Source organism: Argopecten irradians, chromosome 2 (assembly GCF_041381155.1).
Source record: "Argopecten irradians isolate NY chromosome 2, Ai_NY, whole genome shotgun sequence".
Classification (NCBI taxonomy): domain Eukaryota; kingdom Metazoa; phylum Mollusca; class Bivalvia; order Pectinida; family Pectinidae; genus Argopecten; species Argopecten irradians.
This window is the reverse complement of record NC_091135.1, coordinates 34,241,004-34,303,587: the sequence shown is the minus strand read 5'-3', so window position 1 is coordinate 34,303,587 and position 62,584 is coordinate 34,241,004. Positions and strand designations below refer to the sequence as shown.

Genomic DNA, 62,584 nt, shown 5'->3' with positions numbered 1-62,584 from the left:
ATCGGTCACTTTCATTGAACTAGGCCGTCATAATGTTTTCAAACGTTGCAAGTTATATGTTGACAGATAATTTGACCGAGTTGTCATTATAAAAGAACGTATGTATTATTCAGTTATACAAACGGGGATTTCTATGTCCTGTCTAACCTTAAAATGCTGTCAATGTATATATTTTGTAACATTGTTCGTACTCAATGGCATTCTGTTTTTGCGTGATCAGTTTGATGATAAAGATAGTTTAGATACACGTGTTATCTTTAATCTCATTACTCAATATCGTGATGATACATACAGTGACTCATTAAGTGAATAGCGGCTATAATCTGGTGTAAATATAACGGGCCATTAGTTTGTGATTTTTTTTCTTCGTCTTCTCGATTAAAAATCCTACTTGCATAGAGAATTTATGGACGCCAGTCTGACTTTCGTGGTGAAAAGTGACGATATCGATATTGTCTTCAACATTCGAAGAAGGATGGACAATTTAAAACGCCGACATCATGTCTTTAGGAGCAGGGACTGTGGTCATAGTGAAGAAATAAAGTAGCTCGTGATTAGAATATTTGAGAAAATCGATAGGTGACAACGTACATGTTGTCCTCGTATACAATTAGACAAAAGACAAACTATCTCTTCTCCCATGAACTAAAATTGCATAACGCCCTATATTGCTATATAGTTAGTCGTCCATGTTGATCGTAGCCTTCAAAACATTATTATATTTCTTTCGTAAATGAGGTTATTCTTAATTGACCTATAGATGTTTTTAGAATTACTAAATAAACGAAAAATATTTTTCTTTGAACCTTGTTTCTCTGTGCATATAATGTGTTACTGTACATGTGATCCAGTCTGTGAAAAAAACTGTTAAATCATTTTACATAGTGTCGTTCATAAAAAAAAGCTTCTTATATCGATTTCCTTTCAAATTAATATCACAAAAGAAGAAAAGCCTTCCCTGTCCGTTATGTATGCGAGTGATGATGGTAGAGGTTCTACATTTACTTACATTTATAACAACATTTGCTGTCAACATTGGAGTCCATCGTTACCTTTGAATCGATCAATGACATGTGGTAAATTTCGGCTTTTAACAAGGAGGGTAACTACCATTGTATGTGTGCCTCAGCCTTCTTTACAGTGGTGAACTTTCAACTGAAGACCTACCACTTGGCGAAATAGTAAAGTACCATAGATATTTAAAGCACATTCTAAATATAAATGTTCAATGGCAACAAAGTTAAAACCTTGAAAATATAGATGAAGGTATTTTCTTATGGGAAACGTGTGCTGGTTGGTCTATTTGTTGTGGTCATAATTAATTGTAAAGAAATACAACCAACACCTCCAATGGATCGTTTCATGTTTTTTTAGCCCCGGCCCTCAGCTATGTCTCTTAATCAGTTCGACTTAATATTTGAATCGTGATTGTGTCTAAAAGGTTATTAGGTAAAAGAGAATGTTTGAGCACAGTTCAATGTATATTTGGCAATGCAGCAAAGAAAATAAGGTCAATGCGTGTCATTCTGATGTAAATACTTGATTCTGTCTATATTTGGTGTTTAAAAACATTGTTTGATGAAATAGCGTTTCAAAAGGTTCTTCGAAAGATACGAAAGCGTATATTTGACTTGGTTTTAAGACCATTCTGTAAATTGCTCCTGTAAGTGATTACAACCAAAATAAACTTTTATTTGTGGGAGCCTATAAAAACGCGTAATCCGAAAATTAATATCAATCAATCAATTTCAATGTTTCAAATATATTCCGAACATGATCTATGCATTATCTGAATAAGAGGTGATATAGGGAATGATTTATGGCTAAAATAAAAACGAAATCTAAAAGGGCAGTTAAAGCCCTACTTGAAGCTTAAATATAAGTTATTCCTTCTGGTTTCGTTCTAAGAAATAATCGACTTGAAGCTTATCAATAAATGTTATTCCTTCTGGTTTCGTTCTAAGTAATTATCAACTTAATTGGTTGATAATACATAGTCTGTAAATTATGTGTGGTTTGCTCCATAAACCAGTGCTAACGAACAGATGTTATGAGCTGTTAACTTTACATTCATAGGTCTCAGCACTGATGTTTGTCTGAAGAAAAGTCGAAGTTAAGTTACCATTAAACGCAACTTGAATGGAAAGATTTGTCTATTTGTTAATTCATGTTAAGGATGTACTCCTCTGAGAAGTCAAAATTTTCTTGTATTAAACTTTTTTTCTCATATGGATTTTTGGAAATAGGAGTTCATGCCATAAAAGAAAATAGAAGAAAAAACATATGTCCGTGTGCTCTTTCTTGAGCTATTGTCACTCAAAGATACCTAATTGACAAAATATTGGATTTTATGGGAATTTTGCCGTTTTGACCATATACACAATAGATTAAAGCCATAATTTCCGAATGAGGTGTTTGATATGTATAAATGTTTGTAGAATTTATTTTCTAGTAGTCTTCTTTAAAAATATACCAGTTTTGATCAATAAGACTACATTTTTTTCTCAGAATAACAACATATGCTACCCCTACCCCTTAATTTTGAGCTTCAAAATGCACCATTTTCAGCAATTTTTGCCAAATTTAGCCCTTTATGGAAAAAGTTCTGGTATTAAACTCTTGTTAATATTTTGCACATCGAGAGGGAAAGGGTTGTTCTTTCTAAATCAGGCAGAAAAATGGGGGGTCCGTGTGCTTACTTTTTTGCCCCATTTCAATATTTGTTATTTTTCAGTATTTTCGAATAAAAAATAATTGTGCTCAAATCACCATTAAATGTAAAAATAAAGAGACAAACGTGTATCATATCACACATTAATGCTCAATATTTTAATTACCACGAACCCAGTAAAGATTTACAGCAAAAATTACCTCGATACAGCTAAAAATACTGGCGCAGTGATGATTTAAGTAAAAACAATTTCAGTAAAAAATGGTAAAACTGTGGCTCTACTCAAAGCGAAAAAAGACACAATTTCAAAATGGCCGCCAAATGGGCCATTTCTTAAAATCCCCATATAAAAAAATCTACTAAAGCTAGAAATGTAATTTTTTGATAAAATTTGCAACTGGTAACTTCCTTCAGATATTGATAGATTTTATTTGAAAATCTCATAACTTCTTTGATCTATGTCGAAACGAGACTTTAACGGGACTGAAACCTCAGAAGAATACAACCTTAAAATAGATGAGTCTAGCTTATCAAGATGGTTATAGTTTCTTCTTCGGAGCGTTGCAGTACAATCTCAAATAATAAATAATCAAATGATCTAATAATATCAAATAATCAAATAATATGTGAAGAATCTATCATACATCCTTCTAAGCTAGTATCATAAGGATTTTAGTGCTTTCTATGATAATACAATATTGTAAAACAAAGTACAGTGAACGCGTACCTACATATAATTTTAACGGAAAGATGGATGTATATATTTATTTCAGACACTACATTTGACATTGCTATACAAATTTCCTTGATATTATTGTTGTTGGATTACCCGCGGTAATTATATCTGCTTGTCACATAAAGTTAATTGAGTAATTATATTACGTACACGGGGCAACCAGGTGGTATGACACTTAGCCTCAGGGCAATGGACACACCAATTAAGTATAATTAGTCTACCCGCCTGACCAGTAAATTTAGAGCAGTAAAATTTAAGCTTATGTTTATACTCTGTAATATTAGTGAAGGCCACGACCACCGAACGGACAACACGGCACTATTTTGGAATATCCAGGATATGCCTACTGTTCACGGCCAAAGTGATAGTGTAATAAAAGACCGTCAAAAGAAATCATTACGGATCCTTGTTTCTTTTACGAAATCAACATTTTGTATAACAAGTGAAAAATTTCCTTGTTATACTAGTCTAATGCTAGGTTTACACTATATATGTTCCCGGCGGCCACGGCAGCCCCGTTTCAGACCACCGTGGACAAAACGTGGTGACCGCGAGACAACGTGAGACAGCGCAGAAGGACGTGATAGACAAACGTGAGCGGTCGTGAATATCGTGGATGCCGTGCCAGATTTTTAAACTGTCAAAAAATTTGCCACGGCAGTCACGGTACAGATGGTGAACGCAACAGGACGTAATAAAACGGGATTGACGTAACAAAACGTAACAGTGCGTACGAGGCCGTAACAAAACTTCCAGACGGTCCGTGGTGGAACGGGCAGCAAGCACGTTCCCCGGAATCTCACGGTGATTTCAAGTTTTGTGACGTTCTGTTGAGTTTTTTCCACGTTTTCCCACGGTTGATGCAGATTGGCTGCACGTTTTGTCCAGGTTTGTCAAGGTTTTGGCGGCAAACCAAGGTGGATGATAGCCGTTTCGATGCGTACTGTCAAGGCACATCACGGTTAGTAGCGGTTGAAAGTCCGACGTGATACGGCGTGTTGCGTCTTATTACGGTCTTACGTTGCAAGCAATATATGATGGAGTATCATTGCCTGGCCTGGTACATATTTGCTACTTCATGGAGTTATTTGTATTAATAAATAGAAAAAGTCATTATCAAACACATTTAAACCATCAAATTACACCAAAGATATTATTGCAAAAGGCAGATTAAGTGAGAACCATTACAGAAAAAAAATATTTGCGAAGAAACACTTGGCTATAATAATTATAATTTTGTAATTAAAACGTGTTTGAAATGACATTTTCGGCAATAAGTATTGTTTCATTTGCTCAAAAAAGCCCGGCATCAGACTTTCATCCCTAGTAAGCCTTGGCGGACCGTGAAAAACGTATCGGAGCTTGATCAAAACGTGTAAAACGTAGCAAACCTCATCAGATCGTAACAGGCCTAGAGAGAACGTAGTGGTATCCTTGATAGACCGTGCTAAAGCCGGGAACAGCACTTTCCCCTATATCCACGGTCCACCACGTAATCCGTAAAAGACCGTGGCAAAACTTCACAAGACCTAGCTCAACTTGAATACAGAGACAAAAATAGCCAAAATTCCACGGCGCACCACGTTTCGGGCAAACGGGGCTGCCGTGGTCGCCGGGAACATAGTGTAAACCTAGCATTAGCTTATCAACGATGTCACCTGAGCGAATACTGAGCTAATAACAAAACTGAAACTATTATATCGTTTTAAGATTATAAGGCTAGTTGTTCATATGTCTGTCGAGGGATCTTGACAGAACGTGTCATAAATACAGAGCAAAAACTTATTAAAACATCCCTATATGCACTGTATTATGAACACATTGACAGAACTTCAGATTTATCGAGCTTTCATTATCATTTAACAGATATATCTTTGAATTGTATCAAGTTGCAACGTTAGGAAGATTCAAATCACTATAATTTGCCTGTAATATTAGGATGGCATGTTATTGAAATAATACCCAAAAATCAATTATAAATTGCATTTAGAAACACAAACAATCAATGTGTTTTACATTTTGTGGCTAATATAACTCCAGCTCACATGATAAACAGGTGACTGATGGTTTTTTTTTATACGACAGGTCTAAATCAGCATCGCCACGCACGACACAAACAGGTCAAAATAAGTATAGTAACGCGTTTGGAATTAAAAAGAAGGAATACCTGATAACATTAAAGGGACTTTTCCATTTTATATTAAATGTTTCATTTATAAATATTTCTTTTAAATTAATGTCTTTTATATAAGATGTGTTATAATGTAGCCAGAAAGCTAACCATTCTGATTAAAGTTTGTATGTCGGCTCAACTCAATCCGTAACAGCTGGGGTGTCAATTTCCTTTGGTTTTATCGATTACTTTGAGGCACAATGCAAATTTAATTAGTGAATTGTTTCAATATACCTGTCTGTGCAATGCACAATTTAATCAATATTTCCATGATTGAAATTTCATTTTACGTAGTTATATAAATTATTTCTTGACGTAAATATATAGTGTGTTATGTATATCATTACTTTTCTATTGGGTAGTCATGTCATCCATTTTTCGACAAAAGAAACAAATAATTTTTTGTGTATTTATAACCGATAAATTCTTAAACAAGAACATGTGCTTTAACCAAATATTGCATAAGAAAGATCACATCATTTAGCTGATTGACGTCCGTTATTTATCATACAGTAACGTACTTATTTTAGCACGGTCAAATTGTAGCGCAAATGCGAAAAATACCATTTCACAACATTTAGAACTGTATAAGAAATAAAGCTTCAAAGACTGCACGAAAAGTGCTTGAATAAAATAACCACTAAAAGAAGTTCGTTTACAGTACTATAGTGTATGTTAATACGGCATGATTCTAAATCCGAAACAAATGGCAAGTCACATATAATGCTAAATAATGGAAGAACAAGTGCAAAAGATCCACAATTCTAGAATTTCGAAAGTTTTTTAATACGCTTTTGAAATTTCAATTAGTTGTATTATTTGATACAGTATTGGTATTATATACTCGTCAGATGCATTTTGAAGCTTGTCACTATTCGAACGTGTAGGATACGTAGGCTGCAATAAAACCGTAGGTCCACCAGCCGTGTGTACCACGTGTTAAACCAAACAGTGGAAAGACAGCAGATATCATCCCCCCCGAGTACCCCTTCACGTGATTCCACGATTCGTGTCACTTCAATGTTCTTAATCTAACAATCGTCGATGCCGACAGCACGAAGTTGATTTAGGTGATAAATGCAGTGTACAAATATAGAAACATAACCTTATTTGAAACAGTGGGAAACATCTGTTATGGAATGTAATTGCGTAAGCATTATTGGTTTTTACTGTTTGAAACAGTTACATCATTAATGAACAACGAAGCGTATTATGACGAGAGCACACTGTAAATTATTTGATATAAAAAGTAACATATAACCCCATCACATAGAAAACAAAAGTTGCCATTTCATCTTTATAATTCAATTTGTGAAAGTCCACTTTCTTAAAGGACCTTTATTCCGAAGACTTCTTGACGACGTGGCATCACGCTGTCAATCAGAAGTTGCGTCACAAACAGCGATGTCACTTTTTTCCAAAATGTGAGATGAATACAATTTTTAAGCCAATTAAAACGACTCTAGCATGTACGATAGAAATATCAATTGATGTTTTCTCTTATCCGTAATTTCATTAGCCGTTGAAGCGGAGAACACCGACTCTCACATTAATGCATACCTTCCGTATATATTTCCATTACTCTTTGTTCATGTCTATATATTGTTCATATTATGCTTCGATAAACCGAATATGATTATGGATCATGGTGTCCTTACCAAACGGTCCTTATTGCTGTTTTCGTTATAGTGACCGAAACAGAACTTCCAGTGGCATTTATTTATGGCACAAAAACCTACATATTTCATTAACGAAACTGTTGACTGTTTTGTCTCTTAGTGTTCGGACATCGATCGTAGGTTGTTTTCATTTTTACTAGTCCAGTCTTTACTTAATGAAATACCACCTGTCCCTAAAACAAACCTGATTTCCAGCGAGATGCTTTAGAGAGATTTTTGTTATTATTGTATTTCATCGCTCTATAAATTACACGAAAACACGATAACAGCAAATTCTTAATTAGAATTCAGAATTGAATAAATGAGACTTGAACCAACAATAAAATGTAGTGCCTCATAAAGTAATGTTAATGTGAAGATTGTGCTACTGAAGATCAAGCTTACTGGATCGACAAAGCTCCGTAATTATCCACATCATCATCAGTACCTCCACAATAATCCGGACCAAACCACCATTAAATCATAAATGGCTGTCTATTGTATAAGGCGTATCATTTCACTTTGTTTGAAACGACATTTTCGTTATATCATCCTCATTAGTAAGATATAATGCATGCAGAAAAACGAAAACCAAGTTGTGAAAAACGAGTTTTTTACTCAAATACCAAACACCGAAACCATGGCAAAGCGGTCACATTCCAGAAGAGTAAGCGTTATTTCTTAAGACACTGACATAAAAAGGCCTAATTCAAGTAAGATCACAACAGTGCATTTGTTACATATGGTGACTGATTTACAGTGCCACTGAAAAAGCGAATATGGCACAAATTAGCCACAATAGTTAGATCTATATTATCATTTTATCAAAGTTAGATGACTCTTCATGGCCAGTTATAATCTTCTTTGCTAGGCATAATTAATGTTATATTTTATGTGTCATCGGATTTATTGTATTTGTTTAGGGATTTTATTCTTTACCTAATGATTTGGCACATTTAGTCGTTTATAATTAAAAATGCCATTGTTTTATTCGCTGTCGGAATCTGAAGACCGGTAGAGTGTCAAGCTATCAAGGATACTTACGTGGATACTGTGACCAGTAAGACGGTTCTTCCATTGCTCGCCGTATGGACTTCCGGGATCGTATGGTGCTTCAAAAACTACCCTAACCCCTTACATGGCCAGAAGACTGACTGGGTTTATACGAATACGCTACCCCCTTACATGGTCAGAAGGCTGGCATGGTTTATAAAAATACGCTAACACTTTATATGGTCAGAAGGCTGGCATGGTTTATACGAATACGCTTTACATGGTCAGAAGGCTGGCTGAGTTTATACGAATACGCTATCAAGGTTACGACATTTCAAAGAGATGACATTTTAAAGTAGTCCCTATAAGTGGATCAAGTAGAGTTGACATCAACGCTTCTCTACTTATCGTAACGCGGTCGCTATGTCAAAACACATAATGTACCAGGTAAGACGCGTGGAATAACAATCCGGAGACCTCTTTATATCTAGATTTCTATGTAAGTATTGTTTTATTCTGTTTTTGTACATATTTTTTGGTTTTTGAAATAGATTTTAGTCGTCAGCTTCAAGCTCACTACGACCCTCCTTATTTTCTTTTAAATGATACACATAACCCATTGGACCTCTGAACATATATGTATACTTAGTGATCATTTATAAATCATAGAAAAAAATCTTATTTTGTTTGTTATAAGATGCAATCTTCTTCTCTTCTTCTTCTTTGTATTTCATGACGCCGTCAAAAATGACGATTACGTCACGTGATCTGTATGGGTGCAAGGGTGTGAAGGGATTAAATTTGTGATTTTTTTAATATAAGATAAAAGGTGTGTGCAGAACTAGTGCATGAGGGCTTCAAGGGCTACGTTAGAAATATGAGTTTACTTGCTCGAGTGTGTGATTGTGGAGTGTGTAGTTGTGATGTATTTTGTTGCGTTTTGGTGTAGCACTGACGATATTGCATTTATCTGAATGAAATTTCGTTTAACCAGTCTGTTTCCCATTTTGCTGCTGCGTCAAAATCTTTCTGCAGTTTTATTGTGTCGTCTTTGTTGTTTATTGCTTTTTTATATAATATACTGTCGTCTGCGAATAATCTTAGTGAACTGTGCTGCATGTAAGAAACGGAATGGGGCCCAAGCATGTTCCTTGAGGGACTCCTGAAGTTACATGTGTGTTTTATTTGATTGTTTTCCCTCAGGTACTACTGTTTGGGTGCGTTTTGAGTGAAAGTCTGTGATCCATTTGTGTGTGTTGCCTGTTATGCCGTAGTATTTTAATTTGTATTGTAGGCGTCTTTGTGGGACTTTGGCAAAGTCCATGGTTATGATGTTAGTCTGTTTGTTGCTGTTCGATCATCATGAATCCATTTCCAATTTACCGTTGCTTGTATATTTGATTGCAGACACTGGAAGAAGAAACTAGTTAAGATTATTTTTGTGTTTGTTTTAATGTTACAAGTATGTTTATTCTATTTTAGCTTATTCAAATATCTGAAAATATTGGAAGGCCCCGTGATTGCTCTAAAATTTCAGTTGTGGGTTCAGTAGGTGCTTTAATTTGATTTCAGAGACTAATGCAAAAGCAACCACATACCACCACTTTTAATGTCAGTTAGATATCATTTGAAGTTTCTCCTTGTAATCAAATAATTCAATGTAGTAAATACACAGTGAACATCATATAATATTTTGCTCGCTACTATGGTATGAAAAAAACTAAATTAATTATTAAATGAAGTTGTTGTTAGATATCAAAACAATTTATAAATTGATATACGGGTGTATAAAGGTATAACGTAATATTTTTTTTCACTTTTCCTATTTGCTGTTACCTTGTTTTTCATATGACCTTGACCTTAAAGGTCATGTTTACATGACCTTTTGGACTGTCTAGGGGGTAGTCTGTTTTATCTTACCTGGATTTAATCGCCGGGGATACGTTTAGTAGAACCACAAATGCACATATATTACTATATATACATAAACAAGGCCTTCTCTGTGAAGGCCAACATTCCAGTGTGTGTTTACACTACTGATCTAAAAGTATTCAGAAATCTGTTATAACATTACCTCGTGAATTACGGTTTCTCCTTTCATTTGTTTATCGTAAATAAGAATCAATTTGGACATGGGTGGGCGTGTGTAAAGACTTTGTGTTAAGTGTGCGGTTCTATATAAATCATGAAAGGATTTATCCGGAATGTACGAGGAAAATGGAATGAATTGAATTACAACCCTTGAATTTAATTAGCTTTTTATCTTTGACTCGGCCCGAATAAGTTTACGATTTATAGATTTAGGTAGAGAATGTTTAGGAAAATAATCCACGTAACGGTATATTGCAAATACTAGTCGATCCTGTATAACTAAATGGATTGCTTTTGTTTGCAAATTCATAAAATGTCACCCAATAATCCTATTTACTGTATACTTCCAACCTCTCATAAAGGAAAAGTGTGGCCAATATATGGCTTGCTACCACAGTTGACTCCACAATAAACCCCTTTCACGGCCAATCGGGATTACATGACCATGAAAGGGACTGAATACCTCATTCATGACCAATCAGGATTATTACATGACCATGAAAGGGGCTGGACATGTGTACAGTCAACCATGGTAACAAATGCTGTAAGAGAGGAGAGATAATCTTACTCACCTTGTTCTAACAATTAGATTAATCAATAGACCAACTAACCAATGCTGACAAAAATATAATATCACATTTATTTAAATATACATCAAAAATCTTCAATTAATTATTATATGATAGCAAATTTGTATTGTAAGGAAAAGTTTTAACTCCTCGTGAACCTTTATATCAACAAATGATGGATTGGTATGATAATATGCATTTTAACAATTGAAAGCACAGATGGAATTAATCTTAAATAAAATTTACTTACATTTAAAGTTTCCGACAATATCTTTTTACATTTACTTATTTTTCTTGCCATCGCTGAACAGAGCATGATAATAATCCAATTGTTTCATACTTTACATATCTCCTAAAAACATTTTGATGCAGCATTTTGCAGAATCAAAGTTTTTATCTCTATATATACACATAGCAAAACTCCTTGTGCTCCTTACGATGGACAATGCCAAACTGTTATATTTACATTGAGCACAGGACCTCTAATACTGAAAAGTGCTCACGAACATAATAGGCACAAGTAGATCAAAACAGTAAACAATGGGAGAGTGGGGGTATAAGGATGGTAAGGTGAGTATTTTTCAATCAACCTGTCTTTTTGTTCGAGGTTAAGAAGCATGCAGTAAGTCAGTTATTGCATGATTTCTCGTCACTCGGGACTTATTACTCCCTCGCTTCGCTCGGGTGTAATAAATCCCTTATTACTCGAAAGCTATGCAATAACCTATACACACTTCACAGAAATAATACCGGTTGGGTATTAAGTGTCGACGGTCTCAAGTGAGGAAACCTCACCCTATCCACCAACCATCTGGTGAAGCGGATACATCGATCGTGGACCTTACAGCCAGTATTTGTAGCTTGTACAGCTAATTCCTGACTGGTTGATGAAGCTGAATGTATTCGCTGGAGCGCGGGACTTTTCTATCGAGAGCTAGAGAGGACTGTCGCACAGGGAAATACTCGTTGTAGTAATTGTCTGTGGGAACAGGTAGTGGGGATCAATTTATCGGCAATTAAGACCATTTATCAAGTTTGTGTTCTCATGACGGAGTCTGTTCATCAAATAGTTGAGTTTGTCAGAAATTGATTCTTACGAGCAGTCGTCGATTTCAAGACCTCTACGAATTATTCGACGTCTTAACACTGAGATCTTACAGACTGTCCTCAGAGGCTAAGGAACTCCTGCTACAGGTATGTAACGGAACCTAAAGGGATATCGATTATAGTTAATGAAATATTAATTTCACTAGTGAAAGGATATAAAAGGTAATATATTTCAAATGATATCTAAAGTCTACGAAACTCTCACATTTTATAATGTATGGGTTTACATATATAAATATAAAAAAATGTACAAATATGTACCCATACTGATGCTTATAAGAGAAGTGATATTTTGATCTCTTCTCAAACTGAACTATTGAAAAGCCATAAACAACATAGGCATTATATGTATTTGTTAATGTTTATCTTGGTTATTTGACAAATATCAGAACTTAATGTATGTGCTTCTGTTTGTGTGAACTAAATCTGGTAGGTATTAATATAGCATTGATAACACAAAATCAAAGAATGACTCTAAACTGACTATACCAAATTATAATAATTAAAATGCTATGTTCCCCATATTTAGTTATGTTGACGAATTAGTGTACTAGACAACATTAAATAAAACGTTAATATTTATACATAAATCTTAATCCACTTCCTACGTTTCTATTACGTGTATATTTCAAGTCATATAATGCATCTCAGTCATCTATACCATAAAGTCATAAAGTTACCGAACATGTGTATAAAACAGTATGGGACACTCTTGGTTTACTAATGCCTCACTATTTATAATGCACTTTGAATGTGCACCATGATAGTTTATTTACCATACCCTTCCGAGTGTTTATTACTGCTGTAATGCACATTTATTATTTAAGGTATATTTCCCTTTTGACATTAACGTTAATGATAACAAGGAAGTTATATTTCTTCAAAGTCCATAATATCAAGCGAGTGATTCGTAATCTGTTGATGGATCTAAATTCGTTGGTGAACTGACGAGTCTAAGAAGACCAAATCTGTTCTAAAAGTTTAAATTTTAGAGCCACAATTTCATTTGCATTTTGTAGCTCATGAATCGGCATTCATGGGTACTGTGCTCAAGTTCATAATATTCAAACCGAGGTGGTGGTAATCAGTGTTATATTGCACAAGGCCAAATTTAATAAAAAAATAAAATGATTTTTTTTAACAAAAATAGATAGTTTGACCATTTACTGTATACCACATGACATTTCATTATTGCCGCTGTTGTCCAGATGTATAGTGACTGAAACGTAACTCACAGAGATAATTGACTTCTTTGATATAGTCGTATACAAAACAGCGCCCCTAACCTAATCACTGAATAGCATCGCCTCACTGATAGACCTAACTACTCCACAGGGAACGGAATCTCTCCTTGTGATTAACACTCTAAGAACTATCCTGTGAGAAATGACCAATATCTATAACTCTATAAATCTCCTATGTTTCTTTCCAATGGTAGCGCCATTAGGCAAAGCCGGTGGCTTTTCTATGCTTTTCTACAACTTTACATTATGCATGAGTTTAGATAAATTGCACTCACATGCATAAAATTTAATGTTCAAAAATACATTATTATATTGTGATTTTTTTTCTTAATTTGAAATTGTTATTGGAATAATAAATCATATCAACACATAACTGGAATAAACATAAAAATCCACAATCTTGTTAACTAATATGGATATATATATATATATATAAATGTAGTCAAGTCGAAAATGCCACCTTTTGTTATTTCAAAGGATGGTACAAATCATATTTAAAACATAAGCTTCTTCAGAATTGATCTTCGTGCTATTAACCATGTCTATAAAAAATTGATAAGATTCAAATATACTTTTTGTCCTTATCAAGAACAAATTGAAAATTGAAAAACTGAGATTGTGCAAAACAAGTGATGTAATGTTTCGAAAAAAACATTGCATTAAAAAAATGACAATATTGAATTGAAAATAAACCATCTTTGTTCAGTACATCTTTTTAGTAAAAATCTATTCCATGAAGTCGTGACATTACTACTGGCACAGTACCATATAATGTAGCCTCAAAAGAGTGTACAAGGTATTGAGCGTCTTAGAAATATAGGCTACGTTATGAGAAACGAACTATACCGTAGGATGGTAAATGATAGGCGTCGTTAATACATCAATTTTGATCCTTTCTGAAATGCTCTGTTTTCTTTATTCCTAAAAACCAATCATGATATCTGATATATACAATATGGATTTTGACAAGTTCGTGAAGGAGGATGGATGTGCCGTATCGTCACATTCTCTTCCCCATGAACTATAGTTCTCGTTCATTAATGTTTAAATAATGACATTATTCTACGTTATTCTTAACTGTAAGCCAGACTACGCTTAAAGCACAATCTCTTGCACACTTCTTGATAAAAACACTAGATCTTTTAGAGATAGTGAAATGATGAAGGAGACCTCAATGTGTTGTAACACTACGTTGTAGGAGGTGGCGTACAGGACCGTCGATCTTTGTAGCCATTATAATTGTCACTCGTTCATTGATCCTTGTAAACAAATAGCCGGTGGTGTATTGTGATCACTTGTTTCCTCGCTTAGGAGGATTTACTGCCACCGCCAGTGTCAAGCATGATGTTATACTGTTACTGCACGCATTCATGCTAGGACAAATTACAGTAACAGTGATTGTTTTTCTATATGAGATGAGCTCTCTACAGAGGTCTTTAACTTTGATTTCGCTTTGACAATATGACAGATTCATCCAAACGATGAAAAACTACTGAACATTATATTAATTGTGTTTGCAATTTTTGGTTTGGTTTGCATAAACTTCCATCAAAATTCATTAATATTTTCCATATTCGTAAGATAAATGATGAAAGTAAACAATTACAATAAACAGTATACATGCACACTTTGTAAACACGTTTATAACAAACATGCTTACAACGAATTCATAATTATAGCATAATAATGTTCATTTGCCGTCAAGGTTCCTACATAATGCCTGTAATATGTGAATAACGAATTATACTTATAGCGTAGTCATTCCGTTGGTTCCCAGAGGTTCGTTATATCCGTGATTTACTCAACGAGTAAGAAGGATTTCACAACGACATGCATGGTGTCACACGACATGCATGGTATGATTCCTCGTGGCTAGAGAAATTGTGGCATGCTTCTGTTTGCCAATATCTGGTCGTTTTGCAAGCGTGCGTATATGCCTGGACATATATATAAGATATGACAATGATGCATCTAGACATTTAAATCGAAACATCATTAAAAGGTGGTACATACAATGTACCATTATTGGATTATTTTGATGTGGGGCCAAACTACCTGCTCATATGATGTCGTACACAGAACCTTCAACTTTGCTATGATATAATCTAGAGGCGTAGAGATCTTCAGTGATCGTAACCCATGGAAATCGAGGATACTATACCTTACAATTAGTGACGATTGGTATTAGCTAAAATCTGCTGAATCATTCTTAAACTGACATATATTCTTTGTGTTCAGATTAATTGAATTTTAGTTATGCACGTGATGCAATTGAAGGATTCTTTAATGATGTTACATCAACCCAGATGTTCCTGGTGCCGGTGTATATAGATAATGCAACTCCCCCGAACGTACTACAATTCATTACCGTGCTAATGATGGATTAGAGTTTGGTGCATCTGGGATGTATTTATGTGACCTCCTACACACCCACCCACTCACGTACATTTCACTTTCTAATCCATTTCATCGCCCGAAATTAAAGCTGCGAATTTCTATCATTGACGAAATTCTTTGAACATTGGAACGTATAATCCCCCTTTATTTATTAAATATTCTCCAAGGAATTGCTAGATCATATGATGACTATAGAAGGGACTTATTTAGCCACTACTGTTCATACCTTGAATCGGGACCGGTCAGCAACACCCGGTCACGGAATGTACCGACAGTTGCCGATTGAATATTGTATGCTTGGCTATTTCATTTGCGAAATGTAATGTTTTTAAAACATATGTCATCCTTTATATGTAGACGTGAAGAAAATCTTGTCTGCACGATACATCCCGGAAAAGTGGATTGTAGCACTCACCAATAAGGTAACACTCAAGATAATGTAATCTTCATTATCTGTGGACTATTCCTATCTTTCATGAGCTTCGCAACGCGGACTCCTGTTGTTTTTCGGCATACTTCATGGCATTAAAACACACAGAAAAAATATGTCAGATTCATTAAACTGTATTTGACAACACAGCAATATACTTTAAAGGATCACAAGTGTTGTTAATTAGAGGCGTCCGTCTCATTGTTTATATGTAAAAGCATTATACTAACATTGATTAAAGGGACAATTCAGGCTAAAAGAACATTAAAATTTGTACATATATCGGGAAAAAACCAGTTCTAATGGAAATTAGATCAGTTGGTTTTACTGTAATATGCCAGAAAAGCCCATGGTGGTGAAATGCGTGTGGAGTGTTCAAACTCGCTCGCGGTCCGCCATTACACATTGTGGTCGAACTTCTTGTATGCTGAACCCTGTTCCTTGCTCGTAGAGTAATGCTACTTTTGTCTAGAACTGCTCAAATCGCTCTGACAATAGTGTGTTAACTTTATTAGGTGAATTGGCTCGTCTAAAAAATCATTTTATCACCTCCTCAGTGGTTATGCAGTTCATTTGTAAAACGTGCGTGACGTTGGCTCGGGTATAGCTACAGCGAACATATTTTACCTGCTGAATCGTATTGATCAACGATTTATAATTACAACGGTATATATTAAAATACTAAACAATGACGTGGAATTTGTCAATATCTTATGTTATATGTTTCATAAGAAATGTAGAACAATACATTTATACCATATTTTGCTTCTTGGTTATGTAAAAGAATTAGCCTGAGTGAATTGTCCCTTTAAAGTGGCAACACATTGTTCGCTGTATCCATGCATATGAATGCAATATATCTCATTAATAAATCAGGCCATGTGATTTAGACGGCCTCGTCATTTATCTGATATGTTTTAAGCAATAGTGTTGAAAAAAGTGCATTAGCGACTGCCTCTGTATATAAAGGCCGCCTGTTTTTCTAGGATCCCAGATTTCCACGGATGTCAACCTGTGTATAAAGACCTTCCGGTTAGCAAGGTCATTTTCCCTTTGCCCCTTGTGTGGGCTTTATATACAGCATTAAATGTCAAATTCAGTAACCAGGTCGATGGTAATACATGGTTACCTGTCAGGAAGTAAATGTATCTTATGTAAGCTATAGCTGCTTGTGAGATTATTCCTGATAGTCAGACGCTGGTGTGATCACAGCGATAACCACATCACTTCAGTCCAGTGCAGGTAAACAAATTAAAACAGATTCTAACATTGAATACCTTTATCGCAATGTCGTCTTCCGCTGGTCCTGACAACATATTCGGCTATTCTGGTAGATAAGTGTTTGGTTATTATTATCTCTGAGTAAACTCAGGTTTACTCTGTGCGTGATGCCATGCAGACATTCAGCAATTTACGTTAAGAAATGTATTTGTAAAATTTGGCTTCATTTGATATCAGTTTAACGTTCTATTAACATCCATGGGTATATAAAGACGTGCCAGGTTTAGACACTGGAGGAACTCAGTTTAACCAGAAAAATATTACCGATCAGCAGGCGGTAGCTAGCAAACGCTCCACGTGGGATTCGAACATGCGACCCAGAGATGAAAGGACTTGTAATGTGTAGACACCTTTACCACTGATATACCGTTGTCCCTTCTGTTTGAAATATTAGCAAATGGTACCTGTAATAAAAACAGAAGTAGGTAGAGTAAAACATATTCAAACTTTGTTTGAATTAATATTCGTCATAAAAACGTCATAAATTGAGTAAGTTAAAACTACAAAACAGTTATTCAGGAAAGAGTGCTAAAGGATAATCTGCAAATGCTAATTCAAAATCTGTGGAGTTGAATATATTAAGTCAAACATAAATAAGTTGATTAGTATCAGGTATTCCATGAAATAAGTGTCATCTCCGAAAAAGCATGCCATACAAAACTGTAAATTCAGTCCGTGAATTGGTCGCGCCATTGCAATTTATTTTTAAGTGTTTGTGTAATTACTGTGCTCCAAAAGGCACAATGATGTATAGGAGGACTGTGAATTCGTCACAATCAAGGATGTATATTATTTTTATATTTCAATCAATTGCAAGATGATCGAGGCCTTACTTTCTGTACAATTTTTAGTTTGCAGTTGCTGTTATGATAATGAAAGCTTGGAATGCCTAACCTTCTATTTCGTGCCAAATGTTATGACAGCCTCTTCGTGAAACCGTGTTAGTGTGTTGACACAATTAAAACCTATTACGGTTAAATTGAAATGAAATTACATTGTAAAAGTACACTGGTTAATTGTCAGTATTTTGTATTGTTCATTGTGTAATAACACACGTCTGTAATTTACAGCGTGGAGTTTATCATTAACGCTTTACCATAATGATGTGGAAATGACGGTGTTAATATTGCCCTACCATTATGTACATTCGTGTTAGGATAAGGCGTGCATTGGTCAATAATGTGTACCAAAATAGACTGATGATTGCTGTGACCCGAGGATAATTACTGCAACATACACCTCTAAATCAATTTGCAAGTTTGGTAGGTGTAATTAAGTTTAATGTTTCCTTGCAGTCATTTTGTTTCTAAGCTGACAGTAATGGCGGTACGTGAATGCAGTTGCCTTGGAGATCGTTGTTCGCTTTTGCACTTTCCTAGATCAAGTAACAACTCGCACATTTTTAAAGAATGGTTACATAACTACACTAGCTCTTCTCCCTACACAGGATTACCCAGAGGTTGCTAGTTAAAGGTCTAATATAATCTTACATGGGTCTGTCAAGTGGACAGGGATCTCTCAATCCCAGTGAAAGATTTTGGCTGGTCAACCCGAGGCTTGCCGAGCTTATCACATACGTGTCCTGTCATATAAGCTCCGATTTATAATTGCAATAGCCACACAACTAACGTGTATGAGGATGTGAGATGTTTAGAAAGCCTCTTTACCCACCCATTGTATAATAATATGTCTCTTTGTAATACGTCACATTTCTAATCCACGAAAATAACTCGCCGCGATAAAGCTTTATCTATCAGTAGGGTAGACCATTGTGCCTAAAAAATCGCAATTTAAATCGCCGGGGAAGCTAAGCCACCGCGATAATCTGTTAGTTAAACTAAAATATTATCGCACTGGCTTAGTTAACCTTATGCACACACCGACAGAGTGGGGGAGTATACTCATATGACTTTTCGGGTTTTATCAGTAGTCACGATCTAGGATCTAAGTAATGGAGGGTATCTTGGATTGCTAGGAGAAAGCTTTTTTTATCATACTCAGTAATTCAGTTTTTAATATACAAAACCTATATTTGAGATTCGAGAAGAATTTGTATGCTTTAGCTTTCAGAGCACCTGGTTTGGGAATAGAATTTCATCATAAAGAAGTAATTCAATCATTTTGTATCCATAATGCATTTTTACTGTTACTAAAACCGGACAAAAGTATAATCGATAATCAACAAACTGCCGACCGCTATCTAGAGTAACCCCATCACAGACATTCTACACTTTTATCTTTAATTCGGATATACTGTTTTCAAGGGTTTAAGACGCGTAGCCAAAAACGCTGCACAGCCAGGGAACGGTACATACACTTCGATTCGGACAGGTTCGCGCTGGTTCCTAAGCAGACATTTTCGATCTATCAGACTCAAGGAGTTATTTGTGGCCGTATACAAGCTAGCTTACTTCATCGGCTTGTTCAAGTTAGCTTCTACAAGTTTGCTTAGTTAGTTTCTCTTTGCTTAGTGTAATATGACTCTGAGCAACGACGTGCAAAAAGCATTGTCATCTTTGAATATGATATTTTGTTATTTGGGAAAGTAAAACACTGCATGTATCATGTTTTAAATTATTTTATAGAAACTGAGCCCGATGATATCATTTTGGATTATTATTTCACATAATATAACTTGCAATGTTGTGTTAAAACAGGAAACATATGAAGCAAACACGTTCTTGTTCACGCGGATATATTTTGCAAGTTGCTAATAGTCAACCATCACAGTATTTGTCGTACAAATTAAGCCTGTTAATCTTCATTAGGGATACGGTTTGCCGACAGCCAACGTCAGCCGGTGCCGAAATCTAATCAATTAGATTCTTGTTCCCAAGGTAACACCCCAACAATGCTGTATGTTTTTGTTTATACAGTATTGTGTGTCGTTGATATAATTATTCCCTGTTGTAAAGAGCATGAAGATACTAAATATGACGATGGAGTGGTTATGGCCTGCGATATAAAGTCATCGTTTTAAAAGATTAAAAACTGACAAGAAAAAACAAGTTAAAATCGTTAACTTTTATGAAATTAATTTATTGAAATATTCGCTTTTAGAAACGTTTTAATTAAACGACGGAAAATTATTGTTTTATCGACTGTGCTGATAACTTTTTATTAATTTGAATTGTATCTGAACCTAGTACGGTAAGAAAAATGTCAAATGAAAAAACAGTCTTTATCTTCTTGAATTTTAAGTACATTGTGATAGCGTTTCTAGTATATTTTGTAGCCATTAGTCACTTTTTGTCTCTGTGTTGATATAACATCTTTTTGCAGTCAGGGTACTTTATGATATCACAATGTCAACAAAACATTGCTTTCTTACAACCCACTTTGAAAAAAATAACGTTCTTTTTTCAAAGTGCTTTATTTTTTCAAGGTGAGTTGTAAGATTGCTCCTACAGTAATTAGCTTTGAAATTAAATATTGGTCAGTCAAAAGTTCAAAGAATTCTTTTTGAAGCATTTTCTCCCGATCGTGAGTTTTAGATCAAATGAAAAGACAGAGCTGTCTCTTAGATTGTTAATTCTAAATTACTTTTATGGATCAAATTGCTTTCACTTGATTTCATCGATGTTAGCTGCATGACATGAAAATTCGCGGCATTATGTTTTCGTGGTTTGGAACAGCTTTGTAACAAGGATACGTCTATTGTATTTCGTGGTCTATAACAGACACGATTAATTTCTACACAAGGAATATTTCGTGTTAGTGCATATCAAGTTTTTTCGCAGCTATTTATTTCGCGATTCCCATTTCAAAACAAGTTCACATAGAGTTAACTTTCACAGATTGAGAAATTAAATTTGAAATTGAAAGTTTGATAAAAATAAATATTTGTCATACATATATCATTTCGCAAAGATAAACTTTCGCAAATTTGCTTGGATCGTGAAATTTGCGAATTAAAATAAATTACACACGAAAGAAAGTTTATTAACAGTAAAGTACAAGTCCTGGATGCTGAGAACACGCGGTTGGATCAGCAATATAATGATATTTTCTGTGTGTAGGTAAAGCAATATACTGTCCCTTTAAATTTGTATCTTAAAATCATCTGCCTTTTGAGTTACAATTTACATCACTGCATTACTATTTTATGACAACCAGACCTGTTAAATACTGTACACCATACACCGATAAATATTCATGATAATATTGTTGGTCGATGCCACTCATTTTACATCTATTTATGAACTAACTGTAGTGAATGTAATTTACTTTCGATTGATTAAGTCTATGGTTTTTACTGTGTGCTGTTACGTTCCTGTGAGACAGGACGTATTAATTTAACATCTGTTCGTGGCAAATCCATTCAATTGTGTTCTCAAGAGTAAAACACTTTACGCGTGACAATAATGCAAAACCAAAAGAGCTCTCGGGGGAGCACTTAACTCCCGTGTTTGAAAGGTTTGGCGAATTATATTTTGCAAGTTTTTTCCTAATCAATATCAGACATATTAAGGTTTCAGTTGGCCACACAAAATGTTTCAGATATTTGGTCAATAGCATAAAACTACGTTGATGGACCGGCTGTGTGTGAAATATGAGTATAACATACTTTACGTGGTACTACAAAGTAACCATTGGTACCTCCTACTAATGCAAGACACGAACTTTTTTCTCAGAATATCTTTTGCAAAGCAGAAAATATGAAGAATAAAAACAACAACAAATCCAATAAGAAAGACAGCGGTAGCGGGTATCATATAAGAGAAGGCTTCAAGTCACAATGTCCTTGAAAACCTCAATAACAAACAATTAATATTATACCTCTCGTGTTCATTCAAAAATAGCTCTAATTATTTAAAGATGCTCCACCGCCGACAGAGCATAAATGATACTCATCTAATTTGTCCAGCTCACCGAGTTTATTCCCATACTTATCAATACATATAAAGGAAACTAAAGAGTGTAATGAGAGGCACCATGGCGAGAGGTAGGCTGAGGAACGTAAGGTAACTTGGTCGTGATTTTACTTAGATTTATCCTCTGTATATAATTTTAGCAAATGACCTTGAGTATATGCCTTTCTGGGTCACAACTATCTTTTTGTTTCAATAACATTACCCAATCGCCCTATCGATTCTAGCGTGGTTTTGGTTTTCAGGGTTTACCTCTTTAGTACTTTTAACACGTTTCTATCTTAGTTGGTTCTGTCTGTTAAATGCTATCAGATAGGCAATGGCTGGTTGTCTTTTATCATGCACCATTATGAAATATATATACATATTCCCCTTGAAATACCAATACGGGTTGTTTTCTGAACATATGAATTTATTTTAACTGAATAACTAATTATTAAATATGAAATGTACACCGAATTATGAAATGCTTTACAAATGATACTTTGCTTTTGTTTTTGGAAATGACATTACTATCAAACCATACATATGCCATATCAAGCGAGCAGATTGTCATTTTTGCTAAAGAAGACAGTAACGCACGACGATGAAGAGATTGTTGATGGTCTGGAATGGTTTAGTGGTTGCCAGCACCACCATGCAGATAAAAGACAATAGTGTATAAAAGTCATCATTCTGTAAAAAAGTGTTTTTACAATTAGTGTAGAAGTCATAAGCCCTGTTTCAAGATTGCATTGTGTTACAAGTCAAGGGAAGCAACTCAAGTTTTAGGCCAATTCGATAGTAATTAATGAGACGAAGTAGCAATGTTATGTGTAAGTCTGGCATTATGATGTATTTATAATAAGTTTAGAAATATCACAGAAAACTAAACTATGGTGACGTATTATAGAGAATTTCTTTATTCAAACATAAACAAGCTTTATTTGACATTTAATACGTTATTAAGATTTCCATAAAAAAGCGGCGATCGAGCGTGAAATTGCGGTAATGTACGAACAACCAATTACATATTTATATGGGGTTTCGACCGTCAGTAAATAAAAGGAATTCATGTTTGTACACACCTTGTATTTGTACACAAGTATTCTCTGTTGAATTTCCCATTCTATTAAATTTCCCATTCTAATGCCCAAGCATGACTAGACTTTAGTGTTAACATCATTATGACTTCCTAAATAAATAATGATGTAAAGTAAATGGGATTTTGATTCAATAGTACCAATGTACCAGACACATAAATGAATACCAATCAGGACAAATATTTCCATAGGTACATATATTTGAATGAATTATTGTGTTCCTCAAACGCGACGGGGTTGTGTGTGTTTTAAATGAACGTATAATATTGATTGGGTGTGTGTTTTTAAAAGGTATGATCATTAACTTTTAGGTTGGATTCTTATACAAATTTTGTTGGATTATATGAAATATTCACTTTTTCGGGTACATCTTCTCCATTATACCATATTCCATTTTACGAAAAATGAAAAATAATGATAATAATTTCGAATTCATTTTTTCAAAGATAACTACTCGTCTTTTCCTTTTTTCGTTCAAAACCAGACAACTAACAATAATGGTATGTATTAACCATTAAAGAGCTTTATTATTATTTGCTAAAGAAATGCCATATATCGGAAAATGAAGAATAATCCATAACAAGGTCCGTGGCGAATTCGTGTACGAGTATATATATATTTATATATACTATTGTACTTCTAGTTAATATTAGATTTACCTTAATGCAATTTTGATTTTATATTGTTTTCCAGGACTGCCAAAGACCTACCAGAGGTGTACAATAGCTATTAGAACGACCTGTCGGGATTAGCAACATGACAGTAAGTTATATAAAAGAATATAACTGTTCAATGTTTGTTGATAATTTAGGAATTACCGCTATAAAATCATGACATGCATGGCTGTTCAAGCTTAAACTATGTTTCTAATGCATGCCATTTGTTGAATAGTTTTGTATGTTACTAATATATCCCACTACCATGTTCCACAACTTGGTCTCGCGTTCAAGACTTAACGTAATATAATAATTACTAAGTATTAATTGGTAGCAGATGGACTGGCCATCTCCAGTTTTACCCAATATCACTATTAGACACGTCCTCGAATCGCCATAGTTGTTATATATCATAAAATGTCTTCTATAGATGTTATTTTCATGCTGGTGATATGTTCTAAGCTAATATACAAGATAATTGTATACAAATTTAATTCTTTAATTAATTAAATAAATTCAATTTGTCTTTCAACAAAATAATATTTAATGTTCTGTTTTATTTTTTGTCTATTGGAATAAGTAGCTTAGTAATGTGTTTTTTGCTCTTCGTATCTTTATGACATTTTCATGTTGTTAGCCCGTTTGAAAGCAATATTTTCTTGTAACGGAACAAGGGAGACAAATGAGATAGTCCAAGTGTTATATTGATCACATAAAACGTGAGTGCAGAGCAATGTAGAGTTGCCTCTCTTTTTGCAGCTATATCTTCTTCTGTCAGATAGGTTATATAAAAATCCACTAAACAATTTTAAAGGAATGCACTGAAGATATCGATACAAAATGATGTATTGAATGTAGCATTTTGATAGACTTTTAAAATAGATTAAAGGAGATAATTTATACAATATATGTTTTTTTGCTCTGATGTAGTGCATTTAGAATCAGATAATAATCCATACGAAATGTAGATACCTATCAGTGTCTCGCGCTGATGTTTTATTTTTAAATGTAAACGATTAAACTTAAGTTAATTAACAACTTTGACACTTTCTTATCACCTTGATAAAGCAGAAATAGGCCTACGTTCTGATGAAGTTTGTAATAATATGTAATAGTTTATTGACAATGAAACAATTGGTTGTAGTTAAATTAAGATGACATATGACGACGCTAATCAAATACTCGGGTTTATATAACTGGTATTTGTAACACCAGACAAGTCGTTAGATATAAAATAGATATAAGAGATGGTAACCAACTAATTCACAACTTCCCTTGACCTTTTGGCTCGGCAACTAACTAGAGTAAGTTTGCTGAAGAAAACCTCTGTATGTCGTTTCCGCCGTGGCACAAGACTAGCGGGAAACAAAACTCACAAGAAATATTTGTCCTCTGTGGTGTCTATGGCAGACTAGGACGAAAACAAAACTTAAGTTTACGCAGAAGAGAACCCTCCGCATTACTGTAAACCATTTTTAAACCTATTAAGAATTCGCGAATAAAACTTTTGACGATTTTAGAAAATAAAGATGCTCCACCGCCGACAAATGGTATTTTTTCACTATCAAAAACAGGAGCAGACGATTTAGTATTTTTCTTCAGTTACAAAAGTTACTTACTTTACACTATTACCACCATTGAAAAGTTTGAGCTTCTAATTTTACTTAAAGTTAAATATACGAAAAATAATTAATTGCATCCCGAAAAAATTCCGTGGCACTATATCTTATATGGAATGAAGTAATGATTGCGCATGCACCAAAGGCGAAATAAATTATTTTATGTTATTTTTTGTGTTAATTAGGTATATATATACACGATTAAACACCAATTATTGTTCAAATAATGAATATCATTTATGCTCTGTCGGCGGTGGAGCATCTTTAAATTACCTAACACTGAGGAATATATACATTCGCAGAGATAAAATTTAATATACATTCGCAGAGATAAAATTGAATAGAATTACCTATCACTGAGGAATATATACATTCGCAGAGATAAAATTGAATAGACCTATCACTGAGGAATATATACATTCGCAGAGATAAAATTGAATAAGATTACCTATCATCGAGGAATATATACATTCGCAGAGATAAAATTTAATAGAATTACTGGGGAATATATACATTCGCAGAGATAAAATTTAATTGAATTATCTATCACTGAGGAATATATACATTCGCAGAGATAAAATTGAATAGAATTACCTATAACTGAGGTAAATATATATTCGTAGAGATAAAATTTAATAGAATTACCTATCACTGAGGAATATATACATTCGCAGAGATAAAATTGAATAGAATTACCTATAACTGAGGTAAATATATATTCGTAGAGATAAAATTGAATAGAATTACCTATAACTGAGGAATATATATGTCCGCAGAGACAATTTTTGCGTACTTGATTTTATCACAACACTCGAGAAGGTAAATTACACGCGAAAATGTTGGATTACAATGTACAATATCACATTTCATATGCACGTCACCGCATGCTTATCTCCAAAAGGATATATGACGTTTTGCTTGGGAGTAAACTGGATCAAACAGAAAATTGACCCCTCAGTTTAATTTCCCAAATTCACAAGAGACTCCGACCTGACCTTAATCATATATAAAATCATAATGCCCTAATCCCTGGCTATCAGCAAACAAAAAATAATGCTTATTGTTCATCGTCACCAGTGGGCCCAAATAGCCACTCATCATTTGTATTTTACGTAAAGTAGTTTGAATCAAACGAAAAATGAAACCCCCAAAAGTTTTGAGAAAACAAAATTGGAGTCATATTGTATGATGCACGAAGGTGTACCTGCTAATACCAATATTGCAGTAAAACTTGTATTTGGATGGCTGGATATATATGTGAAAAATTAACCAAACGAAATACCAAAAGTGTTGACGAATTCTCGTGATATGTGAAGTTGTACCTGCTACTACCGTTATTGCATAAAAATTTATTCGAATGTTCGTAACATATCGGTATCTGAAATTTAAATCAAACGAAATAAAAAAAAACAAAAAAAACGTTATTACATACCTTTATTCTTATATGTGATGTTCGGAGGTGAAATGTACCTGGCGCTTTTATTACTATAAAATCAGTATCTGTATTGTCGGTACATCCGGAGGTTAGTGAGTGGGATGTAGAATAGTACGCACTAAGGTGATCCTCTTACTTACTCATTATAATACCTAATGGTTCGTGCCGACTACAAACGGTACTGCACCTGTATAAATCTGTACCATAGGCTCTATCTACCTTAGTTGTAAGCTCCGATAGATGCGTTTGATTGATATTATATCTTTGAATGAGGAATCGTTCTTTGAAATCACTTTAACAATTAATATCAACGATACACTTAATATAAACTCTATCTTCTGTCAAGTTTTTTAACACTCAAACAAAAAAACCCACTGTGTCATTAACTAATTGATGTGTTGCTTTGCAGATAAGCGTGTAGTGTGTATGTTGCACGACAGCGAAGGAAATGAAGGGTGACACCTTTTACCTTAGGGTCAGCTGCATATTGTTGCTAAAACATTCCATTTTTTCTGGGTTCATGGTAATTTCAGGGGTCAATGGTCAAAATATGTAAATTGATGTTGACATTGTTTCAAGTCTTAATGCAGTTTTTGCTTTCAAATTATGAGTTTGTATTCCAGATTGGACAATTGAGACAATGAATCAGATAATAGGTGGACAATTGTAGTCACAATGATCTACACGTTCAGATAATAGGTGGACAATTGTAGTCACAATGATCTACACGTTCAGATAATAGGTGGACAATTGTAGTCACAATGATCTACACGTTCAGATAATAGGTGGACAATTGTAGTCACAATGATCTACACGTTCAGATAATAGGTGGGCAATTGTAGTCACAATGATCTACACGTTCAGATAATAGGTGGACAATTGTAGTCACAATGATCTACACGTTCAGATAATAGGTGGACAATTGTAGTCACAATGATCTACACGTTCAGATAATAGGTGGACAATTGTAGTCACAATGATCTACACGTTCAGATAATAGGTGGACAATTGTAGTCACAATGATCTACACGTTCAGATAATAGGTGGACAATTGTAGTCACAATGATCTACACGTTCAGATAATAGGTGGACAATTGTAGTCACAATGATCTACACGTTCAGATAATAGGTGGACAATTGTAGTCACAATGATCTACACGTGAGATAATGGTGGACAATTGAAGTCACAATGATCTACACGTTCAGATAATAGGTGGACAATTGTAAGTCACAATGATCTACACGTTCAGATAATAGGTGGACAATTGTAGTCACAATGATCTACACGTTCAGATAATAGGTGGACAATTGTAGTCACAATGATCTACACGTTCAGATAATAGGTGGACAATTGTAGTCACAATGATCTACACGTTCAGATAATTGGTGGACAATTGAGTCACGATCTACAGTTAGATAATAGGTGGACAATTGTAGTCACAATGATCTACACGTTCAGATAATAGTGGACAATTGTAGTCACAATGATCTACACGTTCAGATAATAGGTGGACAATTGTAGTCACAATGATCTACACGTTCAGATAATAGGTGGACAATTGTAGTCACAATGATCTACACGTTCAGATAATAGGTGGACAATTGTAGTCACAATGATCTACACGTTCAGATAATAGGTGGACAATTGTAGTCACAATGATCTACACGTTCAGATAATAGGTGGGACAATTGTAGTCACAATGATCTACACGTTCAGATAATAGGTGGACAATTGTAGTCACAATGATCACACGTTACATATGTGGCAATGTCACAATGATCTAATTCAGATAATAGGTGGACAATTGTAGTCACAATGATCTACACGTTCAGATAATAGGTGGACAATTGTAGTCACAATGATCTACACGTTCAGATAATAGGTGGACAATTGTAGTCACAATGATCTACACGTTCAGATAATAGGTGGACAATTGTAGTCACAATGATCTACACGTTCAGATAATAGGTGGACAATTGTAGTCACAATGATCTACACGTTCAGATAATAGGTGGACAATGTGAAGTCACAATGATCTACACGTTCAGATAACAGGTGGACAATTGTAGTCACAATGATCTACACGTTCAGATAATAGGTGGACAATTGAAGTCACAATGATCTACACGTTCAGATAATAGGTGGACAATTGTAGTCACAATGATCTACACGTTCAGATAATAGGTGGACAATTGTAGTCACAATGATCTACACGTTCAGATAATAGGTGGACAATTGTAGTCACAATGATCTACACAAGTTCAGTATAATAGGTGGACAATTGAAGTCACAATGATCTACACGTTCAGATAATGGACAATGAGTCACAATGATCTACAACCGTTCAGATAATAGGTGGACAATTGTGAGTCACAATGATTGATCTACACGTTCAGATAACAGGTGGACAATTGAAGTCACAATGATCTACACGTTCAGATAATAGGTGGACAATTGAAGTCACAATGATCTACACGTTCAGATAATAGGTGGACAATTGAAGTCACAATGATCTACACGTTCAGATAACAGGTGGACAATTGAAGTCACAATGATCTACACGTTCAGATAATAGGTGGACAATTGAAGTCACAATGATCTACACGTTCAGATAATAGGTGGACAATTGAAGTCACAATGATCTACACGTTCAGATAACAGGTGGACAATTGAAGTCACAATGATCTACACGTTCAGATAATAGGTGGACAATTGAAGTCACAATGATCTACACGTTCAGATAACAGGTGGACAATTGAAGTCACAATGACTACACGTTCAGATAATAGGTGGACAATTGAAGTCACAATGATCTACACGTTCAGATAATAGGTGGACAATTGAAGTCACAATGATCTACACGTTCAGATAATAGGTGGACAATTGAAGTCACAATGATCTACACGTTCAGATAATAGGTGGACAATTGAAGTCACAATGATCTACACGTTCAGATAATAGGTGGACAATTGAAGTCACAATGATCTACACGTTCAGATAATAGGTGGACAATTGTAGTCACAATGATCTACACGTTCAGATAATTAGGTGGACAATTGAAGTCACAATGATCAACACGTTCAGATAATAGGTGGACAATTGAAGTCACAATGATCTACAATGTACACACGTGGTTAAGTATTAGTTCTATTTCTAAAATAAAAAAAAAAAACACTGAAATTATTTATTCTACAACGATTTGATAGCTAGACATCAATTGATGTTTAGTACTGCACGTGGGCCTTGATATGAACTGGTTAAGATGAATATATCCTAGTAGGGTCATATGGACTGGGTTATGGAGAAAAACCCCAATATAAGCAAGTTCACATGAAGTTTAAAGCAACAATAACCTTATTTTATATCATACTACCTTAAAAAGATAGGAATGCAAATATTGTTTTCAATGACCACTGCTGCTTTTCATCTTGAATATTGAATTTGTTTTTGTTGGTATTTTTAGGTTTAGCAAATGTATTCGTAACCACCATTCTGTTATTTGTTTTTCAATTAAGAAATACATACCGTCTGTTTTAGGTTGAAATTAACTGTTTGGTAAGGCGTTTGTGTTTATAATATAGCAAGGCAATAGTAAGCAATATCGTATATAATTTAATGTAAACTTTATTTTATTCATTCATTATAAGTCATACAAAACAAAAACAATCAAATAGATATAACATGAAATGGATTCAGAAACAAGTGTTAACACTTATGTTAATCCGTCTCCATTTAAGACTCATCAGTTCTGCGCCGTAATTAAGTGGGAAAATGAATATGAAATTTAGTTATTCGGAAATAAAGAGATAAAAAGGGGGAGAGAATAAGAGAGATTGCCAATGCCATTATTCACTTTAAATAAATACAACTGTGAAACGATAACTACAGAAGTGAATCATGGAATCAAACGAATCTCTTTAATTTGACGTTCGGTAATTATTAAAACACTACTTTATCTATATCATAACTAATTAGTTGTGGGTTCTTCGGGTTATCATTAAACAGTGTGTGTGCATTCTGATGAATATGGAAACATTAAGGAAAAATGGTCTTAAAATGGCTTTAACGAAATCATCAGACATAAAAACGTGTCAAAATAGAAACAAACAACGATCGTGTGTTTATGATTTATAGGAAGTACTATCGACATGGATAATTATTGATAAGTACTTATATTTTGTTGATCATTGGGTGACACTTCCCAGTAGTGGTATAGCATAACGGTATCGTGATATAAACACGTTTTCTACGTTAATCAATCATTTAATGAAATTTTAAGGCTTCTAAATAGCCTAAATTGAAAAACAAAAATGGAAAATGGCCAATACATAATTCATTTCTGATTTATATCAACGATTTACCAATAACTCTGAATACTCGTACCAAATTCTTTGCAGACGACACAAAAATATATGGTTGTAGTGATAGACCTGACGTCACAGAAAAAAAATCAGTCAAATTTAGAAAATTGATGTGCTTGGTCAGAAATTTGGCAGCTACAATTCAACACCGACAAATGTAAAAACTCATTTTGGACACAGGAATAAAAAAAAAACTTTTATAGTTTGATGGACAATAATAATATACCTAAGGATCTTGAAAATGTTCAAAGTGAAAAGGACCTTGGAGTTACCTTCGACAGTGAGCTGAAATTCTTCATGTAGCTAGCAGTACCAAAAATGCCAACAAATTGCTGGGAATGATAAAACGTACATTCAACGTCATTGAAAAGCATATGATCGTAACACTTTATAGATCGCTTATCAGGCTACAAATGGAATATGCAGTGACAGTTTTGAATCCTATGTTAAAAAAGATATCATTGAGTTTGAAAATGTCCAAAGAAGAGCCACCAAGCAAATACAAGGACTAAAAGACATACCGTATCTAGAAAGACTTAAGATATTCCTACACTGCAATATAGAAGACTTCGTTGTGACTTGATCCAAGTATTCAGAATACTAAACGGAATAGACATCACTAGTGAGGCCTCAGGAGGACTTCTACACCTACAGAATAACAATAGAACAAGGGGTCACAGCAAGAAACTGATCAAACAACAAACCAGACTAAGAAGCAGACAACTCATTTGCAATAAGAGTGGTAAATCCGTGGAACAGTTTACATGTACCTACGTATGTGGTTAAATCTACGAATATCAACATATTCAAATCCAACCTGAATAAGGCCTGGAAAGATCAGCCAATAAAATTTACGCATGGCTGCTACTGACTGAATATACACTCCATAGTATATATCAGTTACAGAAATTACGTCAAAAGATGACGTTACGATCACCGTTAGGTGGGACTATTTTAGGTAAATCGTTCTATACCCACGGCGTTTTGGGATCTCAAAATCGCCGTATTGCAACATGTTCAAGGAGTGAAAATGGAAGAAAACACAAAAGAAAAATATAACGGCTCTTGATGTCTTCGTTAGTACAAAAATACTTTATCAAAGCAATGTCAACTTGTCTGATTGGAAGAAAGGTTCAGCACATCCGCTTTATTTGGAACACCGAGGCCAGATTGTTCTCACGAGACACACGCGCTAGAACAGATCGATAGCAATCCAATCACTTACATGGGAAATCTATCACGCGACCCAGTGATAACAAACCCTGTACAGATTTGTCCGAAGGTCATTATCATATTGACTTAGCTATAGCAGGTAAATATGATTTAAAAATTAATATGATTGGCCTACTGGTTTTGTATAATGCAGTATTACGTCTGTAAATAGCGACTGTAGTTAGCTGAATGATTTAATAATATATCACCATACTAGAAAGAAAATCAGATTGGTTTAAACTGAGAGCCTCCGGCGGAGGCTGCTCCTTTTTGTGATAAATTATAAAAACAGCTAGATCCGAGACGGTTGAATGTTTTCTTTACGAAAAGGTAATCAAGTATTGTGTGTTTTGTATTAACGCTTCAGGCCATTGCGTGGAGAACTTAATGTTGTTTGGAGAAGAAATAAAATGGAATACTTGTCTTAAAATATACTCTAATTTACCTGGAGATCGATACTGTATATCTAGAATGTCCCAATCATCACATATTCTGTACACAGTAAACCTCTATGTATGGACACTGTTGGAGTCTTATTGGACAATTATCGAGTTAGCAAATGATGTAGCCATGCGCCTGCCTCGCCATACTACAACAACACCTCATTTGTAATAGTAGTTGTAGTAGACTTCAATCGACAGCCGCATGTTGCAACATTGCCAGCATCCATCTCGGCCATAACAGTACTTGGTGCCTTCAGCTGCTACCATCATCCATTTCAAGGATTCATTTTAGTTTAAAGTTTTATTCATGAATTCATCCTGATGGAACGCCTTATGAAACAGCTAACACTTGAGAGGGTATGTAATTAAGTGTTAAGGTTTGTTTTATTATTTATTTATTTTTCTATGATATTTTTTTTTTTTTGGGGGGGGGGGGGGGGGGGGGGTCAAATCGATTAATAACATGCACATTTTCTTTACCAAACTGTGATTGCTTAAATATTTTCAAATTCGAAAATAGTTAAGGAAAATCTTTTCTTGTGTATTTCAATTAATGAAAGTAAAATGTTTATGTCGGTTTATGTTTGTGTTTTTTTTATTGTATTGTTTTATTGGCAATTAAGTTCATTTAAGGCCCAATTATTATATTTAAAACGTTAACAACATTAGACTGATAAAGGCTTGAACTGGATTCGTGCTAATTATTTTCTGGTCTTGTCCACAGTGCGTGAGATCTATATCAAACTTATTGATGGCTTATATGCTTATATGCTTAGTCTTTAAGCACATCACGTGTATGTTGAGTTTAGTGAGTGCGATCGATATCAATTTGTATTTTGTGTTATACACGTAGCTACCTATTGAGACTTTAAGACAACGACTGTGAACATCTGTCTTGCATACAAATTCAAATTTTAAAGGCAAAAGTCTATTTCGTATGGTAATGACATTATTATACAATTCCGCTTTAGATACCGAATATCAAAAACAAATCACACTTCTACATTGAGAGATATCGTCACTGGATTATACTATGTTGTTATCTACAAAAATGTTAATTGCAATAAATACCTGTTAATCGAATGCGCCATTATTGATTTGTATCTGTCGTCTTACCAGCATCTTTACTTGTTGCAAGTCGCTGAATACAACTTGAATAGTTGATAAATACTCACTAATCGGCTCAAAGTTTTTCTCTTTTAATGCAGGAAGAGAACCAGAATAAACGCTCATCACGAAACCCCAAAACAAAACAATGTCAACGTAGACATTGCGTAAAAATAGAACTTTACAAAATGAAAACTTTAAAGATTACGATCGTAGTACTTGTACCTAAGATCGTTGCTATAAATGCTGTTTTGCTATGATGTTAGCAGGTATTTACATATATTTATACTGTAGGAATAGTGGGTGTACGTATAATAATACTGCTATAGCGGCAGTAGATAAACTACTATCGCTAAAGGCGCAGAAGCTATTCTGCTATCGTTGGGTTAGCATATATACTGTTATTGTTGAAGAGGCTACAGGTATACTGCTATCTTAAAGAGACAGCAGCTATACTACTACATATGTGTTAGGGGTAGTATGTATACTGTTAGTGTTATCGAGGCTGCAGGTATACCGTTATATTGAAGAGATAACAGCTATACTGCTACTGTATTTTATAAGGACAACCGATATACTGTTATGGTTATAGATGCTGCAGGTATACTGCTATCTTAAAGAGACAGCAGCTATACTGCTACATATGTGTTAGGGGTAGTATATATATACTGTTAGTGTTATCGAGGCTGCATGTATACTGTTACCTTAAAGAGACAGCAGCTATACTGCTGCATATGTTTTAGGTAGGGGTAGTATGTATACTGTTAGTGTTATCGAGGCTGCAGGTATACCGTTATATTGAAGAGATAACAGCTATACTGCTACCGTATTTTATAAGGACAACCGATATACTGTTATGGTTATAGATGCTGCAGGTATACTGTTATTTTATAAAGACAGCAGCTATACATACTGCTACCGTATTTTATAAGGACGACCGATATACTGTTATGGTTATAGATGCTGCAGGTATACTGTTATTTTATAAAGACAGCAGCTATACATACTGCTACCGTATGTTGTAGGTATAGCAGATATAGAGACAACAGTTAGATACAGGAGAAGATACTATAATTTAGGGGCAATAGGTGTAGAACAGATACACACATAAAAACTTAAACGTATTTTTGTTTGTTTGCTTATTAAGTTACTTTAAATTTGTAACAAAACAAAATGTAGGTTTAAAAATACATGTTGGTTTATCTGATTCCGAGGTTGATAAGACGCAAACTCTCACAGCACTAACCTGAAACAAATTCCGTATGGTGTACTCCCATTCAACGCCAACAATATTAAACCGTTCCTGTTCTCTAAGTAGCACCAGTCATAATGAGTAAATTGTTAACTCCCCTTTCCTGCACTTGCGTGATGATAGAGGGAAAATATCGCTCTCCATGATCAAGAACATGTATTTACTTTTAACTGAAGACTAGTAAATCTCCACAATCATATGAGAAGTACATTTTGGTTGATGTATTATTCTTAAACCGGATATGAATGTTTTGTGTTAAAATTCCTGTGTATAACGTCAAAGATGCCATGTTCAAATGAGTTCACACAGACATAAAAGGTAATATGAATTAAGGGAGTTATTGCCCCTTACAGACAAAGATGAGCCAATATCTGTTTGATGTTATGGTTAATGATTGGACCAGAAGGATTTATGTCGGCTAAGAACAACTCCTTGAGATTTATTGCATGTAACTATAGATGTTGGTGTGCGGTATGCTATACAGGGTTGATATTGCTAGGCAACCAAATAAATGTCCCTAAAGGATCACGCGGCGCTGTCTTAAACCATGTTGAAATCGATGACGAGTGCTATGAAGGAAATTCGACACTAGTTCTACCGATACATACAGCATGCGATCACGTATTTGTTAGGAATTTTAACACAAAACATTCAGTTAAACAAACATTGTTTACTTTTACCATTCATAATAAATACAAATATATTGATTTGTAAAGGTAAATATTTGGCTTTTATCTTGCATGTTTACAACCTATAAGTTATTAAGCCGAAAGCATAATCTGTTAAGGTTTTCATCGATTCGAAAAGACAAATGCTCTGTAGCTTTGAGAGTGATTAAGATCTCTATTTATTATATGATAGTTCAGCATTTATCAAAGACAAATACAGCAAAACTTAACTAAGCATTACATAGTTTTATAACTGTTTGACTGTCTTGCGTTGTCTATAGCACTGTGACCAACATCTCGTCAAATTGTCCGATATGTCTTGTTGTTGTGATAGATTGTGCATATCAGAATGAATTATAATTGTGTACGTCATTTACAGTGTTGAGTTATTAAGAAACATATATATATATTTCGATCTAATTGTCTAAATATCTCTACAGTATAATATAAAAAATTTCAAACAATATAACAAGTCAATACACCGGATATAACCGCGAAAATAATATCTTTACCAGGGGGACTATATCGTAAGCACAAAAAAATCGCAATTTTTTTTTATTAAAATGTTGACCCACGAAAATAATAAACTTAACGATATTATAAAACCCATTTAACATTACATTGATGTTCGATATAATATGGAATTGCAAAACAGAAAGTGTGTCAGATAAATGTATTGAGGAAGTTTACCGATGTCTATGGTGGGGTCCTGGCCTTTACTGTTGATACAGTATGTGGTGGAGTGTTACATTCAAAGGTTGTCAAAACAATGCTATTGACGTCACTGCTCTTCAAAATGTCAGCTACACAGACAAATCAATTTACAATAAATAGTGTTTTATGGACACACTTGCTAAAGGCAATACATAAATATTAAAAGTACTGCTATACAAGAGAACGAGAGGAGCAAGATTTGTAACTTGACCGAAAAGATTTTGTTTCAATAAACTAGTTTCAGAATTGTAGTTCTTTGTTACCCCGGTCAAATAAAATATGATCAGTGGCCATTTACAACACCTGTGATATTTTGCTGAAATTATAATAACTGCACAAGCGACATCTATCATCGTTTGTCATTGGATTGTCAATTATTGTTAAATAACGAGCAAAAAAATACTAGTGTTTAATTCTTCGCAAGATTTGATAAATATAGCAAAATGCGATGGTCAGAATTGAGCAGTTTCATTCAATACATACATTTTTACTGCACGAGTAACTTGAAATCAAGTAATTTACTTTTGAAAATGGTCTTAGTTAGTATTATTCTTTCATACCTACACGTGTAATACTGGCTGGTCTAGGGCAATACACTCATGTCGCCTGAGGCTGTATTGCATGGCTACCCATGCAATAAAGCCTCGTGACGTCACGGCGTCAACACAATCTCTATTTCCTCGGTAAAATTTTAACATTTTTTTTTCAGAGAATTGACTGGTTTTACTATAAAAGATGCGTTTTACTATAAAAGATGCAAGCAACGGAATTTGTGTTGAAAATATCACGTAATTTTTCATGTATGGAAATTGACTTCAAGCCGTGGATTTCTTCGAATTTATTTCAAAATGGCGGCATATTATAGTTGTAAAATTGCAATAAAACGTCGTGGTATGAAAGAAAAATACTCTTTCATAAGTGGATATGAAGGATAGGGATATCCTACCCTCGGGATCACAAAATGTTGTAAAACCATCGGCAAGCCTCGGGTTTTACTACATTTTGTGACCCTCGGGTAGAATATCCCTATCCTTCATATCCACATATGAAAGAGTCTTATAATCTTTCCCTATTGTTTTGAACCATTATTGTTCTCTTCTCCCGTTGTCACATTGTGACATACGCGTGACTTTCGTTAAATTTTATTTTATAGGAAAACGAAAGCATCCTTCAGAGGTATTCTTCAAATCAAGTTCAAGGTAAGTTATGACGTCACAATCATTATTGTTTGCTAATTGACATGACATATATTTATCACGTTATTATCAGTGTAAAGAATGATGGTTTTTGTCATGTCATTAAAAGAAGCTTAATTGGCAATGGTCATTAAGTGGAATAAACGTTGTGCTACTGATGATGTTAATAAAATTGGTTAAGCGAGATTTACATCCACCTCACCTACTTCGATTTACTGTAAACCACTTTATATTTGCGTGTATTTAATTCGAGACTTCATCAATTTCGACAAACTCTATACCAAGAGCTTAACTACACACATTTTTGCATTCATACACATTTGAATTCATGTTTTGTATCTCGCGAGTATAAAGTGTTTGGTGGCTTTTACGTAACCGTTAGAAATAAACACATGAAAAATAGAAAGAAACATCTCTCACGTGTTTATGTTTAATTGTGTGATAAATGGAGGCAATATGGACATGGATAATCATTGATACCTATATCGTGTTGATTATTGGGTGACACTTCCCAGTAGTGATAAAGTATGACGGAATCCTGACAACATAACATCACGTTTTTAAGTTAATCAATCGGTTAATGAAACTTTTAAAAGCTCCTGAATAGCAGAAAAAATAATAATCGCTGTCAATTACTCTAAATTAAAGAAAACAACTAAACAGTAGAAATAATGAAAATTGGTAACTAAGTTAAACTCGCAATAATAAAACGTTTTACACTCTTGACAATATAAAGTGCTGGACATGTGTATGACTAAGAACACCAAGCGAAGAGGTGATATATACACTGAATGTGTGATTGGGTTTGTAGATTTCCCAAGAGTAGAATTTCAATAATATATATGGGGATATGAAATAAAATACCATATTAAGTACATATTCTGTTAAATTTTCGGATGGTGCATACCATTAAACTCATTCTAAATTAAAACGATAGTGTATTTTTGAAGCATAGTTTTTTAAAGTTACATGACGACACTCAATAGCATTTTACGTAAACCATTATAAAATCCAATTAAAAGAACATATGAATTTGGTATTGATAAGTGTGAACGTACCGAATTTGTCAAAATCAAACTTTAACAATTCCCAAAATTTTAATTTTTGTACATTGCTGTTTCATTGACTTTTCATTAGACCTCCGTGAAGCGTTTCGGTTGTTCGACAAAGATGGCGACGGGTCAATCACAACAGACGAACTGGGAACGGTGATGCGGAACCTTGGCCAATATCCTAACACAGACGAACTCAACATGATGTTGAAAGAAATAGATATCGACGGTAAGCACCAATTTTAACCTGTCTTTGTCAATTTTCTATTTCTTTAACTCAACTAATTTGCGAATTTTTCTATTTTTATTCTGTCATGAAAATTACAAACAAGAGGCCCAGAGGGCCTGTATCGCTCACTTGGTTTGTAATGCCAAGTAATGTTCTGGATACAAGTTCATTGTTTCTTTTCTGAAGGAATTTGAATATTTACCTCTAATTCCCCTATTGGCCCCCACTCTTTCTGCTCCAGGGGGTCAAAACCAAAATTTATACGAATTCTCTTAACCCCAAGGATGTTTCTGGCCAAATTTGGTTACAATCCATACAGAACTCTAGGACAAGTAACGATTTTTAGGATTTACCTCTATTTCCCCTATTGGGCCCCGCCCCTCCTGCCCCCAGGGGGGTCAGAGCCAAAATTTATACAAGTTTTGTTTCCCTTCCCCAAAGGATGTTTGTGGCCAAATTTGGTTACTATTAATGCAGAACTCTAGGACAGGTAGCGATTTATATGATTTACCTCTATTTCCCCTATAGGGCCCGCCCCTCCTACCCACGGGGGGTCAGAGCCAAATTTATACAAGTTCTGTTCCCCTTCCCCCCAAGGATGTTTCTGGCCATATTTGGTTACAATCCATCCAGAACTCTAGGACAAGTAGCGATTAATAGGATTTATTTCTATTTCCCCTACTGGGCCTCGCCTCTCCTGCCCCCGGGTGGGTCAGAACCAAAATTTATACAAGTTTTGTTCCCCTTCCCCCAAGGATGTTTCTGGCCAAATTTGGTTACAATCCATCCAGAAATCTAGGACAAGTAGCGATTTATAGGATTTACCTCTATTTCCCCTATTGGGCCCCGCCCCTCCTGCCCCCAGGTGGGTCAGAGTCAAAATTTATACAAGTTCTGTTCCCCTTCCCCCAAGGATGTTTCTGGCCAAATTTGGTTACTATTAATGCAGAACTCTAGGACAAGTAGCGATTTATAGGATTTACCTCTATTACCCCTATTGGGCCACGCCCCTCCTGCCCCAGGGGGGTCAGGGTCACCATTTATGCAAAATCTGATCCCCTTCCCATAAGGAAGTTTCTGGCCAAATTTGGTTGCAATTCATGCAGAACTCTAGGACAAGTAGCGATTTATAAGATTTACCTCTATTACCCCTATTGGGCCCCGCCCCTCCTGCCCCAGGGGGTCAGGATCACCATTTATGCAAAATCTGATCCCCTTTCCCATAAGGAAGTTTCTGGCCAAATTTGGTTGCAATCCATGCAGAACTCTAGGACAAGTAGCGATTTATAGGATTTACCTCTATTACCCCTATTGGGCCCCACCCCTCCTGCCCCAGAGGGGTCAGGGTCACCATTTATGCAAAATCTGATCCCCTTCCCCTAAGGAAGTTTCTGACCAAATTGTGTTAAAATCCATGCATTACTTTATGACAAGTAGCAATTTGAAGGAAATGTTGACGGACGGACGACGGACGGACGTACGACGGACGCCGCGCCATGGCAAAAGCTCACCGGCCCTTCGGGCCAGGTAAGCTAAAAAGTATGCTTTACGCATAAGGGGCGTTACGTAGTTCCTCTTGCAATAAATACGGTAATTTTGTTTTACAGATAGGCGGGACAAACTTCGATTATATATCACTTCGTCACTATCACTTTAAATGACATTATAATATAAATGTCAAAATACGTATTAATATTGATCAATCTGCAACTTTTGATAATCATAACACTATTCGAAATTTTATTTCAATACGTTTGTTGAAATAATTTGTCTAATAACATATATACTAGTAAAGTGGCTTCATTTAATACGCTTTTCTCTTGTAAATATGTTCGTCAAACCTAAGGCACATGAGAGAATAAAATTTGCATGTTTAAATCGTTATAGGTGATGGAACTTTCAGCTTTGAAGAGTTTGTACAGGTAATGGCTAATATGGGTGGTATAAGTGAACAGTCAGAGGAGGATGAAGAGGAAGAACTACGTCAGGCATTCAGGGTAGGTCTCAATTGGTGTCAGGTATTATTACTGAATGTAGGGTACTGTTGTACTAATTTTTTTTCACGAATGCATTTTTCGCTTTTAGAAAGGTATGGTAATGTTTGTGTGTGATTGTACAAACTTCAATCATTAATTGATAAATATAAATTGCTTTGGTTAATATATTAGTTTGGCTATATGTTTTATGACTGCAAACTGAGGGGAAATTTCACTTCAATTTACACAATTTACAATATAAAAACGGGTTAATCTTTAAATATACCTTACAACGAATTGATGGATTATATAGTCTAGGTTGACACGGAGCATTTTAAGGATGAGACTTTTAAAAAGGGAAATTATGCCTTATTATGACGTTTAGAGTATATTTACATTTTGTTTTGGTATTTTGATATGATATAAATCAAATCTAAGTTAAGTTTTCGATGATGTTTCTATTAAGTGTCAACTTACAGGGTCATAAACGATATACATGTACCACCCTTTTTTATATATTCTACAACATATAAACTTCATGATATATAAACATTTTTAATTTATTAAGCTTTCTGCAACACAGGAATATATACTAGAATTGTTTGTTATTATTTGTATTCCTACAGGTATTCGACAAAACAGGATGCGGTTACATCAGTGCTTCAGACCTAAGGGCTGTCCTACAGTGTATGGGAGAGGACCTCACTGAGGACGAAAGTATGCATCCTACTTTAAAGTCCTGTTAGGAAAATTAATGTAGAGAGAAAAAACAGAAATAATGAACTTTTTAGCTATGAACGGACGACATATATAACTGTAGTCAAAACTCCACATTTTTGTATTGTATGTTTCTGAAAACTCAAATCAAACCTTGTCATGTACCCTCATGCTATAGAGGACTGTATACTAAGATAGACAATATGTAATAATACCTCAGCTGTTTAAATATCCGGTCGGTCAGAGAAACGTATACAATAAACATATTTTTTTTACTTTGACTTATTATTGAACAATCGATAGTGATATGGTAAAAGCAAACCTAAAATCTAGACAGTTGTGTTTTACCGATTCATTGGCTTCAGTTTGTTGGCAGCAATACGTTCAAACATATTATTGCTTAAATAAAATTACTGCTGCTGAAATATGCAAAATATGAAATATATCATTAAGTGGTTTTAATACATTTAATGCTATATAAAAGTAGTTTTGTCTCCTTGTTGTTTGTAGTTGATGAGATGATAGCTGAGGTAGATATCGACGGTGACGGAAGGATAGATTTTGAAGGTATTGTTAGTCCCTCTGCCTATTTTGAAAGTATTGCGATGTGCTATAAATATATAGGCTATTCGAGAACCAATGGTCGGTTACTGCAAACAACCATTTTTACAAATTACAATTTTTAGCGTAATTTCACGAGTGCTTGAATGCGAATTAAAATACAAGGTATTAAGCGAATAATTTAACATGAATGCACTATTTTCAGACAGAGCACTTGGTCGTGAATTTATGTATTTGCGAATACGTTGAAAATAGCGAATATTGATATATGAATACATTGTACATATAACATAATATTGGACATAAATGGTTTACATTATAGAATAGTTCAAGAGGTTGTCTATTTAGAAACACACATACGAAGTAGAAACATTTTTTTTTAATGTTAGAAATAATTATTAGAGGCAAGACGTAGATTATATTATCTATATGTAATTCTTAGAAGTTAATGTACTTATGTTGCGAATAAAAATAGCACAAATATGATCGAACTTTTCAAAACATTATTATTTGGCAACTAGAATACATTCTTCGTAGCGTTTATCTTGTATTTAAGCACTAAGTGATTATATAATTTGGAAAAATATGTGATAGTATAAAGAAATACCATACATGTACAAATGTGCATTATCATTAATCTTGACATGAATATGAATCAACTTAAAACAATTACGATATAGCATAATGTAAATGAGGAAATTCACTCGAGTGATGAATTTACGCATTATAGCGCTAAAATTCCACCTAGCTTATGATTTTGTGTCTAAATATGAAACAATGTTGCAAATTGCAAAACTCATATTTCTCGCGAATAAAACAACTTCGCAAAGTGATTTCACATGCAAATCGCAAATAAACAACTTCGTGAAGTGTTTTCACATGCAAATTTCCAGGTTAACAGTATAATTTTGATATTTCCAGAATTTATTGCGTGTATGTGTGAAGACGGAGAGGACGGCAAAAAAGGACAAAACAACACTGCTGATGGAACCAAGACTACGGACAAATAAAGCATTCTGTTATTGTTAGAGTTTTATACATGTATTATACAAAGGCATGGAAGCTGTATCAAAATTATACTTATATATTGACGAGAATGGTTTAACTTTGTTATTCCACTTAACTAAAGTTAACATAACATGTATTTTGTTTGTGGGAATTTGGTCAATTTCATATTAATTTTGAAGCATTTGTTTATATTTCGCGATGGAGAATATTTTCTGTTTATTCACTGTTGCTCCTCTAATTTTAATCTATGATTTATTTAGAAAAGCGTTGTTCACACAAGAAAAGCAAATTTATAGGGCAGTAGCTCGGGTCATGAAAACCCGTTTTGGTCCCCAACGTACGGTGGAATATATCCTGGAATCTGACAGTATAAAACAATATATAAAACATAGACAGGCTAAATCATACAATGAACAATTCTATGTAGCGTTTTCGAATGGAAAACAGATGAAAAGATGGAGATAATTGGTCTAATCCAGGATAAGCGAGTTTTTAGTTTAGCTAGTATTTATAAAATGTTTACTTTGCACACAAGTTGTCGGACCACTTGTGATTAGCGTATTGGTCGCGTAATCACAGCAGAGAACCGTTGACAGGTACTGAGTTTTTGTTCTCGAATGCTATTCCAGTAAGTTTCCATGACCAAATGGTCTAGTTTTATTATTTAAAAATTTGCAGGTGGAGTGTATAAAAGAGAACTGATATCTGTGTAATACGCAACATAGTTTAGCAACTACAAGTTTTACAAGTACTTGTGACAAACACCATTCATAGAATGTTTCTTAAACATCAACAATTACAAAGATTTACATTGTACAAAGAAAAGTTAAGTCTTGCTTTCGTGTTGATTTTGTAGTTCTTATAGGAAGGTGTTTTTGCCGAAAAATACACAAAACAGATGACATTATGGAGTATTGTAATAGAATATAAAAATATTTATGTTCGTGCTAAATAACTTTCTATGAAAATGATATACTTTACAGGTATGGTATTTTATCAGGTGTTTAGTTGTGATTCTGCGACCAGAGTGTTTTAAATAGAAGACGCATCATTATATGTAAATAGAAGATTTATGTATTTTAAGTCCTGTTTATTATTTATTGTTCTTATTTTACAAATTATTGGACTCAAATTAATTATATTTCCATTTCATTAACAAATATATGTTTGTTTGTGGTGTCTTCTCATTGTTTTTATGTGCTGATGATTAACCCACTTTGTAGTATCTGTCAAGTGGATAGGGATATGTGATAGCCAAAATCGTACACGAGGGTTGAGATATCCAACTCCACTTGACAGACACTATTCATCATGAAAGAATCTTTATTATCCGTCTAAATTAATGACGTCATCGACCATGTACGCTGAGAATACGCAGAATAAACTGACCACACTATCTGATTAAGATGAAGTTGTTGATTTTCCGACATTTATGGGATAATCATGTTTAGTGTGGGGATAAAAGCATCTTACAACTATGTATCATGTATCACTTACTGTATGTGCAATAGTTTTAGCGATATTCTAATTTATCGCCCTTCGCACTCGCGTCATTGCGCTAATTCAAGAACAGCACTAAAATTTGTCAGAACACTGGTTCTGTATATTATAATTGTAAGTGCACGAATTCAAGACTGTGCCAATTAATCAAAACCCATACAAAGCGCTAAAATTTGAGTTTGCTAACATAAGAACACGTACAGTATGTAATTCAATTAACTTAGCTAGATTTTATTATATATGCATTGTATGATTACCTGATGAATGCTTATTCAAATGTGTATGTATATGAGTAGTTTGGGTTATTGAAAAGTAATGTCGCAATGGTACATGTAGCTGATAACAAATGAAATCCATAAGTTAGAACGGTTATAGTATAACAGTTCGTGATATTTCTTACGAACCAATGTAATATGTGATATCTGTAGCCATTATCTAGTAGATCCTATATATATGCAATATCACATCTTTGGGGAAAACAAATGTTATTCATTTTTATTTTGTGTATACATGTGTATTCCGTCTTTGTATATTACAGTTACCTCCCTTGCGGGTAAGTATCCATTGTGACGTCATTATTTTATGAGCGAAATTCACGCCGTTTTCTCGGAAAAGTATGACGTAATGTTCGCAAACACATGACGTCACAATCAATACATGCCTGAAAGATTTTGGCTGGTCAACCCGAGGCTTACCGAGGGTTGACGGCCAAAATCTTTCACGAGGGTTGAAATATCCCTGTCCACTTCACAGACCCATGCTTGATTCTTTTTCTCCCATACTTAGAAGAAAAACATGATGAATTTCCACTTGGTATCCAGCTTTTTCATCGCGCCATTATCGCAGGAACGTCGTTATGCGTCAAAATTGATGACGTCATCTACAATGCGCGCCGCAGTTACACCGCATGTATTGATGAAGTCACGTTATTGTCTAGCGCGTGTGAGTTGTCTTACCCCCCCCCCCCCCCCCCCCTTGTAAGATTAATAAAATCTGTTACCTGTAAGTGAACGAGATCGGGTTATCTCAGTCGAGGGCTAAGATTTTGTAACATAATCCCAACCGAGGCGTTACCGAGGCGTTAGCCGAGGTTGGGATGTTACAAAATCTTAGCCCGTGACTGAGATAACCCGATCTCGATCACTTAAAGGTAATAGATTTTTTTTCTCGCGCCTCTAAGATATAACAAAACCCATCTATATACGCGTTCCGAATGTAAAACTATCCCGTCATGGGCCTCCTGGTTCAAAGCCGATTAACCATTACATCTGCGCTTCGATTTCAGTCATTCCGCATAAAACTATAGTTCGGTTATATCAAAGACAAACGATGATCAATCGGTACATACTCAACTGTTTCATAATTAGAAACAACAACCAAACAATGCATGGTAAATCACTGAATGCACATATTTCTAATAATATTGACTATCTGACGCTTGTAACGTCACCGGTTCAAGAGTTTGACGTCACATGCGCGGACTGTTACATGAATGGCGTAAAATTCCGCCAAAATTCGCGTAAAGGTACCAGACAGATCGGACGAGATAGAAAAATCTAGCACCGGGTATCATGTGAGATTTCCCTGTCCGAGGTGCGAGAAAGAGATATCTTTTCCCTAGCAACCACGGGATATCCATGAGAAGTATGGGAGAATCATGTATCTCTGTATGCAAATACAAAACAAAAGGCACAGGTATCGTTACAAAAGATTCCATGTCTATAAACCTATATAATCAGTGCTACCTGTATATATATTGTCGATATCATAAAAAGCAGCTCTGCTCAACTCTCATTAACTATTAAATATATATATCAAAACGTGTTTTGTGTTATTTTTTAATGTTCGTTCCAATATACATAATTATTAAGAAAAAATAAAACTCAACCGCCCTCCTCTAGTATTTTCGACATTTCTTCATGGCTCTTCCGGAATATTAATATTCATATGCACTTAATTACGAAAACTTCCATGCTATATATATAAGCCTGACCGTTATAAGCTGATTTTTTAAAATTCATTAATTACATTCACCGTTTATAATCATATCTAAGAGAAATAAAGCAAAAACAATTATTTCAAAAATATCTTCCAATGTGTTTCTATGCATGTGTTTTTCATCGCATGTGTTAAATACAGCAGTTTAGTTATTCTACAATACATATTTTCTCGGAAATAATGCCAAGCTACACGGGATGTTATAGGCTGAGCTCAGGAATACAAGGTGTAGATCACGTGAAGAGCGCGACAGAATTTTGTCCAGAATGTATAGCAGAAACCAAGTCAAACGATATCAAATATAGATGTATTGGTTATTGGGAAATCTAACCTGATTAGGTGCACAGACACCTGTCCTGTCAACAACCTACAATCCATACAAGTCTCACGTGCTGTACTAGCGGCACGTGCGAAAGCAGTCACGGACATCCCGCCTATTCGATTACATAACAATAATATAGATATTCTGCTAGTCACGAAATGTGGAACTAAATATATATTTCTATCTTATATTGTACCTAGCAGGCGAACGAAACACGCAATTACGACAAACAACATGTTTTCATTAACAAATCCATTTTTATCGCAGGAGTGGCTCGCATTTTCCATTAACAAAACTGAATTTGTGTTAACCATGAAGCCAAAAAAAACTCAACTGAATATTTATTAGTTAACGTTGCCTAGAGTAAACAGTTCCCAAAAGCGATAACCATTCTACATTTTCCATTTCAATTACGACAAGAAACTGAACCAAGAATGCAAAACTGTCGTACACTGTTATACAGGTCTCTTGTTTTAGTTAAGTGACTCTCAATCTCAATGTCTTTGTAATAACGTTAATTATTCCGTTGTAACTGATCTGAATGAATGGTAAGTGTTCAACTAAATGTTTGGAGTTCAAATTCGAGTATATATCACTTCTATCGTATGTTACCCCTACAATTACAAAAGTGGTGTTAAAATCAATTTCTACACAAGTTTTTGTGTGATACAGAGATACCATTGATATAAGAGATAAATGTATATAGATGAAGGTATATATTTATGTAGCTATATACGTTATCCCCAATTCAACCTATTGTAATGACATGTTTACGCGTCTATAAATCACGTTTTTGATGCAGTTGAACAAAACCAAGATTGATCAATAGTGAGACATACACAACATGGCTGAACCTGGATATTGCTGGTGACTCCTAAATTGTTGTGTAGCTCTTGAACTTCGAAATATCAGCTTAACACCAAATAAGCTCAAATATGATTACACAAAAATTAACAATTTACGTTATACAAAAAATAGTGTTTGTTCAATATTGTATCGTTTATAATATAAACACACCGTTTTCAAAATTTGACTTTGAAGTAAATATAACCAAGACAACAAAATGACACGAGATCATGAAAGTATACTTGAGTTTTGTTGAGACATTTTCAGTAATTTGCAACTTAAGGCCTCAACCAAAACGCTAGAGAACTGATTTGCGATATCCAAAACAATATTATAAAAATACAAATTGAACAGACTGGGTTCAATTTTATAGTCGTTTTTACTCTCCAAAATTAATTGCTTACCATCTCGAATAAAGTCAGTTTGGTGATTTAAACACCAGATTTTAAACTGTGAAAATATTTTCAAAGACAAAATTTCAAGACAAAAAAGAACAAGGGCCCAATGGGCCCGAATCGCTCACCTGCAATCTGGTAATCATACATGGTTCATACTTAACAAATAGAGTAAATAAGAATTTATATCATCCCTAAGCACAATAGAGGCCTCTTTGCCCCTTGGTTATTATAAAGAAGTCGTTTAAAGATTTTAGCCTATTTGACCCCTATGACCTTGAATGAAGGTCAAGGTCATTCTTTTGAACAAACTTGGTAGCCCTTGATCCCAGCATGCCACAGGCCCAATATCAGGTCCCTATGCCTTTTGGTTTTGAAGAAGAAGTCTTTTTAAGATTTTGGCCTATTTGACCCCTGTAACCTTGAATGAAAGTCATGGTTATTCACTTGAACAAAGTTTGTAGCTCTTGATCCCAGCATGCCACAGGCCCAATATCAGGTCCCTAGGCCTCTTGGTTATTAAGAAGTTGTTAAAAGGTTTTCACCTATTCGACCCCTGTGACCTTGAATGAAGGTCAAGGTCATTTATTTGAAAAGTCTTGGTAGACGTTTATTCCAGCATGCCACATGCCCAATATCAGGTCTCTAGCCCTCTTGGTTATTAAGGAGAAGTCGTTTAAAGATTTTAGCCTATTTGACCCCTGTGACCTTGAATGAAGGTCAAGGTCATTTATTTGAACAGTCTTGGTAGACATCTATCCCAGCATGCTACATGCCCAATATCAGGTCTCTAGCCCTCTTGGTTATGAAGAAGAAGTCGTTTAAAGATTTTAGCCTATTTGACCCCTGTGACATTGAATGAAGGGCAAGGTCAATCATTTGAACAAACTTGATAGCCCTTGATCCCAGCACGCCACAGGCTCAATATCAGGTCCCTAGGGCTCTTGGTTTTAAGAAGAAGTTCTTAAAAGAGTTTAGCCTTTTTGACCCCTGTGACCTTGAATGAAGGTCAAGGTCATTCATTTGAACAAACTTGGTAGCCCTTGATCCCAGCACGCCACAGGCTCAATATCAGGTCCCTAGGGCTCTTGGTTTTAAGAAGAAGTTCTTAAAAGAGTTTAGCCTTTTTGACCCCTGTGACCTTGAATGAAGGTCAAGGTCATTCATTCGAAGAAACTTGGTAGCCCTTGATCCCAGAATGCCACAGGCTCAATATCAGGTCCCTAGGCCTCGTGGTTAGTAAAAAGAAGTCGTTTAAAGATTTAAGCCTTTTTGACCCCTGTGACCTTGAACGAAGGTCAAGGTCATTTATTTGAATATACTTGGTAGACATCTATCCCAGCATGCCACATGCCCAATATCAGTCTCTAGTCCTCTTGGTTATTAAGGAGAAGTCGTTTAAACATTTTAGACTATTTGACCCCTGTAACCTTGAATGAAGGTCAAGGTCATTTATTTGAACAAACTTGGTAGTTGTTTATTCAAGCATGCCACATTCCTAATATCAGGTCTATAGCCCTCTTGGTTATTAAGGAGAAGTCGTTTAAAGATTTTAGCCTATTTGACCCATATGACCTTGAATGAAGATCAAGGTCATTCATTTGAACAAACTTGGTAGCCTTGATCCCAGCATGCCACAGGCCCAATATCAGGTCACGAGGCCTCTTGGTTATTAAGAAGAAGTCGTTTAAAGATTTTAGCCTTTTTGACCCCTGTGAGCTAACAAAAAGTATTAAGTTACTTTCAATAATTTACCTCTTTATTTTCTCTATTCTGACATCAGTGGTGTATGCATTATCTCGCATTTACATTTACACACTCATATTCATTTACTGATTTTAATTACTTTCTTCGTGATTAACAAATCGATAATTAGAACTAATTGTCATCATCCTGTGCACAATAGACCCTGTCTAAAACTGTGGTTCTAGTTTTGTCCGTTTACAACATTAAATGCGTACATGTTCCTTAACCAATGCCATCGTCAGTATAACAATACCCAATCTCAGATAAACATATCAAACATCAAAACTCTGATTCTAAAACAGAAAAAATGTCCTTGTGATATTTTGCTAAATTGTAATGACTAACATTGAAAGATATTACATTGGATAAAGTTAATAGAATATAAAAAAACCCACCAGCGATTTAGATACCAGCCCTTAAAACAAAGACCGATTGGACAAATGCTATTCGAGTAAATGTTTTCCTACAGTTATGAAGCTTGATATAACTAGTAAAATGGACTAAGTACATTTTATCAACGAACATCAATTGTAAATAATGAGATTCAATATCATAAACTCGCCTAAAGATTTTTATAGATCAAGTCTACTGCCCAATACAAATTCACTTTTTATAGAAAAAAAACCCTGAAATTTCAAAAGTATGATTATAAAAATTTATTCTGTGTTTAATACGGAAATCAACACCTTTTTGGAAATTATTGCAAATAAAAACAAAAACGTGTGACTGCAAAGATTTTAAATATAAAAAATATAATTTGTGAAATATCGTGTGATAGCAAAGTTTTCTAAACAAGAACATAACATTTTGTGAAATTGTCATTTGGCATTAAAACATAATCAACAGATTCATCAACAACGAGATACAGGCATAGTAATCATATTTCAATATTATTTCAAAGCACGTGTATCATTTAATATTGAATTGAATTGGTATTGAGTTAAAGTCAAAATTATAAGCCTGGGACTATTTGACAAGATCATGTGCGTGTTTAAATCCCGAATCCAAGATTGATCGTATGACATAAATGATACTTTTAACAAAGTCAAAAGTGGAAAGGATTTCATTTTCCGTTGATCTTTAAAAAAAATCTTCATTTTCTGTATGTGTTATATCATACTTGTACGCAATATGTTTTGAATTTCCATGTACTATTACTATGGCGACCACATGGTGCGATCTGATATTAATGTTTTAGCAAAATAGTGCTCAGTATAGTGAGGAAGCAACAAAAGCGCTCTGTAATTTGTAGCTAGAGATTGTTGTGGTCTTTTGATGGCGGTAATTACATTTGTAACACTTTAAAACTGAAGTTCATGTTTGCAGAGTTGAAACATTAACCAAATCATCATCATCTGCTGTACGTGTACGTGTACGTGTACGTGTACGTGTACGTGTGCGTTTTACTATTCATAACAACTCCGATAAATTTCAGCAGCACTCTACTTAAATAAATGCAAAAACATGTGCATGAAAGGTACTGAAATTTGAATACATGTACCTCTAAAATAAGTACAAGTATAGTTGTGTAGAAAGTATAAAACAGTTATTTTATAATTTTAGATTAGATTTATCATTTATAACGAATAACAGCTAGGAGAAATTTTAGGCTGTACTTGACTAAGCACAATGATATGAGTATTTAAGGCACTTAACGTAAAATACTCCTAAATAAGAACAAGCTTGATATATGAACACAAACTTGGAATAACATGTTGAAGAAAATGTTGTTATGAAGTTATTTTGTATTTTGTTTTTCAAAAATACAAAATACTAGATTAAGTGTTTCTTATTTCCATATTAGTACTTAAACTATGTTTGCGTAAACTATTTTTTATGTAAAATTGTGCGACCAGAAGTGCCGCACACATAAGAGGTTAGTGAAGGAAAATGTAGAAAGATTTAATAATTATCTTAGATACTATATATTTATTGTGGTGCATGCTATATATGGTGCGTACTAAATCTTAAAGATGTTCCACCGCTGACAAATGGTATTTTTTCACTATTAAAAACAGGAGCAGACGATTTAGTATTTTTTCTTCAGTTACAAAAAATACTTAATTTACACCATTAACGCCATTGAAAAGTTTGAGCTTCTAATTTTACTTCAAGTTGAAAATATAAAAAGTAATTAATTGCATCCCGAAAAAATTCCGTGGCCTATATCCTATATGGAATGAAGTACTGATTGCTCATGCACCAAAGGCAAAATAATTTATTTATATTATTTTTTGTGTTAATTAGACATATATATACACACGATTAAACACTAATTAATGTTCAAATGATGAAAATCATTTGTGCTCTGTTGGCGGTGGAACATCTTTAAAGAATAGTGTTCATCTCATTACAAGAGTAAATCGTAAGTGAAATTATCACATCACTTGTTCAGTTTAAATGACTTCCATGTTGTTATTGCAATTTTCGTTGTTGGAAAGAACAAAATAGGGGGAATATGAATGATCTGAAGTTTGTCTTTGTATATTTTTGTATTTTTTTTTTCTCTGAATGAAAATAAACAATTTTGACAGATCTTACTTGTTTGATTCATCAATCTTCCAAGCTGCAGTGAGAATGATATAATAAAAGAAAACACTTTCATATTCCTTATAAATTGTGGGTAAAAAAGTTTTTGGGTTTAAACTATATCACACAGGCAAATATAAGAATAATTTATAATAACTGAATAAAGTATATTTATACTGGATATCCAAAACAGAAAAGAACTATTTTTTCGAACTTTCAACTTTCACAGTTACGTAAATGTGATCAAATGTTATTACGATGAAAACGTGAAGCTTTCAGTTTCAGTGGCGAAATGGAGGCATATAACTCCTCTTTTCATGTTACATAACGGGATTTCGGAGTGCCTTGGACCTAGCTATCATTTTCTTTTTCATAGTCAATTTTTTCGATTCCTAAATAATTGCTAACCTAGCTACTATACTCATTTTCCATTACGATTGTGAATTTTCTCCGGGTGTCTAGTTCTGGGAACCTAGAACTTTACTATTACAAATGTATTTTCGTGCTCAGTGGGGACTTCGATTGGTGTCTAGAATTTGGCTAGAACATGTACTATGTTATTTTCTTTTTCTATTATTTTGCTTTATAATTAATACAAGTCATAATTTCATATACACATTCAGCATTTAAGCCATCCCATGGCCAAAAATTTTCTTAAGTGCAATTCATGCCTAGCAAATATGCCAGCAAATATTCCTATTATACTATTTAACATCGGTCACTTTCATTGAACTAGGCCGTCATAATGTTTTCAAACGTTGCAAGTTATATGTTGACAGATAATTTGACCGAGTTGTCATTATAAAAGAACGTATGTATTATTCAGTTATACAAACAGGGGAATTTCTATGTCCTGTCTAACCTTAAAATGTTGTCAATGTAAATATTTTGTTCGTACTCAATTTGCGTGATCAGTTTGATGATATAGATACAGAAACCTGCGGGACCTGATGGTATTGTCCTAAAATTCATAAAACTATTGACACCCTCTATTTCTATTCCTCTTACCCTTCTCTGCAATAAAACTATGGAAACCGGCTGTATTCCCTTGCCATGGAAAGCTGCTAACATCAATGCCATATACAAAGGGAAAGGTGATGTAAATGATATTTCCAACTATCGTCCCATCTCTATCACCTCTTGCTTCAGTAAAATAATAGAAAAAGTAATTTTTAAGTTTCTCTATAATTACCTACGTGAATCACCAAACATCAGTCCGGCTTCATTCCCGGTGATTCAACTGTGAACCAACTTCTTTCGATATACAATAATATCACTGACTCATTAGACAAAGGAAAAGAAGTTCAGTCTGTTTTCTGTGATATAAGTAAAGCCTTTGATAGAGTGTGGCATGATGAACTAGTATCTTATCTTAGAATCTTATGGTTTTAAAGGGAAATTATTAGGGTGGTTTAGGCCCTTTTTATTTCTGATAGAAAGCAACGTAATTTAACTGAAGGCATTTTCTCTACCTTTAAAACTGTTAACGCTGAAGTCCCCCAGGGATCTGGTTTAGGCCCTTTTTATTTCTATTATATATTAACGACATAACTAATATTGTTTCTAGTGATTGCAAATTGTTCGCAGATGACAATTCGATTAGTGAAGTAATTGATAATAACTAAATCTATGCTGCCCATACACTTTCACAAAATCTTTCGAATATAAGTACCTGGGCCCTGAAGTAGGGCATAAAGTTTAACCCCACTAAAACTGAATCATTAATATTTTGAAACGAAACGTTATTCATCCCGATATATACTTTGACAATAACACGGTTCATACAGCTAGCACACGTAGACATTTAGGAGTTTTACTTTTTGACGATTGTAAATGGACTCATCACATAAATTATGTATACCAGAAAGCATTTAAAAGGATAAATATTTTAAAAACATTTAAAAAAGAGTGTCACGTAAAACTCTTTTAAACATTTATAAAAGTTATACTTTACCTATTTTAAAATATGCTGGGTTTTTTTGTGATAACTGTACTGAACAATGTAAACTTCTGTTAGAGTCTGTTCACTTAGAAGCCGCTAGGATTATAACGGGATTGCGCAGAGGTACTTCCCATGATATACTTTATAAAGAACTAGCTTGGGAATCTCTCTCTGATCGGCGTCAAAAGCACAAACTTATTCTTATGTTTAAGATACTCCGTGGCTTTGCTCCACAGCATTTAATTGAAATTGTACAACCATTTTTATATCAGCCTGAAAATGAGAGATATCCACTAAGGATGACAAGATATTTTAATATTCCTATGTGCAGAACTGCAAGTTACTATACTAGTTTTTTTCCAAGTACCTTTAGAGAATTTAATTCTTTCGCTTTAAATTTTGACTTATCGAATGTTAATACTGTTTAAAACACTCCTTTTTAATATTAATAAAATGGAACATGATATAACAAATACCTTTATAAACAAAGCTTCTCGAATTATGAATATTACTCTGTGCCAGCTCAGAAATTCCTCTAGCAATCTAAATTCTGACCTATTTCGCGATCATTTGAGAGATTCTCCAATTTGTTCTTGTGGCCTTGGTGATGAAACAGCCGAACACTATCTTTTCATATATCCTTTATTTAATGAACAAAGATCATCACTCAGAACCAAAATACATAATTCTAATATTCCCCACTCGCATTTTAACACAAAAACTTTACTGCATGACTGTGACAATTGTGATGAAGAAAAAAACCATATCTATTGCAATGCATATCAGAATATATATCTGAAACTAAAAGATTTATTTAGATTTTTCTACTATGATAGGTTGGGGAGATACACTAATAATAATATACATTCATAATGTAATGTTAAATGTTATAATATTTTGTTGATAATTGTACTATACCGAACTTGTTTGGAGATGGCTAATATAGGCTTTGCCTGTTGTCAAATCCATTTGCATATTATTTGCAATAAAATTTGTTGAAATGAAATATAGATAGTTTAGATACACGTGTTATCTTTAATCTCATTATTCAATATCGTGATGATACATACAGTGACTCATTAAGTAAATAGCAGCTATAACCTGGTGTAAATGTAACGGACCATCAGTTTGTGGTTTTTTTCTTCGTCTTTTCAATTAAAAATCCTACTTGCATTGAAGTTATTGACACCATTCTGACTTTCGTGGTGAAAAGTGACGATATCGATATTGTCTTCAACATTCGAAGAAGGATGGACAATTTAAAACGCCGACATCATGTCTTTAGGAGCAGGGACTGTGGTCATAGTGAAGAAATAAAGTAGCCCGTGATTAGAATATTTGAGAAAATCGATAGGTGACAACGTACATGTTGTCCTCGTATACAATTAGACAAAAGAAATACTATCTATTCTCCCATGAATTATATAATTGTAGAACGCCCTATTTTGCTATATAGTTAGTCGTCCATGTTGATCGTATCCTTCAAAACATCATCATTATTATTATATTTCTTCCGTAAATGAGGCTATTCTTAATTGACCTATAGATGTTTTTAGAATTACTAAATAAACGAAAAATATTTTTCTTTGAACCTTGTTTCTCTGTACATATAATGTGTTACTGTAAATGTTATCCAGTCTGTGAAGAAAACTGTTAAATCATTTTATATAGTGTTATTTATAAAAAAAGCTACTTATATCGATCTTCTTTTCAAATTAATATCGCAAAAGAAGAAACGCCTTCCCTGTCCGTTATGTAGGTGAGAGATGATGGTAAAGGTACTACATTTACTTGCATTTATAACAGCATCTGCTGTCAACAAGTTACTGTCAACATTGGAGTCCATCGTTATATCTTTGAATCGTTCAATGACATGTGTTAAATTCCGGGCTCTTAACAAGGAGAGTGTCTACCATTGTATATATGCCTCGACCAAGGACTAGAACCAAGCCTTCTGTACAATGGTGAACTTTCAACTGAAGACCAACAACCACTTGGCAAAATAGAAAAGTATCATAGGATATTTAAACACATTCTAAATATAAATGCTCTATGGCAACAAAGTTAAAGGGACAATTCATTCTAAGAGAACATTAAAATTTGTACATATATCGGAAAAACCCAGTTCTAATGGAATTTAGATCAGTCGGTTTTACTGTGATGTGCCTGAAAAGCCCATGGTGGTGACATGTGTGTGAAATTTTCAAACTCGCTCGCTGTCCGCCATTACACATTGTGGTCGAACTTCTTGTATGCCGAACCCTGTCCCTTGCTCGTAGAGTAATGCAACTTTTGTCTATAACTGCTCAAATCGCTCTGACTATAGTTTGTTTACCTTATTAGGTGAATTATCTTGCCTCAAAATACTTTTATCACCTTCGCAGTGGTTATGTAGTTCATTTGTTTAACGTGCGTGACTTTAGCTCGGGTATAGGTACAGCGCCCATATTCTACCTGCTTAATCGTATTGATCAACGATTTGATATTTCAACGATTTTAATTAAAATACTTAATAATGACGTGGAATTTGTCAATGTTTAACGTTATTTGTTTCATAAGAAATATAGAACAATACATTTATACCATATTTCACTTCTTGGTTATGTAAAATAATTAGCCTGAGTGAATTGTCCCTTTAAAACCTTGGAAATATAGATGTAGGTATTTTCTTATTGAAAACGTGTGCTGGTTGGTATATATATTGAGGTCATAATTAATTGTAAGGAATACAACCAACACCCTCAATAGATAGTTTCATGCTTTCTTAGTCACAGCCCTCAGCTAGGTCTCTTAATCAGGTCGACTCATTATTTGAATCGTGATTGTTTCTAAAAGGTTACTAGGTAAAGGAGAGTGTTTTGAGCACAGTCCAATGTATATTTGGCAATACAGCAAAGAAAATAAGGTCAATGCGTGTCATTCTGATGTATGTACTTGATTCTGTCTATATTTGGTGTTTAAAAACATTGTATGATGAAATAGCATTTCAAAAGGTTCTTCGAAAGATACGAAAGCGTGTTTGGTGTGGTTTTAAGACCATTCTGTGCACTTCTCATGTAAGTAATCCGAAAATTAATATCAATCAATCAATCAATTTCAATGTTTCAAATATCTTCCGAACATGATCTGTGCATTATCTGAATAAGAGGTGATATGGGAAATGATTTATGGCTAAAATAAAAACGAAATCAAGAAGAGCAGTTAAAGCCCTACTTGAAGCTTAAATATAAGTTATTCCTTTTGGGTTCGTTCTAAGCAATAATCAAGTTATATGGTTGATAATTGGTAGCCTGTAAATTATGTGTGGTTTGCTCCACAAACGAGTGCTAACGAACAGACGTTATGAGCTGTTGATTCTACATTCATAGGTCACAGCACTGGTGTTTGTCTGAAGAAAAATCGAAGCTAAATTACCATTAACTACAACTAGAAGGGAAAGATTTGTATATTTGTTAATTAATGTTAAAATAGATGAGCTTAGACTTTCTATCAAGATGGTTATAGTTTCTTCTTCGGAGCGTTGCGGTACAATATCAAATATTGTTTGAAAAATCTATTATATATCTTTCTAAGCTAGTCTAAACTTATCAACGATGTCACCTGAGCGAATACTGAGCTAATAGCAAAACTGAAACTATTATATCGTTTGAAGATTATAAGGCTAGTTGTTCAAAGGTCTGTCGAGGGAACTTGACAGAACTTGTCATAAATTTTAGCAAAAAATTATTAAAACATCACTATATTCACTGTATTATGAACACATTGTTAACGTGGGACAAGCGTCGGTTGCTTATACGGGAAATGAAAACGGAGAATATTGAAAACAAAACAAGATGATTTATTTACAAATGGAATAAACCACATATGCGATAAATTTATACAAAATAGTCATACACCCTCACTAACACGCACACATTCAAACAGTTTCCCTAAAATGTCTTGATTATGTAGCCTCACACAAAGTTCCAGTGACAAATAGCTGACAAATAGCTATTGAGGAAAAAACACTCAATCCAGAGCCTCTGCAGTATGCAGTCCAGAGTTTAGGAAGATGAACACCATCCATCCAGCTCAATCCAGAGCCCAAAGAGTAATAGCTAACTCCATTCACGAGTGTTCAAGACACGACAGGTATTTAAGTTACGTTGTTCACAAACAACCCTCGCTGTAAGACCACCCTAGCTCACCATAGCTGACCTTGACCTTGATGGAGAATACATATATGTTCCCGGTCGGTCCAGTTGCTTGGGATGTTGCTGGGATATCTAACGCCTGGGCTTACTTCCAACTCCCATTATGTGAAGCTACAAGTAATTTATTAATAATTATGCGAATATTTCCATTTTTCACACAAACTCCATACATTCCGAATACATAATCCTATATACAACTATACTGAAATTACACTTATTTAACTAATTATGTTGCTAATAAGATGTAAACCAATTACTAAATAACATATATACCTATTATACAATGATAAACACTAATGTGAGGCTCCAAAATGAACAAAAATACTATAAACAGGTATAACACTCAGAGTTGCTCTCATCGGCTTCCATACATTTTGAACCCGCGAGCGCATACATTACGCTTTACCATTATAACAATAGAACTGCGCTTCCGTAGTTTTATAATCGAGTGAAACCAGTGATACATAGTGATGAATTGCATATATAGTTACCAAACACATGCATTAAGTAAGTATACTATGTTAATATATATGATACATATGAAATAACATAAATACAACATATTTCAATCTACTCGGTAAACAATAGTCACGGTCGACTGGAGAACTGGAGCGCACAGATACCTAGATTGTCTGACACGATAATATCAGGTACAATACAATAATACCAACTAAAACAGAATAAAAGTAAGGTAGGGAGAGTACTTACCTCAGTCTGATGTCTGTGCCTGGCTCACAAGTTATGGAATCTCCGATAAATCTTATCGGGCACGCGAACAAAGAAACATGTCCGTCACGACATACATTTGTAGCACCAGCTATGAACACCTACCCCTGACGTAGTTTCCGCCTAACGGTACTTACCTATTTAAAACCCCAAATTACCACGCTATTTCAAATGCAACAGATACCACAAAATAACAACATAATAAGTACATATACAGTTCCAATTATACATGCTTCCGTGACACACATTGACAGAACTTCAGATTGATCGAGCTTCCATTATCATTTAACAAATATTCGATAAAGCCTAGGTTTTGTAATATCTTTGAATTGTATCAAGTTGCAACGTTGGGAAGATTCAAATTACTACATGTATTATTTGCATGTAATATTAGGATAGCGTGTTATGGAAATATTAATCATCAAAGGGTCTTTTCCATTTTATATTAAATGTCTCCTTTATATTAGATGTCTCTATAACAAAAGATGCACGTGAATTATATATTTAGGCCTATAAGATGTGTTATTATGTAGCCAGAAGGCTAACCATACTGATTGAAGTTTGTATGTCGGCTCAACTCAATCTGTAACAGCTGGGGTGTCAATTTCCTTTGCTTTTATCGATTACTTTGAGACATAATGCTAAACAATTAGTGAATTGTTTCAATATACCTGTCTGTGCACTGCACAATCTAATCAATATTTCCATGAATATAAATTATTTCATTATACGTAATTCTATAAATTATTTCCTGACGTAAATATATTGTACGATGTATATTATGTATGCCATTACTTTTTTGAGTTTCCATTGGGGAGTTATGTCATCCATATTTCGACAAAAGGAACAAATACATTTTTTATGGTTTTTTTAACCGATAAATTCTTAGAAATGAACATGTGCTATATAAATTACCAAATATTGCATAGGAAGGATCATATCATTTAGCTGATTGTCGTCCGTTTAGTGACCATACTGTAAACCTACCTGTTTTAGCTCGGTCAAATTGTAGCGCAAATCCGAAAAATACACCATTTTACAACATTTAGCACTGTATAAGAAATATAGCTTCAAAGACTGCACGAAAAGTGCTTTATTAAAATCATCACTAAAAGAAATTCTTTTACAGTACTATAGTGTATGTTAATACGGCATGATTCTAAATCCGAAACAAATGATAGATTACATATAATGCTAAATAATGGAAGAACAAGTGCAAAAGATCCACTATTCTAGAATTTCGAAAGTTTTTTAATACGCTTGTGAAATTTCAATTAGTTGTAATTTAATACAGTATTGGTATATAAACTCCTCAGATGCATTTTGAACCTTGTCACTATTCGAACATGTGGGATACGTAGGCTGCAATAAAACCGTAGGGACTAGACATCCACCAGCCGTGTGTACCACGTGTTAAACCAAACAGTGGAAAGACAGCAGATACCATCCCCCGAGTACCCCTTCACGTGATTCCACGAAGCATGTCACTTCAATGTTCTTAATCTAACAATCATCGATGGCGACAGCACGAAGTTAATTTAGGTGATAAATTCAGTGTACATATATAGAAACATAACCTTATTTGAAACAGTGGGAAACATCTGTCATGGAATGCAATTGCGTAAGCATTATATTGGTTTTTACTGTTTGAAACAGTTACATCGTTAATGAACAACGAAGCAAATTATGACGAGAGCACCTTGTAAATTAATTTATGTTATAAGTAATATATAACCTCATAACATAAAAAAACTTGCCAATTCATCTTTATACTTCAATTTGTGAACGTCCACTTTCTTACAGGACCTTCATTCCGAAGACTTCTTGACGACGTGGCATCACGCTGTCAATCAGAAGTTGCGTTACAAACAGCGATGTCACATTTTTCCGAAATGTGAGATGAATACAATTTTTAAGCCAATTAAAACGACTGTAGCATGTACGATAGAAATATCAATTGATGTTTTCTCTTATCCGTAATTTCATTAGACGTTGAAGCGGAGAACACCGACTCTCACATTGCTTACCTTTGTCTGTGGGAACAGGTAGTGGGGATCAATTTATCGGCAATTAAAACCATTTATCAAGTTTGTGTTCTCATGACGGAGGCTGTTCATCAAATAGTTGAGTTTGTCAGAAATTGATTCTTACGAGCAGTCGTCGATTTCAAGACCTCTACGAATTATTCGACGTCTTAACACCGAGATCTTACAGACTGTCCTCAGAGGCTAAGGAACTCCTGCTACAGGTATGTAAGGGAACCTAAAGGGATATCGATCATAGTTAATGAAATATTAATTTCACTAGTGAAAGGATATAAAAGGTAATATATTTTAAAGGATATCTAAATTTAACGAAACTTTCACATTTCAAAATGTATGGGTTTACATATATAAATATTAACAAACAAAAAAACAAAAACAAAAAGTACCATTATGTATCCATACTGATTTTTATAAGTGAAGTGATATTTTGATCTCTTCTCAAATGATTTACAAATGAAATATTGAAAAGCCATAAACAACATAGACAGTTGTTAATGTTTATCTTGGTAATGTGACAAATATTAGAACTTAATGTGTTTCAGTTTGTGTGAACTAAATCTGGTAGGTATTAATATAGCATTAATAAAACAAAATCAAAGGGTACCTCTAAAATGATTATAACAAATTATAATAATTAAAATACTATGTTCCCCATATTTAGTTATGTTGACGAATTAGTGTACTAGACAACATTACATAAAACGTTAATATTTATACATAAATCTTAACCCACTTCCTTCGTTTCTATTACGTGTATATTTCAAGTCATATCATGCATCTCAGTCATCTATACCATAAAGTCATAAAGTTACCGAACACGTGTATAAAACAG

At 34.4% G+C, this 62,584-nt stretch overlaps 1 protein-coding gene across 3 annotated transcripts; it reads left to right on the top strand.

Annotated features, from left to right (window-relative positions):
• Positions 1–8,711: 8,711 nt before the first annotated feature.
• Positions 8,712–46,082, top strand: LOC138315254 (calmodulin-like). Of its 3 annotated transcripts, none has more exons than XM_069256135.1 (8): positions 8,712–8,730; positions 23,997–24,065; positions 37,925–37,970; positions 39,105–39,248; positions 41,136–41,245; positions 41,851–41,941; positions 42,452–42,508; positions 43,424–46,082. In XM_069256135.1, the coding sequence occupies exons 2-8, from the start codon at positions 24,060–24,062 to the stop codon at positions 43,510–43,512; spliced, it is 543 nt and encodes a 180-aa protein (XP_069112236.1). In that variant the 5' UTR covers positions 8,712–8,730; positions 23,997–24,059; the 3' UTR covers positions 43,513–46,082. The 3 variants fall into 3 exon arrangements, with proteins under 3 accessions (XP_069112236.1, XP_069112233.1, XP_069112234.1); XM_069256132.1 differs by lacking the exon at positions 8,712–8,730 and adding an exon at positions 11,653–12,085; XM_069256133.1 differs by lacking the exon at positions 8,712–8,730 and adding an exon at positions 22,290–22,314.
• The last annotated feature ends 16,502 nt before the right edge of the window (positions 46,083–62,584 follow it).

Excerpts from the sequence above, each read along its gene's own strand:
- LOC138315254 (XM_069256135.1), top strand. Across the intron at positions 39,249-41,135 it reads GAAAGAAATAGATATCGACG|GTGATGGAACTTTCAGCTTT; the intron begins GTAAGCACCAAT and ends AAATCGTTATAG. Across the intron at positions 41,942-42,451 it reads GGACCTCACTGAGGACGAAA|TTGATGAGATGATAGCTGAG; the intron begins GTATGCATCCTA and ends TGTTGTTTGTAG.